This window comes from Asterias rubens, chromosome 8 (genome assembly GCF_902459465.1).
Source record: "Asterias rubens chromosome 8, eAstRub1.3, whole genome shotgun sequence".
In the NCBI taxonomy this organism is placed as follows: Eukaryota; Metazoa; Echinodermata; class Asteroidea; order Forcipulatida; family Asteriidae; genus Asterias; species Asterias rubens.
The window spans coordinates 10,403,928-10,476,016 of NC_047069.1; the positions used below are offsets into that span (position 1 = coordinate 10,403,928).

At 38.9% G+C, this 72,089-nt stretch overlaps 1 protein-coding gene across 1 annotated transcript; it reads left to right on the forward strand.

Annotated features, from left to right (window-relative positions):
- The first annotated feature begins 9,495 nt into the window (after positions 1-9,495).
- Positions 9,496-57,515, forward strand: LOC117293805 (rho guanine nucleotide exchange factor 17-like). Its single transcript, XM_033776250.1, has 17 exons — positions 9,496-9,727; positions 19,685-19,870; positions 23,701-23,814; positions 25,574-25,666; positions 31,105-31,329; positions 32,675-32,781; positions 43,482-43,683; positions 44,166-44,287; positions 47,987-48,078; positions 48,562-48,725; positions 49,450-49,565; positions 50,327-50,571; positions 51,231-51,339; positions 51,761-51,915; positions 53,322-53,470; positions 53,985-54,159; positions 55,068-57,515. The coding sequence occupies exons 1-17, from the start codon at positions 9,614-9,616 to the stop codon at positions 55,526-55,528; spliced, it is 2,829 nt and encodes a 942-aa protein (XP_033632141.1). The 5' UTR covers positions 9,496-9,613; the 3' UTR covers positions 55,529-57,515.
- Positions 57,516-72,089: the final 14,574 nt, after the last annotated feature.

A 72,089-nucleotide genomic window follows, 5' to 3' on the forward strand; every position in this document is an offset into this window, starting at 1 on the left:
ACTGACATCTTCCATCATGGAACGTTGTGAAGAACAGATAGCTATCTTAAAGCCATTGGACCCTTTCGGTAAACAGTATTGTCCAAGGCCCACACTTCGTGTATCACAACTTCTATCAAATAACAAACCTGTGAAAATTTAGGCTCAATCGGACATCAGAGTCGGGAGAAAATAACAGGAAAACCCACCCTTGTATCCGCGTGTTTCGCCATGTCATGACATGTGTTTAAAATAAATCCGTAATTCTCGCTATCGAGAATTGATATTGTTTTGCTGTTTTCTCAAAAAGTAAAGCATTTCATGGAATAATATTTTAAGAGAAGTCTTTCACCACTACCTTCTGTAAACCCTGTAAGTTATTTGTAAATCTGTGAACTTCAATTTTTTTTCTGTACCGAAAGGGTCCAATGGCTTTAAGGCCCTTCATGATAATGATATTTAGTTTCTGCTTATTGAATTAATTCACTTTTCTTCTGTCATTTTCACATCCTCATATTGCACACCTCATTACCGCTGGGTCTAACAGGCCAAGGAAGGCACTTCCTAAGGTCAAAGGTCAGGGTCAGATCAGATGGACAGATTTCTTGGGCGCAGTGCACTTATTATAAGTCCTTCTCCGTTAGATCTCTTATATGGATGACTGGAATATGTAGACCGCTATTAATACACATAAACCGGTCACTTGGTGGACAGACTGGCAGATTGCTTTGTTCTTGCCGCGGTGCTCTAGTTTTTTGCAGCTAGATTGCATCTCGACAAACCTGGGGATGAAATCAAGGGCAAGAATCAAATTAGTCTAATCAAATCAAGTCATGATAGGTATGTGTAAGGAGTATGTAAACAAGAAGTGCAGGGCAGGGGTCCGGCGGAGGTGACAAATGTGACCTACTTAACCACCTTGACGTTGTATGTATTATTAAGTTCTTATAATAGCCTATTTGACAATAACCTTATCAATGCGGTGTACATTAGTGGCCTGGTCATAGGGCCAATAACATTTCTTAAATCATTCTCAGCTGGGGAGTATACAGCCTGAGCTGCCATGCGCTCAGAAGGCTTTTTCAAACACAATATCAACCTCTACCCTCGCAGCTACCCATTTATACCCCTGGGTGAAGAGAAGCAATTAGAGTATAAAGCATCTTGCTCAAGGACAAATGTGTCACAACCAGGATTCGAACCCTCACCACGACAGCAAATGTTGCATTTCAAATGGGAGGGATACTGCTTCTTAGAACAGTGTGGTTTTAGGTTCTCCCGCTCTGTCTACTCTGCTGTGCTTTTTACTAGTAAAGTAAATTCCGTCCCGAGCCAACATCAGGCCAGGGTGTTTATATCCCGTTTCCTTGGCATATTAAACGACTGAAAATATTTCTATTCTCCCCTTGGACAGGATGCCAGTCCATCGCAGGTAACTACTCCCCAGCTCTTGCCGGTACCCATTTGTACTTCCGGTTGGAGAGAAGCATTTATGATAAAGTGCCTTGGTGTCGCGACTGCAGACCAGGCCAGGATTCGAACCCACATTCAATCAATTACAGAACATGAGTCCACCGCTGTAGACCGCTCGGCCACGACACCCAACTGCTACAGACATAGCCTTGGTTGAAGACTCTCCTGGATTTGTCACAAGAGGGTTCGCTATCACCCTGACGCTATCAACCATGAACCGCCATCGGTTCTAGGGTTGATAAAGCGTCAGGATGATAGCTTGCCCTCTTGTGACAAATCCAGGAGAGTCTTCAACTAAGACTACTACTAAACTGTCTACCTATTGTTGATGTTCTACATGTACCTCTTGTCCTTGTCTCAACCACTACAACTAGTCTCTTTCTTTCAATCCTATTTCTTCCCACTGTGTGTAAGAGGTTCATGGCACAGGTGTCATGATCGGGATTCGAACCGACACTCTGCTGCTGACAACATCAAAGCTAGGCTCCGTTGAACTTTAGACCGCTCGGCCATGACACGCCGCGTCTACAGGAAATACATTGAGAAGGGGGTTACCTAATGGATTTGCGGCTGTGATCTTAATGCTTCTGGCTTACTTTTCACAGGTGTATGTCGAATGTTTAGGATTATGTTAGAAATTGCTTTGGAATGGTGAAACAGGAGAATTTAGGTCAATTGCAAACACATGTGGATAGCAGCTTTCAACCCTGAAGTTACAACACATAGAAAAGTCTATGTGGATGTCTTGACTTACCCATCAGTACACATGAAGTGGTTATACATGTACGCCTATGTTTCGACACATCTATGTTCTGACAGCGTATTTTCCTTATCCTATAACCTAACTCTACCCTTAAACCTAACCTGATCGAATAAACTAAAGGATTTCTTTTCGGAACATAGGGTTGTTGGAGCATTGGGTTGGCGAAACATACATGTAGGGTTGTTGGAGCATAGGGGTGTCGGAACATAGGGTTGTCGGAACATACATGTAGGGTTGTTGGAACATAGTGGTGTCGGAACATACATGTAGGGTTGTTGGAACATAGTGGTGTCGGAACATAGGGTTGTCGGAACATATATGTAGGGTTGTTGGAACATAGGGTTTTCGGAACATAGGGTTTTCGGAACATACATGTAGGGTTGTTGAAACAAAGGGGTTTCGGAACATACAGGTAGGGTTGTTGGAGCATAGGGTTGTCGGAACATACATGTAGGGTTGTTGAAACATAGGGGTTTCGGAACATACATGTAGGGTTGTTGGAGCATAGGGGTGTCGGAACATAAGGTTGTCAGAACATACATGTAGGGTTGTTGGAGCATAGGGGTGTCGGAACATACATGTAGGGTTGTTGGAACATAGTGGTGTCTGAACATAAGGTTGTCGGAACATACATGTAGGGTTGTTGGAGCATAGGGGTGTCGGAACATACATGTAGGATTGTCGGAACATAGGGTTGTCGGAACATATATGTAGGGTTGTTGGAACATAGTGGTGTCTGAACATAAGGTTGTCGGAACATACATGTAGGGTTGTTGAAACATAGGGGTTTCGGAACATACATGTAGGATTGTCGGAACATAGGGTTGTCGGAACATATATGTAGGGTTGTTGGAACATAGTGGTGTCGGAACATAGGGTTGTCGGAACATACATGTAGGGTTGTCGGAACATAGGGTTTTCGGAACATAGGGTTTTCGGAACATACATGTAGGGTTGTTGGAGCATAGGGGTGTCGGAACATACATGTAGGGTTGTTGGAACATAGTGGTGTTGGAACATACATGTAGGGTTGTTGGAACATAGTGGTGTTGGAACATAGGGTTGTCGGAACATACATGTAGGGTTGTCGGAACATAGGGTTTTCGGAACATACATGTAGGGTTGTTGAAACATAGGGGTTTCGGAACATATATGTAGGGTTGTTGAAACATAGTGGTGTCTGAACATAAGGTTGTCGGAACATACGTGTAGGGTTGTCAGAACATAGGGTTTTCGGAACATGCATGTACATGTCTTGTTTGAGCACAGGGGTTTCGGAATCATAGAGCACGGTCTGAATATAGAGCAGACACCCATGAAATACATTCCATAAGTTGTTGACTTCTCATCCGCCGGGAGTGGTCGGGTTGGTGCACTGGTATCTCTTCTCACCTTCCACCTCTAGGACCCCGGTTCGAATTCCGCCGGGGCACCAGGTGGATTGGGTTTTCAGTCCCTACCTGATGGTGTGTGTTTTGCCTGGAGTAACTCTTTGAGGTTTTCCCCACAACTAAAACTGAAACTTCCTTCCTTGTCTTCTCTCCATGGGGTTCTTGGCTAGTAAAATGATTAAGTTCGCTTTTATGAGAGTACGTGGCTTCACAACCAGAATAAACAAAACTAAATGAAATACAAATAATTAATGGGTACTTGCAACAGTAGACTTTCTTTAAGCAACCGCACAACATTGGTAAACAGTATTGTTCAAAGGCCCACATATCTTGTATCACAGTTTATATAAAAAATAATAAACCTGTGAAAATTTAGGCTTAATTGATCATCGGAGTCGGGAGAAAATAACAGGAAAACCCACCCTTGTTTCCGAACGTTTCGCCGTGTCATGAAATGTGTTAAAAATAAATCTGTTTTTCTCGACATCGAGAATTGATAATTGTTTTAATGTTTTCTCAAAAAGTAAAGCATTTCATGGAATAATATTTCAAGGGAAATCTTTCACCATTACCTTCTGTAAACCCTGTAAGTTATTTGTAAATCTGTGAACTTTTAATTTTTGTTCTGTTCAGAAAGTGTCCAATGGCTTTAAGGCGCACTTACTTCCATAACTGGTATGAAAGCACCTTATGAATTCCTATTTCGTAAATCATCATTGCTGTCAAATATAGTTTTTTTCATATTGCAATCTTATTCAATTTCTTTCACATCCTTGATTCAAATGTAATGTTTCTTTTTTCAGTTTCTTGTCAAACAGGAGTGAGCTGTTTGAGACCTGTATTTTATTTCTGTTTTGGCCAATTGTAAAGCCGACGTAATCCCTTTCATACTTACTGAAGCCTCGGGAAATTCCACAGTTCCAGTGGAAGAGGTAAAAATGTATACGGATCATTCAAAATAATTTAGAAGGGATTGACTCGAAAAGGCGAGAAGGTACATGTAAAGGCTGTCGCATCGTAATGCTCTATTCTTAAAAACAACAGGCATGTATGCTTCATTTTTGAAATGGCAAGGGCACCAGGGCATTTTCTCCTTGGTAAAGGACACCCTATGAGGAGATTGTAAATTTCTACTGGAGCATTTCACGGGCACCAAGGCAATGACCAGGGGCATGGAGGCAATCGCCTCCGTTGCCTCCTTGAAGTATCAGGTCTGCATTAGACAATGTACAGAATAGCCCATTTTAGTGCCATCTTAGAATTACACTGCAATGCTCTCTTGGAAACCGAGTACAGTTACAAGAATAAACCAAGCTGCCAAGATGGATGCCATGTCGAACTATTTTGGTTAAATCGACGATGTATAAGGCAATGTTTTTGTTGATGTTGTTGTTGACTCTTTTTAAACAGTCATTGGTTAGTTTTAATGACTGGCCAGTCAGTTATTCAACCCCACACGTCACATGTATTTTTAGGGCAATATGTCCTTGCTCCTTTCTTACATTTCTTGAAACTCCTCTCTTCAGTCTCAGCGAGGGTCTTTGTGTTAGTTAAGCTAATTATCCACAACCCGGTAGTGTGAAGGTTTTATACAAGTTTCCAATTGTCCACGGATTGTGTTTGGGATATTCACTTTCTGGGAACCCTTGAAAGTGTGGCACTGTGTTTGGCGTGTGAGGTCCATGGGAGTTTGGTCATGGTTTGGTGGAAATGCCATGACCACTGATTAACACCAAATAACCCTTGTGAAACTTAAAGGCAGTGGACACTATTGGGAGTTACTCAAAATAATTATCATCATAAAAACTTTCTTGATCACAAGTAATGGGGAGAGGTTGATGGTATAAAACATTGTGAGAAACAGCTCCCTCTGAAATGACGTAGTTTTCGAGAAAGAAGTAATTTTCCACGAATTTGATTTCGAGACCTCAAGTTTAGAATTTGTGGTCTCAAAATCAACCATCAGAAAGCACACAACTTCGTGTGACAAGGGTGTTTTTTCTTTCACTATTATCTCGCAAATTCGACAACCGATTGAGCTCAAATTTTCACAGGTTGGCTATTTTATGTATATGTTGAGATACACCAAGTGAGAAGACTGGTCTGTGACAATTACCAATAGTGTCCACTGTCTTTAAAGACCTGCTTGAACGAAAATGTCAAGTCGTGAACTTTGCTGAATTCCACTTAAAATGTTTTTGATGAATAAGGAAATCGAGTCATATGATTATAAATAGGTTTCAATTGTGTAAAAAAGCAATCATTTTGTATGCCCTTATCCAGAGCTTTTCTGCGAGGTTTGCGAAAAGCCCCGTTACGTAATCACTCTCAAAACGTCATAAGTAGATAAAGCCGCTTTGTTGCAGCGTGGATGTATAACAAAGCAAACTCCCACAAATGACGTCAGCGGCATTGTCCTTTGACGCCCGCTCTCAACAGCAGAAGTGTTTTTAGTTTTTCAAAAAACCTTTAGGTAGGGGCCTGATTTTTTAATCGATAACTACGAAAAGTAACACATATCAAAATTACATTTAAATGGTGAACAAGTGCATTATAAACAAGTAAAAATACCATTTCTGTTGAAAACATTCCGCTCAGGTAGCTGTTTAAAGGGTTTGGTATTACTTTTTTTCAGACACTTCATAGCACAATGTCCACAGATTTACATTAAACTTACACGGTTTGAAGATAATGATGGTAGAAAGCTTCCTTTAAAATATTACGTGCTAAGGTGCTGTTGTTTTTGAGAAAAGAGTAGAACAATGTCACAAAAATAATTTTATTCACAGGAGAAAAAAAATTATTTGAGCATGTACAATGTTTTGTTTACCAGTACTGGTGTATAGCGACTCTCCTGAACACATCGCTTTGTGATTTTCACTTTTTTTGAGGCACAAGTCAAGTCTTGAAGAACAAATTATGAAACTTCCATTTGCAAGCCTGGACTGTTTTTGAAAGGGCAAAGGCACCAATGCATTTTCCCCTTGTGAGGAAATAGTAAATTTCTACTTGAGTGTTTTAAGGGCATTAAGGCAATGACCAGGGTGGGGGGGCATCAAGGCAATCGCCTCCGTGAAGCATCAGGCCTGATGGAACAATTTGTGCATTTAATCATTTTCCGCTGAAGTGAGATACTCTATTATGGGTATCTTGGAGGGTAAACAAACTGTCAGTCATCAAGCCATAAATATTGAATATAATTCATGACAATCAGATGTGTGGTGAATATTGGGTTGTCAAATCTCGGCAGTGGGCCTTGAGGTCTAAGATTGATGATACAGCATGTGGTTATTATTTGATGTGGTGGATTAACTAATGCTATAATTCTATTATGATGCAGTTTATATCAGTTACACCCCATGCACAGTATGAAAGTATCAGGCTGATTGGTTATGCATTATCTGTATGGTTGTCCAACTGATGTACTGGGGTCAAAATTAGTTTTGAAACAGACTGGGCTGTTGATAACACAAATTCTAGGGAGCGACACAAGACTTTTTTGTGTGAATTAAAATTCTTATTTTGGGAATATTATATCATAGCAGTGCAGAAACACATCTTTGGCTAAAATGTATTGGCAAATATAATAAATAAACAAAATTGATTAACCTTCAACGAACACCCCCCCCCCCAACCACCATCCGCCCCCCCCCCAAAAAAAAAGGACCAAGAAACAACAATTGTACTGCTTCTAGTTTTTTTAAATTAATAAGATAAGGTACATTTATTTATAAAACTTGTAAAACTAAAGAGTGAGCATTTTTACTGTCTTTGAATCAAGATAAGGTACAGTCTTATCAAACAGTTAAAGCTGTAGCACATGATTGGGAAAACAGCATTTTAATGATTCATTCTTTGTCTTTGAGGGAACTAGTTCAGATGAAAGCTCACATTTTTATGCGCGTCTGCTTTTCTTCTCTCCCAAACCCTTTAACCCTACCTGAAATCTTAGTCAGCTTTTTTTGTATGTGAGGCTTTACATGTTTGTCCTTCAATAAAACTTATGGAGACTGAGTGGAGTTGTCGGATAAATTCCGCCCCAGATTCATCAAACTCAAAGTGCTAAGTCATCTGCAGACGTGGAAGCCGATATTGAACATTTAATGTCACAGCGTTTGGAAATGAACGCTTAATTTCCTGTGGTCCCTCCCCAACATTTGCTTTTTATTTATGTAGCACCCGAGCAGTGTTTATTATTAGAAATCCGGCTCGTTCACATAAGAAGGATTCCTTTTTGTTAGTCGGGAGGGAATTGTGCTTGGGTTTTTTATATTATTATTGAACCCGGGACTATGTTGAAGACATCATGTTTTCTTGATTCAATACTGCCAAACTGTTTCTTGTCTGGATCGAAACTTCAGGTTTTTAGGCTGTGGATGAAATCTGTTGCAGAAATACCAGTGCTTCACTACAGTGCTGAGATGGTGCCATGTCTAAGATTAAATTGTTGATTAAAGGCAGTGGACACTATTGGTAATTACTCAAAATGATTATTAGCATAAAACCTTTCTTGGTGACAAGTAATGGGGAGAGGTTGATGGTATAAAACATTGTGAGAAATGGCTCCCTCTGAAGTGGCATAGTTTTCGGGAACGAAGTAATTCCACGAATTTGATTTCGAGACCTCAGATTTAGAACTTGAGGTCTCAAAATCAACCATGTAAGCGCACACAACTTCGTGTGACAAGGGTGTTTTCTTCTTTCATTATTATCTCGCAACTTTGATGACCGATTGAGCTCAAATTTTCACAGGTTAGTTATTTTATGTATATTTTGAGATACACCAACTGTGAAGGCTAGTCTATGACGATTACCAAAAGTGTCCACTGCCTTTAAGATGTCGTTTAATTTATGTATAGATACTTCAGTCTAAGATTTGTGCTGTATTTATTAATATAGTTGTGTACTTTAAGGAATATTACAGAATTGGTTTTTGCTAACAAAACAGTTGCTGGCAGTGTAAGCACTTTATGTAAACCACCATATACATAAACTGACACACCTGTAGAAGTTTGAGATCGATCGGCCATCTGGGTCACTAGAGAATAGTGAAAAACTTATCACAAATTTTGCATTGCATCACTGCCAAAATAAAAATGAATAAAATGCTTACTGAGCGATAAACTCCAAACACAAAGTTAGATTATTTATTTCTCATCAAATATGACATTTCAGACAGAAATATTTCAAGGGATGTTTTCAACTATCATCATCATTAGACTGTAAGTTTTATGTAAATCTGTGATCTTCACGATTTTTGGTTCTTACCAATTCTGTAACGTTCCTTTAAGTATTTCTATGGCCATCTGAAACTCATCACGGAGTGAGGGTTCTGGTCTACATCAATTGAACATTTTCAGAACATTGCCAATGTAAAGGGTGCCACCAAAGGAAGTGTCCCGCCCCCAAAGGTGCCCCGTTCTGCCCTGGAACTTATAGATTAGGTCAAAGAGAGTCCCTAAGTATGGGTTTTCTTGCCAAGCAGACTTCCTCCCATGGGTCATAACAAAAGGCATTAACCCCCAACGCACCAGCAGACCAATGTCACAGATTACCAGTATGGGGCCATTTCCCCCATTATTAATGATATCAAACTAGGTATGAAGAAACTGTGTAGTCTAGGGAACAACCAATAAGTTCCGGCCTCCCCCCCCCCCTTTCCCTCTCTCTTTATGTACAGCTCAGGTTTAAAGCAAAGTTAACTCCTGTTATAAATGGCTTCCTGTGAAATCTCCAGACTGCATGTCTTGCTTCTCTGCATGACCTTCCTGAAACCTAAGTGAAATCTTTGCGAGCTCCAGACCCCTTGTGTAACAGTTCCTTTCACTCCATTGTAAAGTGTCATTCTCCCTTGAGATGACATGTACTATCTCTATTTATGTTTCCACTCAAGCATATAAGAAGATACAAATCGAATTGGAGCCTTTACTAGAAGGAAAAACTGTACCGTTCTCAGCTGGTGAAAGTTAGCGCAATTGGAGTTTTAGAGACAGTTGTTTTGGGGATAATGGTTATGACGAAATGTTTTCTTTGTTTCCCACAGGATATCAAACTTCATATCATGCAGACTCTGTTGGAGACGGAACAGTTCTACGTGTACTCGCTGGAAACCCTTGTCAATGTGAGTTTTTTAAAACAATTTTCTTGTTTCCTTTTTGAATTGTGTTCCTGTGTGTGTGTGTCTGGTTTTGTTGTTGTAAGAGCGATAACAATGTACAATCCAGCTTCCACAGAACTTGTGTATTTTAGTTGTTGTTTAGTTTGAATGGGCTATCACTTTTTTCAGTAGGGGTTGGTGTTGCCGGCTGTGGGTGTATGAAGAAGAAAACAAGAAAAAAAAACCCCAAAAAAACATGAACAGAATTAATTTGGTTAGGTCCTGCAGGGATGGGATTGGCCACTTGGAAAACATTTATTTGTTTATTTCTTTTACTTGGGTAGTTTTGATGTTTCAAAACAAAAACCATACATTTGTTGGGTGCATGAGAAAACGTGTTGTGTGCATGAGAAAATAAAATATGAATTAGGCCTTGCACTTATGCTGTGCCAAACTGAAATAATAAATTTTTTTTTACGAGAGGACTTCAAATTCTTATACTCGGTCTTTTGTTGCCTCAGACTTAAAGTGGCTTTTAGCGGTGTTTGAGGCTTACACAAATGTTAGTTTAAAAAACATGAAGAATTTTGACAATTAACAATTTTTTTAAGGATGAGTTTTTGCAAGCAAATGATGTGGTAACTTTACAGAAGCTGTAGCAAATGCAAACAAATAGTAAAAGGCCTGACATTTCAACCCAAGAAGAGTCTATTAAAAAAAAAAAAAAAAACACTAAAATAATTAACCACTTTTTCCAAAGGTTATAACACCCACAAACTTTCCCTTTTGTATTTGCATCTGCTCGTTGCTAAGAATCAAATCTTTTCTAGGCAGCAGTGTCCCATTCTCTTCAAGACGGTATAATCTGATTGAGTTTGTCAACCATATGAAACCAAGCTAATTATTTGCAATAAGAATCATAACAGTCCGGCCAAAGCATCCTGTCTTACTTGATCGTTTGATCCAAGTTTATAAGTTGCTACTCAACAAGGGAGACTCTTGAGCCGATGTATTTGCAGCAGCATGACCGAGTACCGGGCCATCAATGTCAGGAGCCTTCTGCTTGCCTGGTAACCACCACGATGGGGGGGGGGTGTATTTCTTTTTCTGCTGTTTAGAATTGCCATCCTCTAAAAATTTCCTGAGTTTATTTTGAGGATTCCCTCTTTTGAATTGATTTATAAAGAAACAAAAATCACCATTGAAAAAAACACCACACATAGTGGCATCTTCGGAGTGCACAAAAAAATCGCTTAGAATGGCAATAACAAATGTTCGGATTTCCTTTTTTGAACCAACTTAGAAAACAAAGTTCACTATTGAACAGCACTACGACAGTGACAATTTCAGAGTGCAGAAACAAAAATTGCTCTCCAAAATGTTCCATTTTTTTTTTTTTTTAAGGATTCCCTTTTTTGAATCGATTTAGAAGAAGAAAAAAAATCACAAATTTGAAAAGTGCTACGACAGTGGCAATTTCAGAGTGCAGAAAAAAGAAAAAGAAAAAGAAAAAAACTTTTTTTAAGGATTCCCTTTTTGAATATGATTTAGAAAACAAAATGACACCAATGAAATGCATAACGACAGAGTCAATTTCGGGGTGCAGAAAAACAAAACTGGTACATGATGTACCTGGGGTTGTGTTTTTTTCAGGTTGTTCAAACCAGAGTCATTTGTCAGAGGGGTCTTACGTGTGACATGTGGGGCTTATGGATTGGGATTGAGGGGATCAACAGGGCATTATGGCCAATTGCTGGACCTGGGGGATGTAGTTATAGAGGCTTAGGGTCAAGGGAATTTTTTTAGTAGGTCTCTATTGTAGTAGCCAGTAGGCGCATTGGATGTTTTGGTTGTTCAGAGATTTGATTTTGTTGGGGGGGGGGGGGGGGGGGCGCTGGATGGAGGTCAAATTTAGCTTGGGTTGTGACTCTGGAGATGTTTCAGTCCGAGTAAGTAAATGTACGCTGTAAACCTTCTCATTGTTTTCCCCCCAAGTTGAATTGAAATGTTTGCATGCTTTATTTAGGATTGAACACCGAAATTCACCAATAAGTGGTATTCAAAGCTACAGTCTGCGGAAAAAAAAACACCAGAGCTTGTGCCCAGTGCTCTTATCCACCCCTCCAACAGACCACTTTATCACAGAGTCATTTGTAGTCACAGAACACTTTTGAAATAGACTGATCCATTAAGCTCTGCCCCATTGCGCACTGACCAATCACAGCCCACTGCGCAACCAAAAGTCTGACAAAATAAGGTCCGACATGCGTGTGCTTGGCGCGCGCGGCAGAGTTGTGCAGAATGGTACTGGAAAGGGTCACATGTTCTTGTTCACACGTGCGCCGTGGGCGGAGCCAAATGGATCTGTCTATTGTTGCAGCTGGTTACTTTTGCCGTGTTCCCGTTAAACACTTTGGTTAAATTAAGTACCGCGTTTTTTTTCTATAGAATGAACAAATTCAATTCAATAGGGACACATATTAAACTGACCTCCCTGTCAACTTACGCCGACCGTGATGTAAAACCAACAGGCCGAAAGAGTACATGGAAGACTCCCGCCACGGTAACTTATAAGACCCGCTAAAAAGTCCAATGGGAACAGCTCCGCGCTGTAAACCTATCGCGACCACGCTGTAAAACGCGAAAATTCAGCGCACCCAAACTATGTCAAAGGCACGTCATATCCTGCATAGGTCAAATGTGATTGCAAGTTCGAACTGTGAATTAACTGTTGCGGAATTTTAGTCCAGGTGAGAATGCATGGTAGAATTACACCACAGCCAGTCAGTTAACTTTCCACATTGCAGCGGAAAATTGGAACAAGGCTTAGTCACTGTCTAATAAACTTATCTATCCCATCGCATCGCTACAAAAAAACAGTAAACTAAATGCAACCAAAGTTACTCAATCTCTAGTAGACCGGATTGGTCTACACTTTTGTATCTTATTATAGAAGTAAACTAATTCCAAACCCAACAATTTCATTCCCTCATTTCAACCCACCCCCTCATAATTTTATATAAATATGTTCAGTAAAGTGTTGGATGGGAGCCAAAGAGCCGAGACTATCTGATAACGATAACCCTTAGACCCCAATCCGTGTTTGCATAACCGCTGTTGACCCACCCACGATAATCTTGAAACATCCTCTAACACCCTCCAAAGTTAAATAGTGAAAATTTGAATAATAAAAAGAAAAACTGTTTTGGCACTGTGTCAACCATTTTTATGAAGATTAATTCGGCCCCAGTGGTAACAAGAATTCTCTCAGTAGTTTTTTTTTAATAGACCCTATTATGAAATATGAAGTGGTCAGTCTTCCTGGTATTAGGCCAGATTAAAAAAATACCCGTTGATCGTCTCCTCCCTCATCCTTTTTTGAGGCTGCATCCCCCTTTTTTTTTTTTTTTTAAAGAAAGGTTTTCGGTGTACTTCTCATTTAACTTACGAATCTTTTGAGAACTAGTAACATAAAGTAAGTGGTGACTTTAAACTTAAGAATTGTTGGCCATTTCAAATAACAATGCTTGACGGCCACCTTTGAAAGAAGAAGGAAAACAAACAAAAAATCTCATCTTCTTTTTGGAAAAACGCGGACAATTAACTGGTATTATTTTTTACTTGGCCTTATGTGACCTTCCGAGATAGGGTTTTCGGGAAGAGACGAAAAGCCTGGAGCTCAGAGTTGTTCTGGCATTCTTTGAAAGGAATGGCTTGAGAGTTTGTTTTAAGTGGTCTCAAGTATGGTATACAATATGTCATTATCGGTGTGATCTTTACGCGAAGTTTTTGATGGGAATATTTAATAGGTTTTTTTTCCCAGTAACACCCAGGCGTGGAATTAAATGCAGGCCACGGAGTCCGTTGCCCCTGGTCTTAACCTTGTGTCCCTTCAAAAGTTTCCCATTCACTTAACAGTCTTTCCAATGGAAGTGCCCTTTGCAAAATATGAAATTCCATGCCTGAACACCATGTGTGCACCTTCTTGCCAGGTAGATTTTGTTCTTAAGAGAAGTGTTTTGCTTTATAGTCTACCACCGCGGAGTAGATTTTTGGAATTTGGGAGACTCAGTTCTGAAAAGAACTGTCCCGCTTTTTAACTACGGTACTACCTGGGAGAAGGTAGAAAATTGGCTGGGACTACTGTAGTTTTTTGGGGGCCGAGCAGGTAACGGAGGAGGAACAGTCATATTTAGAATCCTGCTTTGCTGCAGAGATTTTAAATTGATTGTTTTTATTATTTGTATCAAGTGTCGATATATGTTGCATTTAATGTCAACAAGCATTGTGCGTTCAAAGTCTAGAATGGATTTGATGAGGTCACTAGTACTACTATTAATGTGAGTGTTTTATTGGCCACTCAAAGAGCGCCCTCGTGCAGTTTGTGCTACTTAAATATACTCTTGCCTAAAGATCTGACATCACACTTTGAGGCTTTTGAATCAAGTCTAGGTCAATCCCCGTCCATAATCACCTTTCACCTACATTCATAATGCTGCCAACCGAATGTGCAGCTGCCAAACGTCACCTCGGACCAATCAAAACACAGATATGGAAAACTTCTGTCACTGCACATTTGTGACCCGCTCTGTGAAAATGAGTCAGATGTAGGCAATTTCAAGAATTGAGTTATATGCATGGCTGGCCCGAACACATCAGCAGCATTGATTTGGTATATGTCTAAGCTTTGGGGTGTATCGCGTTGCTGAGTTACTCCCATTTGAAATTAGCCACTACACAATTTTTTGTGAAAAACGAATTACAAGTAAAATGATATTTTAAACTACCATTGTGTGCAAAAGGATACAAAGTAGACATAAGTATGATCACAAAATTGTTGTATTCATAGCTTTATTGCCTAAAAGTAAGTGTTCTAAAGGATAACCATGCAACTAAAGATCTTCTTTTTTTTAACTACATTTTCCACATTAAACTGTCCATAACTTAATATTGCATTGGGCGACATGTGACTCATTTTCACAGAGTGGGTCACATTTATCCAATGAAATGAGTGTATCCAATGAAATCACTGGTTCCGGAAAGCAAGTACCTGTCTTTATATCCTTGCGGATAAAGACAGGGTACCAGTCTAGGTATTTTGTGACAGTTATTGCCACAAGATATAGGGGCAGTTTGCCAATATGTCTGCCCAGGAAGTATTCTTTTTAAAAAGAACAAGGCCTTTTCCATTTAAAAACAATATACACATTTTAAAGGAACACGTTGCCTTGGATCGGACGAGTTGGTCTATAAAAAGCGTTTGAAACCGTTTGTTGTGAAATGCATATGGTTAGAAAGATGTTGTAAAAGTAGAATATAATGATCCACACTAGTATCATTCAAAACTGTACGGTTTTCTTTTTACGTCGCTAACTATCACGGTCGGCCATTTATGGGAGTCAAAATTTTGAGTCCCATAAATGGCCGACCGTGTTATTGGACGAGGTAAAAAGAAAACCACGCAATTTCGAGGCATATTTGTGTAGATCATTGTATTCTACTTTTACAACATCTTTCCAACCATATGCATTTTATAACAAACGGTTACAAAACGCTTTTCAAAGACCAACTCGACCGATCCAAGGCAACGTGTTCCTTTAATGTGCAATGCTTTTGGCAAGCTTTCTTTGTAAAATCCTTTTCAAAATGGACGTGAATGTTAATTTTTGAATGATGTTTTGAAGTTGACCAGCTTGTTGAAGTCCCAATAACTCATTCCAAATACTCTGTATTGTATTTTCTTCCTCCATGATTGTTTAGTCTTGTAGGTGAACACTAAACATTGGAAAGCAATGTATTCACCAGCGCTCATTCATGTTAAAGATTTCACCTTCGAAATGTCATCACACAGTGACAATAAATCGGTGGTCGACTTTTTTCCTTCCATTTTATCAGGGAGCTTTCTGACGCATGATGTGAAAGAAAAAGCCTGTGGGTCAGATGATGATTTGTCTGAATTCGGTCCCACAGCCGTGAGGCCCTGTCCAATCAGTCTGTTCACTTGATAATTGAGGGTTAAGAAAACATGGCCGCCCCTCATCTTAGCGAGAGCATCTTCTTCATCGTGGATTGTGGATTCACCAATTTTGTGGGGCTGTTGGATTCATTAAAGTCATGTCGGATAAATGGGCAATGTGCTGCAGCCTCATAAGTCATTGACCAAATAGATGTGTTTTTCTAATCTAAAGGCAGGATACGCGAGCCCTAAGGCATGTAAGGCTAGGACGAATGCATGATTATTTTCTGTTCACCCCCAACGCCATGCTACCAACCATCTTGGTAAAACGGCCTGCAATAGATTGCAAGGTGTGCTTTCCCTGTGGGTTTTCAGTATGACGTTGTGGTTCAGCTTGGGCCATGAATGCTTGAGTTGCTACCATTCACATTTAGTACATTGTAGACTGAAACAGCTTAAAGGAAGGATAGATTGAGAAATGTCAGCTCCAGAACCCAAGTGCCTAATTTATTAACGACTTCCCATGAGACAGGTTCCGAAAAGTGCACTTCATATGTTTCATTTCAGTGATGTGTTCAAGCAGACTTAAAGCTCGGTTCATACTTCCAGCAAATGTGAATGCGAGTTTTGCGTCACAAACTATTTCGCAATGAATTTTTTGGAAGAGTTGAGATGTGATGAGCCCATGTGAAACGTTCGTAGCAAAAATAGCCCTGTGACGAAAGTGACGTCAAAATTTGCAACGCATTCCGCAGGAAGTATGAACCGGGCTTGAGTTGCCTTCATATTCTCTGTTCAACAATGGAAGTTTCAACTTGCCTCATTTCAAACACTTCCTGAAAGGATGTTCGGCGCTCGTAGCCATACGCCTGTTGGCGCGCATGCCACAGAGGTGCTAATAATTCATAACACAATCAATACATACTGGTGCTCAATATAAATCTTATAAGTTGTACAATGTACACGGGTCGGATTACACACAGGCTATGGAGACCATGGCTTCCAATGCCCCTGATCTTGGCCTTGGTGCCCCTTCAAAGTTTTCCATCGTATTTAAACAAAATAAAATTAAGTCAAAATCGCTACCAGAAATCTATCCCATTTCGTCAATGGTGAAAGGGTTATTATAACGTTATTCTAAGCCTGCAATGCTTCTTTAGATATCAAACTTCATAGGCAAGGAATGATGTGTTTTTTAAAGATTTTCCAATGGACGCGCCCTTTGCAAAATAAAAAAAGGCCTTGCCCTTTCAAAGATGAAATTCCAGGCGTGAATGTATAAATTACTAAACACACCAGTACAATGTACTCAATCTTAATTCACATTGGGGATTAATTAAAGTTGTTTGCTCTCGATTTGTACACAGATATTACAGAGTGAACACAGAGATTGCACTTTCTCCCTTTTGTCCCTAATTTGATTTAAACCTCACACTGTGTTCAAAAGTTTGTTAAAAAGGTGTTCTTAAGTGCTATTCACCTGACAGCAATTTAACTGGCGTCCCTTGCATATTTTTAGCATGGTTGTAAAATGTAGCAATGTTTGACAAGATTTTGCAAGAAACTTGGACAGTAGAAAAAACTGTTTGTCCTTTCACACTAGGTACATTTTGTAAAATTGTACAACCATGCTACAATTTAGCAAGGGACCCTTGCTAATTTGCTCTCGTGTGAAAAGGGGCTTTAAGAAGTCGTACAGAGGGTAATTGTGAACTGCGATTCATGCATGTGACAAATGACATTAGTAGTGTAATCAAAACAGTATTGCTGTTACACGCTGATTACTAACGCTGGTTGCTGCCATGAGTAGAGGTTTGTCCTGTCAGTCATCAATCCCCTGGTATTCTGGGAGCAAGAAAATCCTGCTAGATTTCCCCAGGGATTTTCTTCCCACGAACCCCCTGGTGGATATTTTGTTTAGGTGAGGTTTACAAAGGACGGACTGACGACGATCGAGATGAAAGTTTGAACAAAATTGAGTGACTTCTTGGGGCTTTTCTGCACACGTGTACTTTTAAAGGGGGTTCGGTTTTGTAGATCACATTGTTTTTGGCCATGACATGAATCCCTACTCACTGTGAATGAAGATGTACATTGTACATGTATGTAATATAATTTACTTGTAGAAGTTTCAGCTTCATTAGTCCTCAAGTTTTGGAAGAAGACAAAAAATGTGAGAATATATAGCTCGTCATATAAGGAAATACTTCAGCTGCAAAGGCAGAAAAAAAAAAAAAAATAAATCACATATTTATTAGAACAACGTCAGGGAATTATGTTTTAAAGCCATTGGACACTTTCTGAACAGAACAAAAATTAAAAGTTCACAGACTTACAAATAACTTACAGGGTTTACAGAAGGTAATGGTGAAAGACTTCCCTTGAAGTATTATTCCATGAAATGCTTTACTTTTTTAGAAAATAATAAAACAGTTATCAATTCTCGGTATTGGGAATAACAGATTTATTTTAAGGGTGGGTTTTCCCGTTATTTTCTCCCGACTCCGATGACCGATTGAGCCTAAATTTTTCACAGGTTTGTTGTTTTATATGTTGTGATACACGAAGTGTGGGCCTTTGGACAATACTGTTTACCGATGTTGTGCGATTGCTTTAACCTAAAACTCCTTTTAGAGCCCGAGACCATTATGGAGCACTTCTTTATGATATCAATAAATAGTTGTGATATTAATAAATTAAATTTAGAAACATTTGCCCCTGCAAGGTTTTTAAATAAGGGCTTCTCTCCGTCCAAACCCAAATCAGATTATGCGTTCACTGCCAGAAATGTTCATAATTGTGAATAAATTCTTAATTGGGAAGTCACATTGATTCGGTCAAGATGCTATATTTAGCATACTGATGTTATTATGCTGAAGGTGGCCGCAAGGGGTTTCTGTCTGCTCCTGTGTAACCCAAGTCAGAATTTAAAAATAAAAAAAATAAAAATAAACCACCATGTCTGCTGCCTCTGCCTTAGGTGGTAACACACTTTTTAGCATACACAGTAAAACATAAGGTTGCTATACCCTTCAAGGGAGCTATTTGGTGGGTTTTTTTTGGGGGTTTTTTTTTTGGCAAACTTTCGTTGATTGTATTTTATGCAAATAAAGATAAGGTACAACATGTAGGATGTTGGCAAAACTGCTGCTACAGTTATGCCTTACTTTTTTGTTTTAATCAAGCATTGAGTAACTCGGGGCTGGGATTGTATCTTATGCTTAAAGGCAGTGTCCTCATTTCAAAGTCAAAGTCAACCCAGGGAAAATGATCAGTGCCCCCCCCCCCCCCTCAAAAAAATAAATAAAATAAATCTCTCAAATTGTTATGTAGTTATTCATTGCACTATGTACGTGGGAATTGACTGCAAATCTTTGTGTGAAATGAATGCGAGGTCAAAGGTGCACTTTGCAGCATCCGGTAAGGCTGGTACCTGGCATTATTCACAAGTGACGTTCAGCGTTGTAGCCACGGTGGGTATGCTGGGCGGGCCTGCACAGAGAACCAACACATTTTGCCCAGCACTCTGACCAAATACACTTTGCTGCCCAGCACAGAATTCCCCATATTGCACTTCAACAATGACGGCCCCATATCTAACATGTCTTAAATATGAAGAATTGTGTTGAACCACTCACCCTTAAATTGGACTTAGAGCCCATCACTATTAGTCTAGCTGCAACACTGTGACGTTAGACTTTTAGGCTAGCCCGAACTAAAGGGCCAGTCACACTGCAGCCCGATGTTCATGAAAACGATAACGATCACGTTAACAATGCATGCCCTCGATCGCGATAATGAAAACGATAACAATCACGCTAACAATGCACGCCCTTGATTGGTTGAATAAGCGTCTGTGTTTTATGTGCGGAGCAATTAAACCAATAGAAAGCGCTCTCTTTGCGTCGCGATCGTTATCGCTTTCGTTATCGATGCAGTGTGACTGGCCCTTAAACTCTTATGAAGTATTTTTATAACAACTCTTTATCCTCAATTTCCTCCCTCTATTTCTCTTTCCCTCTTAGGGCTACATGAGGAAGCTGAAGAGCCCGGAGTACGCTCACCTGTGCGGTGATCCTGGAACGGTAGACGTCATGTTCTACAAACTCCCAGAGATACTCAACACTCACGAGAACTTGCTTCAGCAACTCAAGATGCGCATCAACCACTGGCACGACACGCAGAAGATTGGTGACATCATCAGTGCATCGGTAAGGTCATGAGGTCAAAGGTCATTTCACGTATACACAGTTACGCCAAGACCTAAACAGAGTTGAGCCAAGACTCTGCTTAGATCAGAGCTATGGGCCCAATTTCATAGAGCTGCTTAAGCAGAAAATATCGCTTAAAAATTGTCTGCTGAGCATAATTGAGCTAGATACCAGTAACAAATTGTACATGTGACATGCTAGTTTGGCTGGTAACCTTATTCTGGTTAGCAACATTTTATTTTGCTTAGCTACTTTTTGTGCTTAAGCAGCTCTATAAAATTGGGCCCTGATTATAGACCCATTGCACGACGCCCAGCACACTTACCCGCACCTATCCTGTCTGTCATTTTGGGAGTCTAAATCATGCACAAAAGATTTTACTTCCAAAATGATGCGCATTGTTTGGAGGTGCGATCCGCATTGCACAATGGGGTCTATAGAAGTCAATAAACCTCCAGTGCATAATGCGAAATGCTACAGGTGTACACAGTTTTTTGTTTTGAAAACTACTTTACTCATTTAAAAAAAATTACAGCACCTCAGCAAGTACTATTTTAATTAATGGAAGCTTTCTACCATCATTATCATTAAACCTTGCAAGTTTAATGTAAATCTGTGGACGCTTGTGTTTTGTGCCGTACAAAAAAAAACCCAAACCCTTAAAGCCTCATATTCTACGGCCTGCTGGATTTTGTTTAAAGGCAGTGGACACTATTGGTAATTACTCAAAATAATTATCATCATAAAACCTTTCTTGATTACGAGTAATGGGGAAAGGTTTATGGTATAAAACATTGTGAGAAACCACTCCCTCTGAAGTGACGTAGTTTTCGAGAAAGAAGTTATTTTCCACGAATTTGATTTCGAGACCTCAAGTTTAGAATTTGAGGTCTCGAAATCAAGAATCAGAAAGCACACAACTTCGTGTGACAAGGGTGTTTTTTTCTTTCATTATTATCTTGCAACCGCCACTACCGATTGAGCTGAAATTTTCACAGGTTTGATATTTTATGCATATGTTGAGATGCACCAACTGTGAAGACTAGTCTTTGACAATTACCAATAGTGTCCACTGTCTTTAAAAGATGGTACAGATTGGAGCGTCTCGTTTATCAACATCGCTGTTACCTTGCGGGTGCCTTCCTTAGCTGGAACCCTGTCATCAATCATTATAGCATCCTCTAATCCGTTCTTCAATTCTAAATTTAAACTTGACTCTTCTCTGAATCTAAATGGTGTTGAGGGAGGAAGGGGATGCTCTTCAGGGTACATGTACCTCTTGGGTTTTTGTTTAAAGGCACTGGACACTATCGGTAATTACTCACAATAACTGTTAGCGTAAAAAACTTAGTAGGTAATTAGCAACGGAGAGCTGTTGATAGTATAAAACATTGTGAGAAACGGCTCCCTCTGAAGTAACATAGTTTTTGAGAAAGAGGTAATTTCTCACTCATCTGCTAAAATATTTGTTGGGCATTGAAAGCACACAAATTTGTGCAACAGGGCTGTTTCTTCTTGTATTATTCTCTTGTAGGTTCGATGACCAGTTGAGTCTTTGACAATTACCAAAGGTGTCCAGTGCCTTTTAAAGGGTGTATGTATTATTTGTAGGACAAAAAACACAATGTCCACAGATTTACACTAAACTTACACAGTTTGAAGATAATGATAGTAGAAAGCTTCCCTGAAAATACTACGTGCTGAGGTGCTGTAGTTTTTTGGGAAATGAGTAAAACAATGTCATGAAAATAATTTTCGTCTCATGCTTTTGATAGTATGCATTTTGAGATTCATTTCATTTTGAAGTAATCGGGTCATCAAAAAAGATATAATTTGTTTATGCCCCCAAATTTGAATATGAGAAGTGTTACTGTCAGTAACATCTCTCAGATTGTGTATTCCAACTACAGATTACTCTTCATGCACGGACATATCCCTCCAGATTTTTGTTCCTACTTCCAAATTTTCTTGAAACAGGAATCCTTAAGAATAAAGAAGAAGTTTTGATTGTTCACTTTCAAACGAAGAGAAAGAAACACACATTGCTTTGGAATATAAATGGAACATTTAGCAGCTAATTGCCCTCAAACAGCCAAGATTGAGTGAGATAGATTGTTAGAGCGTTCAGCAAATAGCCAGAGAACCAGGGCCCTGATTCCACCTGAATGTCCTGTGTAAATGTTCCCTTTTAATCTGAAGTTGTTGTACCCTAAACACACCTGCATAGCTAATCACAACTCGGTATTGCTTTTCCAGCTAGCAGCGCTTTCCACGGTTGCTTGGAAACGGTATCTAAGCCTTTATTTCCCCACCTCTGATAACAGTAAAGAATCTAATAATGCTGTGATGATAATTTCTTAGGTTTATGACGGCTTTCTTGTCACAGTTAGCTGTTAGTTAGTTTGTTAAACAACACTGGTAACAGTAAAGAATCTAACAATGCTGTGATGATAATTTCTTATGTTTATGACGGCTTTCTTGTCACAGTTAGCTGTTAGTTAGTTTGTTAAACAACACTGGTAATAGGAATGACCTGTGATTTTATTCACTTTGAAGAGCTCAAGAATTTAGCATTCAAATAAAACAAAATGGACACCTTTAAACAAGCATTGTTACATGAGCAGAGGGTTAGCACCGGGGTCTCATTTCATGGCTCTGCTTATTGCTGAATTCTGCCCTTAGTTACAATCACCATTTCAGCTTACAAGGCAAGCGCTTAATTCTTGCACAAGCTATGTAAGTGAAGAATGCCTAGCAACATCTTGCACACTAGCAAAAGTTTCCTGCTAACCTGTGAAATACGCTTCCGTAAGCACCAATTTTCCTGCTTCCGTAAGCACGGATTCTTTGCTTATGGTAAGCATGCAGAGCCATGAATTCGGCCCAGCTCAAGTTTATAAGAGGAAATCCATCTAAGCTATTGTTCCATTGATAATATTTATGTTATGATAAGGTGTAACTTTTAAAACAAAGTAATTAAAGTTGTGTCAGAATAACTGTGCTCTTTCAATAAATCTGTCAAAGAGCGGTAATAAATTAGACAATATAAGTTTGTTTTGTTTATCACTGTAGAAGTAAACAATTGATCTTAAGCAGAGTGCTTTAATGCTGGCTAACTGGTATCTTTTATTTAAAATCCTTCCTCTGAAGGGGCGGTGAACGGGGTTGTAAAAGTAGGTCATTAGGGTATCACTGCTGGTTAATATAATGAGCGAACTGTGGCCAAACCCAGAATGATGAGCCCAGTTACCAACAATCCATGGGTACCAGTTAGTTAGACCATGGGAGGTAGTTGGTTAGACTAAAAGTGCTCCAGACTTGTTTTGTCAATAGTGGTTTGGGGCCATCTTTGATTTTGTTTTTTTGGACTTGCGTTAGACACATCCTAGCGCTTTGCAATCTTTGGAAAATGGGGCTCTATAAATGCCAGCTTATTATTATTTTTTATTAGGCCAACCCCTCCCTTTTTTATATAAACGAAAACAAAAGGATACTTTTTAATGTTCTCAGACATGGTTTTTTTCAAATTTATTTTAATTTTATTTATTATAATAATAGCCCATCAGGTTGTCTTTAAAAATGCATAATTTGTGAACAAGGTTTCCAAAGATATTTTTTTGTGGGTTGTATCTTGAATTCTAAGTAACTCAATCAAAGAATCCAAAATCCAAGGCTCTAACTTTTTTAGATTTATGTAGCTGCACCATCCCTGTATTTAACTTAATTTGTGCTTGTATTTGTATAGTCCTACTTTAGCTAGACACCAAGTGCAAATAATTTTTCAGTTATTGGATAATCATCAATCTTTTGTCCACGTTTTTTCATTCCAGATGGCAAAGCAGCCTGTACTTGACACATACACTGCCTTCACCAATAACTTCAATCGTGCCAAAGAATTAATCAGCAAAGCCTCCGCCAAGCCAGCTTTCTACAAGTTTCTTGAGGTAAATATATCATTGCATAGTGCCAGGCTGAAGACGATTCTCATTAATTATTTCCCTTCTCTGAAATGTCTCTGAAGTGTCTCTGGAAGTGCAGCCACATTAAACAGAAAGCTGCTTCCTTCATTCTCAATGGATTGAAGATTTGAAGAACCATCCAATTATTAATCAGGAGTTCCTGAGGGTTTCTTAAAACCTCAGTACACATCAGAAGAATTTATATTAGGAAAGGTCTCATCTGCGGTAGTTTGCACAAAAGATCATCCCAAAATGAAAGTATGTCATTTTGTAAGTTTTTAAGATATCAGACTTGCAGGGTTTGTGTTTCTGCAATGTCCTGTAGGATTTTCAAGTTTGCAAGGTGGGAGTAGAATCGGGTAAGGTTTTGCGGTTGCACCATACACCTTTTTGCAAATACCCAATGCGCAAGCGCTTACTGTTGAATGAGGTGCATGCTGGTCTAGGTAGCGATCAAACTTGATCGGTAATAGCTAGACCAGCTAGCACCTTATCCTAACTGGTATTTGTGACAAAGTCTATGTGTAAATCTCTTTTGAGGAATGAGGGCCCTCGAGGGATCAGAGTGGCCATCGTGAAGCACAACATCGTTACTCAAGACAAAGGCTTCCACATCAGTGACCTTTGACTTCCACTTTGACTTTGGAAAGTGGACAGTTTGTGTTTTTCTTCCAAGTTTCTTTGAACCTTAATAAAAGGTTTTTATCTTAAAGTGCGTTAGCCATTGATGGGGTGGGGGGTTTCTTTCCAAGTGTTTTTAGTAATTTGATTGATTAGCATGCTGAAGTACACTAACGTCTTCACCATCAGAAGTAACATGTGTGAATGTATTTGCCGTAATGGGCGCTGTACTTTTCCAACTGTTCATCTTCGCTTTCGAACTGTTCATCTTCCATTTGCTGGATTGGTTTTTTTTTTCTTTTTTCCCTGCTCTTGTTAAAAAATTAATTTCAAGAAGGATTGTCACAACAAGTTGTTGTTCAGAAGTGTTTTATTTGAAAGGTCATTGAAAGTTTGAAGTGAAGAAAAAAAAACATGAACAACTTGTATGGAACTTAGCGTCTTCATCAAATGTAAAGAACAAAATGAACAAGGAATATAAAGGAAAACTGTGTAGAGACATTAGACTTATCAGACTCAAAGCCAACATTTGAACATAAGTTTTTAAAAGTTAAAGATGAGGTGAGGTATTACAGCAGCTGTGTCTAGTCTGGTCATTGTGGCGTGTCATGGCGTAGCGGTTAAGAGCACTGGTGTTTGATTAGCAGAGTGTGGGTTTGAGTCACAATTGTGTCCTTAAGCAAGACACTTAACCGTGATTGCTTTGTAAAAGTTGGGGAGGTAGTGCTTTCTGCTCTACCAGCCAGGCTTCTGATGGAAGATACCCAAGCCTACATCCGTATGGACTGTACAGGGAGTAACCCTGTTTTAGCCCCAGGAGTAGGTGGAAACAGCCCCCGGGAAAAAAATTGATTGTAGCCCACACCTTGAAGTGGCCTTCAGGCATTCAGGACTTGCATAAAAAATTAATAAATAAGTTTACTGGCTGGACACTAAAAACACTGGCCTCGGGCCTGTGTCCAGTGTTAATTATGAGCCCTGGTATTTAGAAATTCACATTTTGCGTATTCAAGAATACAGTGAAAGAGTATGGGCCAGATAAAGGTTGAGCAGTTGAGCTCAAGAAGATTTTCGGATTTTTGAATAATTACAGTATATGTAACTTTTTAATTTGATGTTGCAGGAGAGAACTAAGGAGCACAAGGAGAGATTGAATCTAGACGACCTCATCATTCAACCTATTCAGAGAATTCCAAGATATGAATTACTGCTCAAAGTAAGATCAGAGTTTAAAACATATTTTTGGTGCAATAGATGGATTGCAATAGGCGTCATCGGCTGCCATATTTGATGAATTGTGCACGCGTGAAGAGCTACCATTGGCTGAGTGCACTTTTCCATTGGTCAATGATGTGTATTACAACCCATCCATTGTTGATTCCATTCTCTTGCTTCTATGTATGCAGGTCAAAGATACTCAGAATATGGCCTGGTTAATACTTCCTGCGAATGCAAATGCAAAGCGATTTTTTCACGTCACATATGGCTGTTTTCGCAGAGTATCTTCCGCAGGAGTTGAGCACATTTCAACCGATGCAAATTATTTGTTGCGAATTTGTGACGTCAAAATTCGTATTGCATTCGCATTCGCAGGAAGTATGAACCGGGATTAAGGCTGACTTCTAGATGAAGCCATAGGTCTGTTATGTTTTGTAATGGACATTTAAAGAACCCAGTCATGCTTATCGCTAAAATAGTCCGACTCAAGGAGTTAACAGTTAAAAGGAAAATGTGATCTTTCTTTTGCATTCTTTGATAAAATGAATTAAAGCCAGTGGACACTTTCGGTAAACAGTATTGTCCAAGGCCCACACTTCGTGTATCACAACTTATATATGAAATAATAAACCTGTGAAAATTTAGGCTCAATCGGTCATCGGAGTCGGGAGAAAATAACGGGAAAACCCACCCTTGTTTCCGCGCGTTTCGCCATGTCATGACATGTGTTTACTATGAATCAGTAATTCTCGATGTCGAGAATTGATAATTGTTTTAGTGTTTTCTCAAAAAGTAAAGCATTTCATGGAATAATATTTCAAGAGAAGTCTTTTACCATTACCTTCTGTAAACCCTGTAAGTTATTTGTAAATCTGTGAACTTTTTTTTTGTTCTGTTCCGAAAGTGTATAATGGGTTTAATAATAATACTAAAAATATGCTGTACAGAGTCAATAGCGTGCAAACAACGTATTTTGAGAAGTATAAAATAAGTTGGCATCAGCTTGTGGTTAAGATCTCGAGCCTAGGTGATAAGAAGTGACATGTCCTTGCCTTGATGTTGAGATGTCAAAAACCTCTTCACTTGGTCTTTAATTGAGACTCACTTAATGTCTTATCAAACAATCATTTCACTCCCCTCTTTTAATACTTTGCCTAGACTTTTGTTTCTTTTTTTTTATATATATATTAACATAGGTTTTTTTAAACATAAGGTTGATTTGTTTATGATTTGAGGCATCGCATGGTAGGGTATCATTATATATTTGGTTTGCGGTATTACCAATATACACATGGTCTTACGGTATTACCGCAAACCAAGTATATAGGGTAGATTTAAAAAATGTATTCAGAAATACTTGCGCCGACACGTTAATCCGTAGGTCGTTGGTTCGAATCCCACTCTAGTCAACTCATTGTTCAACCCTAAAAATCAGAAATACTTGGGACAGTTTATCCATTCTGATAGGCTGAGAGGAGATTGGGTACCCATGTTTAAACTTCGCTTGGCCTTAGCGGCCAGTCTATCCAGAACCGCTTGGAATGAGCTAATCAGCTTGCACAGATTCTTGTTCAGGAAGTACGTCATGCGTGCAGTGTGAGTGTGATGCATGATGGGACGGAGCATCGCCTTGCCTTTACCAATGAGCGTGCATAATACTTTTTGCCAATCCCAGGGCCTTTGGTTAAGGCAAGTCGCTGGGGACGAGCGAATGTTTAACCATGTGACACAACCTGACCTTCTTGAGTTAAAAGAGGGCGCTATGTAAAATATGTCATTTAGTGTTTATATTCATAGGCCTGAATGTATGTCAAACTGTAAATTTTGGTATTTTTCAGATTTCTTTGAGGATTTTTTTTCAAATGCTTGGATTGTGCATCTTTAAGCACTTTATTTGCCCAAACAAAGTACATTCATATGGTCTGCCCACACACTATTCATTTATGTAGGCCACACAAAATGTCAAGATTTTGCAATTTGCATTCTTTGACAAAAACCTTGGAAGATTTCAGAGAGGGAAAAAAAAGGTCATCTGCCAGAACGATTTTGAGTTTATCAGATGGAATAGTAGGAGGACTATGAGCGCATCACTTTCACAAGGATAATCAACTCTTTTTTTACTACGGACTTAAATCCGCGTTCCCACTCATGATTTATATTCCTCCAATATGAAGCAATCACCAGTAATCTGCTGGAGAGGTCTGTTAATGTGCATCATCTTGTTACATAAAGGCATTGAACTCTCGGTGAACCAGTGAACGTCAGAAGTGCTTGATTTTCAACCGATGCAGTCAAAGCTCCTTTAGTTGCATACCCTGAAACGTTCACATTTTCATGTACATGTTTTGGAGTTTATACTTTCCCGTTTATTTCTCACTTTGGGTGAGATATACATGTGTAGGCAGGGCCTATATGCTTCGTTTTTGAAAAGGCAAGGGCACCAAGGCTGTTTCTCTTTGGTAAAGGGCACCCTGTGAGGTCATTGTAAATTTTTGCTGGAGCATTTAAAGGGCACCAAGGCAATGACCAGTGGGCATGGAGACAATCGCCTTCATTGCCTCCATGAAGTAACAGGCCTGTATGAGGTGTCGTGGCCTAGTGGTCTCGGGTTCTGTGGTTCACAGAATGTGGGTTGGAATCCTGGCCTGATCATTGGTTATACTTGTGTCCTTGAGCAAGGCACTTGGTCATAATTGTTTCTCTCCACAAATGGGTACCGTGCTAGAGGGGATCAAAAATATATTTTAAAAACACAGGGAGCTAAACCATCGGTGTTAAAGAAAAAAGGGAAAAAAAAGTGACAAAAAGAGCAGTATAATGTTTCAATAATAAAACGTCATAGAAACGCTGTAATGTTTCAATCAAGGAAACATTTACAGAATATCATTGTTAAAAAAATAGGTCTTCAGGTGAAGCTTGAACACATTATTCAAAATGATCGAGGCCAAGACCAAAGTAAGAAAGTGGCCTTGCCTTTATGTCCTTGCTTGACCTTGTACTTGTAGAGAGACATAACATATATCCATCCTTGGAAACATATCGTCTGGTCTGATGCTGATTTATTTGAGAAAATATTTAATATGCGTATGTAATCTGGAATTGGTGGCAAGATGGAGATCATCTTCAATTTAACCAGCAATGACAATTCTGAAATCTGAATTCCTTTTCAGCCACCAGATGTGAGCTAAAGGGGGCACCTAGCCTGTGGATTGGACGCATTGGGCTATCAAAGGTGCCTTTCTTTAAAGTGAATATGGTTGGAGAGCATTTTCAAAGTAGAACATATTGATTCACATAAGTATTACTTGAGATTGAGTGTGTTTTTTTTGTGTAATTTCTTGACAGTACACGGTCAGCTATTTTGTACAACATAATTTGTAACTACACAAAATGGCGGACTGTATGTTCTGCTGGTTAAATATATTTTAAGAGGTAAAGTTACTGGGTTTTAAAACACTGAAGGTGTTCTTTCGAATGAACAACTCTTGAAAAGATTAAGGAGTGATTTCTTACCAGCAGCATTTTACGAGATTTGAAGGCAATATGCCCCTAGGTTTTAAAACAAAAAAACGAGTGTTTCAAATTTCAAAAGTGCAGTTTTTCTAAATGTGCTAGCCAAGAATCCCTCCGATTGTTTTTCCATGAGGACAATGAATTCCAAAGACGGCCGTAGTTTGGCCATAACATCCTCACCAGCTGGTTCCTTTCTAGAGTCTTGCAGTCACCGTGGAAACAGAAGAACAGCATTTCAGATGGAGATTTTTCTTCTTCAGCCGTTGCCATGCAAACGATTTATCCTAAGCAAACAAAAACACTCCTTGTTGATATTAAGCTGTTATCCCTAATCAGAGAGAGGAAATGCAGAAGCTTTTTATAGATGATGAAGCCCTCGCAATACGATCTAGTAGAAGCGGAGTTTACAAAGTTCCGTCACTATGGACTGAACTCAAGTGGAACAAAAGAAGGGGGAACTCTGTGGAGATCCCTCGGCTCAATTTATGTAAATAGTCATGTTGTTGCTTTTCATGATAGCGGAGTTCTGAATGGGGTCGCGATTCAACATTACGGGACTGCATGGGGAGTATTTAGTTTCAGTCCCCGTTGAAGGCACTGTGGACACTATTGGTAACTACTCAAAATAATTGTTAGCATAAAAACATAAAAACAAAAATTTGCAACAAGGGTGTGTTTTTCTTTCATTATTCCTTTGCATCTTCGATAGTCAATTGAGTCCAAATTTTTCGCGGACTTATTATTTGATGCATATATAATAAGATACACCAATTGAGAATACTGGATTTTGACAATTACCAAACGTGTCCAGTACCTTTAAGAAGACTCTGGAACCCACATGATGAGGAAATGTAAATCCCTGAGTAAAAAGCAGACAGTCTTTTTTTGTTGTACCCCCCTTATTTTTCAATGGCACAGATTCCTGTTTCATCAGATAACAATTTCTTATCACCCCCCCCTACCAGATTCAGTGTTTGCCTCCAGCTACCAATGTAAACAATGTTCAAAATGAGTTACTTGTCAAGAGCAAATACTTGACTGTATGGGCAGCAAAATCTCCTCCACCCCCCCCCCTCCCTCCTCAAAAATTTAGAAATAAAAAAAGGTGCCAGACTGCATCTGGGGATAGAAGTTGATCTCAATCAGTATGCCAAGCCATGGATTTTTCTTCCACGCAGATGCTTTAATCTGAGATCAAAATGTCGGGTTGTTCTTCAGGCTTGCGCTGATGACCATTGTATTAATAACATTGCAGAATACTACAACTCCAAGATTAGATCGAGTGTTGTTGTGATATGATTCTTGGTGTATTCATTTTGATCTTAATCTTTTTTTCATTTGGTAATTTGATTTTGTATGTTGAGGATTTTGTTTACCTTGGCTGGCAGGGAGGGGGGCATTTATCTTGACCATCAGAACCTGGAGTTGTCTTTCTATTAGTCTAATTGTTTGTACACAGCCAAATGAATGCAGTGTAAACCACGCTGAAACCAGTTTTAGCATAATTCTTTTCTTTAGAGACCATTTATTTTGATGATCACCTCATGCAAAGTAATGGTTTTGTTGGTGATTTTTGGAAACAATTATTTCTTGTAAAGGTGTTTGAAAAATACTCTAAATCAGAAATTGTGTTTTTGGAAAAAACATGTTAACATGAAAAAAACATAGTTAACATGGGAAAAATTGGAAAATGTCAATTCAGGTCATGACCTTTACTTTGACATTTTTAGATGAGTGGAAGTAGATTAGATCTTGCAGCCAATTGTGACCACTGTGGTCTGCAAATGGTTAAAGAGGTGGATAAGAAGCTTACATGCTTAAAATGTATTAACTTCACAGTTCAAATCATGATAAACGTTTGCATAAATAAGTTTATTAAAAATGAATTAATTGTTTTTATTTCTTGATGTGTTCTTCTCTCAGGAGTTGATAGACAAAACCCCAGAAGACCACCCTGATCAGGAGAGTCTACAGCAGGCTCTCAACACGGTCAAGACCCTAGCCACGGCCATCGATGAGAGCAAGAACGTCGCAGACAAGGCCATCAAGGACGAGCAGGCGTTACGAGGCCTGGAGGGAATGATCGATGGACATGTAGAGCTGGTATCACCTCATAGGAAGTTCATTCGCCAGTTAGGGGTCATTGATGTAAGTTTTTGCGTTAAAAGGCAAAGTATAACCTTTTTATTTTTTTTAACAGTTCATTTGTGTTATTCCGTTACAAATGTAGATGTATACAATAATGCTAACCTGTGAAAAAATGTCAGTTCAAAATTTGGTTGCGTTTCCTTAGATCTCGCGGGGGCACTATTAGGATTGGGTATTCAGTCCCTACCCGACTGCTTGGGTTTTCCCTGGAATAAGTCTCTGGGGTTTTCCTCCCACATCTAAATCTTAAACTTTATAGGCATGTTGCATGGTTGGCTTGCCGTAAAGTGCTCACCTCTCACCAAGGTGACCCTGGTTCGATTCCCGGCCAGGGCCATATGTGAGTTGAGTTGTGTATTGGTTCTCTGCTGTGCCACGAGGGCTTTTGCGGGAAAAGCAAACACTTACGATCTTGGCTGTGCTCCGTGATCATAATGGGTTGATGTGGCTGGCTGCCAAAGGCGCCCTTGCATGCCTGTTTATCGAAGTCGTTGTAGCCCCGTCCTTCGCAGTTCAGCTCTTGGCTGCGAATAAGGATGATTAGCCCCCCAAACTATTATTTTATTATTATTTAAATGATAGAGATGAAGACTTGTATACATACATGTAGGGTGTCATGGTTGAGTGGTTATGAGCCATAGAGCTATATATAAGAACTAGAGGGCGCACTGGCCTATACACGCGCCACGGCATGCGCGCAGGCGGCCATTTTCTAAGTTGACAAAACTGGCATCTCACAGCGTGTGTTTGTGCGGCCATTTTGTGTATTTCATATTCAACGCGCGTGCAGAATGACGCGCTTGTCATCTTGCGGTCCCGTGGCGTTTGTGCACGAAGCATCACTCGTGCGCCCTCTGGTTCTTATATATAGCTCTATGTTATGAGCATCCAATTCAAGAGCATCGAATTAAGTTCTAGTGGTTGAGTCTGCTGAGTGTGGGTTTGAATCCCGGTCGTAACGCTTGTGTCTTTGAGCAAGATGCTTAACCATAATTGCTTCTCCTCACCCAGGGGTATAAATGGAAACCTGCGAGGGTATAGGTTGAATCTTCAGAGTGTGGGTTTGAATCCCGGTCGTGACGCATGTGTCTTTGAGCAAGATGCTTAACCATAATTGCTTCTCCTCACCCAGGGGTATAAATGGAAACCTGCGAGGGTATAGGTTGATATTGTGTTTGAAAAAGCCACAGCAACTCAGGGCTTTACACTCCCCAGTGGGCTTAGAAAGATTAAAGGAATGTAACTGTCCAATGAGCAAAGCGCATTGAATCATTTTTGTGAAATGCACGTTATAAGAAATAATTATTATTTTTTACTGAAAGCTCATTATGTCTTCTCATTACAGCAAAAAGGTGCCAGGAAAGACCGATGGTTATTTCTCTTTTCTGATCTCCTGCTTTGTGCTTCGGTCAAACGTCGAGCTGGTGGAATCAGAAGGCCCTCAATATCAGCGTAAGTAAATCTAGCTCAAGATATATTCATTCTGAAGAAAAAAGTATAATTGCATGTGTGGGAGTTTGTTTTTAATATATAAAGGCAGACCTCGGAATAACCCACGTCTCCCACAGCAAATGTCGAGGGGCTCTGTGCTTTTGCTGTGGTGCCCTTTGCAAAGTTCCAATATAATTTAATAGTTCTCATAGAAGTGCCCCTTACCAGATAAAAACTGCTGTGCCCCTTCAAGAACGAAACCCAAGACTTGTTTAAAGTTACTGTTTAAAGCCATTGGACACTTTCGGTAAACAGTATTGTCCAAGGCCCACACTTTGTGTATCACAACTTATGTATGAAATAACAAACCTGTGAAAATTTATGTTCATCGGAGTCATGACATGTGTTTGAAATAAATCTGTAATTCTCGATATCGAGAATCGATATTGTTTTAATGTTTTCTCAAAAAGTAAAGCATTTCATGGAATAATATTTCAAGAGAGGTCTTTCACCTTTGCCTTCTGTAAACACTGTAAGTTATTTGTAAATCTGTGAACTTTTAGGTTTTTTTCTGTTCCGAAAGTGTCCAATGGCTTTAAAAGGTCATTACAGGTTTTGCTTCAAACTTGCATGAAAAGCAATGATTTATTGTGAAGCAAAATGAGTGTCTTTAGGTTTTGATTATGAACTAAGTTGGATTTCTGTGAAAAGGAAAAATGACTAAAAGCATTTTTTTTTTATATAAAACAATTTCTCCCTTTTCATTATTTTGAGCAATAACTTGTTGAGGATTTCTAAGTAGTTGCCGATTCCAATTTAATTTCCTCTACAACCAGACGCTTTAGTTTCTCCAGCTGTCACTATTTTTTCTCCGTTTTTTTGTGGGGTATGATTGAGGACTTTTGTCAATCTTTGTCAACCTGTTTGAGGTCCCCCAAACGAAAAAAAACCTATCGAGCAGAAAGGCAGACGTCGAAGCCCCTGGATTTCCAGAATCTGGTAATGTTTGCTAATGACGTGTGGCTTACAGATCCATCATACTGTACGTCACAAGTAGCCTTTACAGATTTACATTGACGTCATAGACACTTCCAGTTAAACAGGTAAAAAAAAAAATGATCAAGACTGAGATTGTTCAAGAGCTAACTTCCCTGCTGACAAAAGAGAGGTGCTTGGCCTGGGAAAAATGTATATAGGTACGAGCTACTTCCTTGAAAAATTGATCTAATAAGTAAAGGTACATTAAGAGTTGGGTCTAGTCTAAGCTGTTGTATATTTGTAAATCCGCCTGAAATTTTAGCAATGAAATATGAACAACCAAAGTAAAAAGAATCATCTCTCATCCACAATTTTTTAAAGCAATATGTACATTATATAGGATTTGAGGCATTGCATAGTGAGGTATCAATATATATTTGGTTTGCGTTAACACCATGTGTGTATCTACTTGCCAGGTAGAGTTTGTTCTTAGAGAACTGTCTTGCTTAATTCTACTACCGCGGAGTAGACTGTTCGGGTGTTCGGGAGACTTCTCAGTTCTGAAAAGAACTGTCCTGCTTATTAACTATTACCTGGGCGGAAGGTATAGAAATAGGCTGGGACTACTACTTTAGCTTAAAGGATCGTAATTAACTGTATTACCGCGGAGTCAGTTCTTGGCTGTTTTAAGTTCTAAGCTGTTGTTTATTTGTAAATCTTTCTAAGCTTGTAACATTGAAATATGAAAAACCAAGTATTCCTTTAGAAAATGGAATCTTTTCTCATACACAACTTTTTTTAAATAATGTGTACATTAAGAGTTCTGTCTAGACAAAAGCAGTGCATATTTGTAAATCTTCCTGAAATGTCAACATTTTTTTTTTTTTTTTTATACATTATTTATTTTGTGTTTTCTTGCTTGTTTGCCATGTCTCTTCCTGTGTCTCTTTTGTTACTTCCCTTTCTTTCTGATGTTGTTGCCGAAGGTTTTGGACCCCAATGGAAATAATATTGGATTTATTGGGTTATCCTTGGATATTTTTGTGCCATATTTTTTTATTTGGTTTATCTTATTTCATCGTCTTTTCTCCTGTTGTTGTGTTTGTATTTTTTACATGTTTTTATCCGAATAAATTCAAATCAAATCAAATCAAATCAACAAATCAAGTATTCCTTTAGCAAACTCTCCTAACCACAACTTTTATAAAGGAATAATCTCAGTCCTGTCCTTTTAGTTTGTAGAAATCTGTGATGAATTTTTAAAGTTGCCAAGGGATCATTTATGCCCTTACTGGTACGCAAAAATATTTATCAGAGACATTCCAGGCCGTGAAATATTATGCTATCAATTTCATTTGCACTGTCAATTCAGAAGGACTTAACCCCTGGACTATATAAACTGGTAGGGACAGGGAATTTATATTGAGTCATTTTGGTGGAAGCATTCTTAGGAATACTTGTGTGAAAGATAAAAAGATATATACTTTTTTTGTACCTTAGTGCCTCAGGATATTATCACACAAGCGCTAGTCGAATACGGATAAAAACAGCGCTTCTGCATCCCATATCCAACCAGGCCGAAGACGCAGACGCGCTTTATTCTCCGTATTTCCACAAGCGCGCGCGTGATATCGTATTTATCTTCAAGCAAACTTGGCGTGTGACATAGAACACACAAGACGCAGGTAGTGATATATAAGCCGTGCAGTATAGGTTTTCATCATCACTCCATTCTGCAAATCTGATTGGAGGATTAGTGCGTACTTGAAGATAATATTTGTTATCTGCATTGAAACACAACATATGGTCTGATATGGTAAGATGTACATGTTGGGTCTGTTGCACATGTTTAAACCACTTAATGTCAGAATTAAACCAAGTTTGACCATGCTGCTTGCGTGGTTTTGTATTTTCTTAAATGTCCCATCAGTAGAGCGAAGCAATAATGGTTAGGTGTCTTTCTTAAAGACGCAATTGTCAAGACTGGGACTCGAACCCACACTCTGCTGATTTAGAAACACCAAAACTTGAGTCCAGTGCACTTGACCGCTTGGCCACGACATAAAATTGTACAACTTGTCCCTCCAATATTTTGAACATGTTGCCTTCGAGCCTGACTGCGGGATTTGGTTATTTTTATTTATTACTATTATTAATTTGTTATCGGTAGATATGTACATTTAAAAATATATTTGACATTACAGTCACATTTATTCTGATATGTGTCATGATTATTAATGGTTAAATGGAAAATGATTGTGAAATCCTAATTATCTCAGCGTGGGCAAGGACTGCCAAAGTACATTGTACGAAGTAGCGATAATGGTAGGAAATGGCATCCCTAATCGAAATGAACAACCATGCTTGTACATGCTTCGTTTTTGAAAGGATAAGGGCACCAATTCATAATTGTCATAATTCCTGACTAAAATGCAAAGTTGTTTGTTTAAGCCAGGAAAATCCATCACAAATATCTGATTTTTGAGACCTTTTATCTTAAAGGCAGTGGACACTATTGGTAATTACTCAAACTAATTATTATCATAAAACCTTTCTTGATTACGAGTAATGGGGAGAGGTTGATAGTATAAAACATTGTGAGAAACAGCTATCTCTGAAGTGACACAGTTTTCGAGAAAGAAGTCATTTTCCACGAATTTGATTTTGAGACCTCAGATTTAGTGATGCAATTATTTTCTAACAGATAGAGTCTAATACGAAAATGAAAACAATTACAAGTGTCTAAACCTCAAATTAAACTGCTGCAAAATGTTCTTGTATTTAACACTCTTCCAGTTCAAAAAATGTCAACATACAAAAACATCCAATGACATTACATTTAAAGTACATGGGTTTCGTACATATTTGTACTAACCTGTGAAAAAATTAATTTCAAGAGGCGGTATAGCATTCTTAGATATCGCAGAAAATCTGGAGCGGTAATATACATGCAGGAAGAGTAATCAGTAATTGGAAAACACAATCGGAGTAAGGATTCCTCATGAAACTGTTCTCAAATTGACATTTTGTTGAATCTCTTTCTCTGAAACCACATTATCCTTTGAAGGGAATCTGGTCTCAGAATGTTTTACACTATCAACAGCTACGAGCAAGTTCGAGTGTGCACAATGGTTAACTAAAGGTTGACCGTTTTGACTCGAACCCAGGCTGGTTGACCATTGGTTGACTACTGTGGTCGACCATTTGGAACCAGCCTCGAGCCCATGGTTTCTTCACTGGTCCCAACAGCATGTTCCATAGGGAACCAGTGACACTTTAGCGAAAAGGTGGAAGGTTGACTCGACTACCAAACGAGTCGTTCGGGTGAGTACGTCACTGCGCATGTGCGTTGCTAGTCTGTGGTCGACCACTGGTGGACTAAATGTGCGCACTCGAACTTGCTCTACAGTGCTCCTTACCAAGTCAGTTTATTTGGTCATTAATTTGGGGGGTAATTGTCAATGACCAGGTTTCCTCGCTTGGTGCACCTCAACATATGCGTCACATAACAAACCTTGACTCAATTGGTCATTGAAGTTGCAAGAGAATAATAAAAGAAACAACACCCTTTTTGCACAAACTTATGTGCTTTCAGATGCCTAATAAAAGGCTTCAGGCCTGAAGTCTTCTTTCTCGTAAACTACGTTACTTCAAACGGAGCCGTTTCTCACAATGTTTTATACTATCAACAGCTCTCCATTGCTCGTCATCAAGTAAGTTTTTATGCTAACAATATTTTGAGTAATTACCAAGAGTGTCCAGTGCCTTTAACATCTAAGTGTTAATAACATACTCTATGCACCACCGAGATGGTACATTTTGTGTAAATGTGAAAACAGATTAACAGCGACACACTCACTGAAGTTGAACCCAGTTCACATCTCGGAGTAAATCCATTGCAATAAATTCATGTCACATATCAAATTCACTTCATATTCACGTTCATCCTGAGTGTGAACCGTACTTAATAACTGGTCCCCAAGGTACCCATGGTATATAGTTACATTAAAGGGAAAGCCCATTGTTTTAGGGTAGAGTGAGTTACTTCCCATCCTCGTTCAAGACGCAAGGCAACCATCCTGTTAATTATCTTATTAAAGGCAGTGGACACTATTGGTAACAACTCAAAATAATTATCAGCATAAAACCTTACTTGGTAACGAGTAATGGGGATAGGTTGATAGTATAAAACATTGTGAGAAACAGCTCTCTCTCTGAAGTGACGTAGTTTTCGAGAAAGAAGTAATTTTCCCCTAGTTTGATTTCGAGACCTCAAGTTTAGAATTTGAGGTCTCAAAATCAGGCATCTGAAAGCACACAACTTCGTGCTACAAGCGTGTTTTTTCTTTCATAGTTATCTCGCAACTCCGACGACCAATCAAGCTGAAACTTTCTCAGGTTTATTATTTTATGCATATATTGAGACACACCAAGTGAGAAGACTGGTCTTTGACAATTGCCAATAGTGTCCAGTGTCTTTAAGTTAGCATTGAAACAGAACTGGGATTTTTGTAGTAATTGATGTTAATTTTTAGTCAGGATAAAAACTATAATTTTGTTTCACCCTTACTCTGATGTGTGTTAAGCACTGTATACTCAGTACTTTCCAGAGGAAAATTACTGAGGTGGGATTCGAACCTCAACCTTTGCATTGCTAGAGCACCTAGCTAGCCCTGTGAGAGTTCCACTTGTTGAAAAAAAGCTAGGTGACAAGTGGGTACCAACCGCATCTCTGGCCACAGTATTTACAAACAGACACCTAGTTAATTTCAATTTTCAGTCAACCCTTTGAAATCTGTGAAACGATTCATGCATGAATTGCTTATTCAGATTAAAATGTTTTCAGGTGAAATATTACCCAAGTCATAATTACTTTGAAGGGAATCCATTCTTAAATTAGTTTATACTACCAACAGCTGCAGTTCTTCTCACAAAGTAAATTTTAATGGCCACTCATTTTTTTAAATACATTTATTAATTCCTTGGCCCTTTATATAATATTTGGATTGCGGTAACACCATGTGTGGTGTCCACTTGCTGCCAAGTAGATTATGTTCTTTTGAGAATTTGTCTTGCTTTATATTCTACTACTGCGGAGTAGATTTTTCGGAATTTGGGAAACTTCTCAGTTCTGAAAAGAACTGTCATGCTTATTATCTTCCACATGGGCAGGGGCCGACTTCACAAAGAGCTAAGATTGATCTTAGCTGCAAACCAATCGTAGTTGCTAAAAGTAAAGTGTGGTGTCACAATACGAATCACTTACGGTAATACTGACATTATGACTTGCGATGGATTTTATTGCTTTGTGAAAGCGGCCCCAGATGGTAGAAAACGAGGTGGAATAACTACTGTTGCTTAAGTGGAACGAGGGGACTTCCCATTGTGTGTTAATCGGTCTCACATTTGCCTGCTCCATGACCCTAGCCTTTAAAGTCCAGGGAATTCCTGCTTACTATTCCCGTCTTCCCCTGCATGATGTAGACAAGTCTATAGATGGAGTTTACTTGAGTGGAATCCTCCAATAATCAATACCTAACAAGGTACAATGTAGCTGTATTATCAAATTATCCAGCACTTTTAAACAGTGTTATTTCATTTTAGGCATTAGCTCTGTTAATTGTGTGCTGTATAGTTATAAGCTATGGGGGCTGTCCATTAGCATGCACATATACTCCTTATCCAGACGTTAGTGGATAGTTACATTGCTTGTTTTACGCAGTGGTTGTTTTCCTTAGCGCCCTTCCACGCTCCATAGCCTGTACGCCATTTTGGGAGCCAAAAATGTAAACAAAGGAATTGACTCCTAAAATGGTTGGTGGAGGTTTGCGGAGGTGCATTCCGCATTGTGCAAGGCGTCAATAGGGGGTGGTTTTCTTCCCAGTTATCATGCCATCTCAAGGACTCAGCCCCCTCCCCTTCCCTTCCAGAGCTGTTAGCAAAGTTGTTTGATGCTCAGCATCAAGACAAGAGATGACTTCTGGTCCATGATGTCCCTTGGACCGCTCAAGTACTCAAGCTCCCCCCTCCCAAACATCCCTTCCAAAGCTGCTTAGCAAATTTGTTTGGAACTTACCAGTATGACAAGATATGACTTCTATGCCCATATTCATAGAGCTGCTTAAGAAGAAAATTTTGCTTATCATATTTCTGCGTAGCAGAAAGGAGCAGGGTACGTACCAGTCACCACTTATACACAGGACATGGTATTTTGGCTGGTAACCTTATTCCGGTAGGCATAACTGTGCTTAGCTACTTTGTGTGCTTAGGCAGCTCTATGAAATTTGGCCCTGGTCTACAATGACCCTTAGAGTATAAGAAGGATACTCTAATCTGCATCTTAAGGACCCCCTAATGGAAAGGTCTTCATCCCCTCCTTGGCTCCCTCCTCTAAAGCTACTTGACCTCGAATGACCTTCTCCCTAATGGCAATTAGCTGCTTGCCTCCTACATACACAAACTCCTTTTTATCTCTGATCAATAAAAATAGGTCCATCCAATATTATGTTATCTTTTGCCCCTTTTCCCCATTCTCTATCTAATCATTGTTTTTTTAAAGAGCATGCAAGATATGAATGGTGATGTGTGTGTGTACTCTGTGAGTGTCTCTAGGTCTGGGCCTATAAATATTAATTGATGTCATTATAGAACCACAGTTATGCATTGTATATCATTTGTTTAATCTTCTTAATGGGGGCGCATATCTTAGTATTTATTTACTATTTTATCAAGAGAATCAGCGCTATGAATGAGCAACTATGAGCAATGGGGTTAATTTAGTCATAAACTTGTTATGCTAACATAAGACTCTGGAGTACTGCATGTACTGACATGCCATGACCAAGGGGGTCTTAGAAGGTAGCCACAGTATACAACAGGCCTTGAACTACTTGTTAAAACAGGTAGGTCACTGTGAGGCCATTAACTACAATGTATTTTGTGTTCCGTTCTCCCAAAAGACTGTGTTTAGCTTCCAGGAAATACCTTTGTTGTTGAGACAAGTTGGTAGGTCTTTGATTGAGTAAAATATTTCAACATTAGTTTCCTTTCAATATTTTACAGTATTGTTTACAAAGTTGGGGGTAATTATCATAAATTTGTGTTGATTTTATGTTGAGAGTAGTATGCATATAAAGTACCAACGTGTACTGGAGTAGTGCCGCGCTGAAAAATACTGATTTCAAAGGCAGACTACTGATTTTTAGGCTTCAGAATACTTATTTTCCTAATTGAAGGTAGCAGCTATGGGTCTAGTTCAGCAGAGTGTGGGTCCAAGTCCTGGTCATGACACTTGTGCCCTTGATCAAGGCACTCATTATACGAAGCATTAAATTGAATGAAGTCTCTCCTATGATTGGTTGCTTTGTATCCAAGTATTTGAATAGTTGTGTGACGTTGTTACAATCTCTAGCCATCTAATTTTGTTTTGCATTTTTGGCGTTCCATAGTTTTCCAACCTCGATTGGCATAAACCCTGGCTGTTGACATTGCAAGTAAAAGGTCTATAGCAAAATAAATAAGAAGAGCAAAGATCAATGGGAAGGCAGGCCCGATACTTTATTGAGGCAACGAAGGCGATTGCCTCCATGCCCCATGGTCATTGCCTTGGTGCCCTTGAATGCCCTTGTATAGTTTTACAATTTCCTCATAGGGTGCTCTTTACCAAGGAGAAAATGCCCTTGCCCTTTCAAAATCGAATCGTACAGGCCTGGGAAGGCATCCAGACAAAAGAAGAAAAAAATTATTGCCAGTCTGGTGAATCTCAGAGTGCACATATGGTCACTCCAACACCGTTGTCATGGGGATGAAATGTTGATAAATATCACAATATTTATGCAGGCGTTTGGTTATCTTTCCGTATCTTGCCATATCCAGGCAAAATGATTAACAGCAAGATGCATTCCTAAATTATATAAATGTGTCATCTCGCAGTGAATTTATTGCCAACTTTCGTCGCCAATTGTATATTTTTCTTCACTTAATTGGAAATGCCATTAAGTTGGTAGGAGCATAGTAATTGAGAATTTATTCCAGAAAGTTTTTTGGTTTAACTTTCTCACTGTTTACTTGCTTCAGTTTATTCCTTATTAATGCTAATATTTTTATCGATTGTTTGTTGGATGTTCTTACAGCCAAAAAATAAATCGTAACCTTTCAAACATTATGCTGCAATGCATCTTGGGAATGAAAAATTAGTCACGACTATAGTGTTAAAGTCGCATGTACATATTCGCCTTGTCACTTTCTCCACATGTGTTAAAGACACTGGACACTATTGGTAATTGTCAAAGGCCAGTCTTCTCACTTAAGCTCAATTGGTCGTTGAATTTGCGAGACCTCAAAATCTAATTCTGAGGTCTCAAAATCAAATTTCTTTCTCGAAAACTACGTTACTTCAGAGGAAGCCGTTTCTCACAATGTATTATACTATCAACAGCTCTCCATTACTCAATCTACCAAGTAAGGTTTTATGCTAATAATTATTTTGAGTAATTACCAATAGTGTCCACTGCCTTTAACGTGACTGCAAATAGCACTTGTTCTTAAACACACCTCCCCACCCCACCCCCCCCCCCCCCCCCCCATCGCTCTTTCTTCCCTGTAAGGCTTGCCGTTGACATAAGTTCAATAACCAGTGGTGATGCCATAGAAACCGTTGCTATAGTGATTTTGATGCAAAAGTTTCTTGTTGCATCGAGGGTTGCTTAATGCACAGAAGAGATTTAGGCCACGAAGTTTGGTGATAAAGGAAATGTCATTCTGGGAGGATAATCTTTAGAAGGAACTACATGTAGGCCTCTTGCAAAATGAATTATTTATACTATAACTATTGAATTTAACAAAGAAATGTTCTTTACTTTAACTGATGGAAAAAAATAGTTATTGGACTGACATTTCGACCCTAGCAGAGTCTTTCTCTATGTTGTTTGTTGATTTTGTGATTTTTAAATCAGATGCCATTTTGTTAATTATGCATGTATTTGACCATGACCACACTCCAACAAGTATTTGTGTAAGGCTGGGTATGTTTTAAATTAAGACGGTGTTTTTCTAACAAAGGCCACAAACTTCATAAAATTACTGAGCCTTGGTTTAGAATACATGTTTGAAGAAAAAGCAGCTTTATTCTCACTTGATGCATAGAGCCAGCCATCTTTCCCTTCAGCATTATTTCAGGGCACATTCAGGGATTTATTGAAAACACAGCAAGATGACGACACTTAAATAAAGATCTCTCGTGGACAAGAAAAGCTTAAGTAGTGTCTGCACATTCCGGATTTATTCATTGATACTCCTTCTGGAGATCGCCCCCGATGCTCAAATACAAAGCAGCCCATCAGCGGGGATTTCTACTATCCCCCGTTACTACGATAACCATAGCAACAGTGTCAGAGAACTCTTTGCCCGGTAGCTATTTTAAATCCTTTTCTGTCTTGTATTTGTCAGGCATTTAAAAACGAGCCTTTCTGCTTCTGTAAATGCCCCCATTTCGGTTTGCTTCGTATCCATTCAATTACATTATTTTTTTTCATTTTCAACTGCCTTAACTGTATTATTTGGAACATGTTTATATTATTGCCTGTATTACAATGTTAGTGTGGAAACAATTAACCTTCAACCTTGAACCTATTAAAGATTTTGTCTTTGACTTGAACAATTGTCCTTAACTTGTTTACTATTCTCCTAATATTTCACCAATATGGAAGTACATGTTAATTGAGTTGTTGTTCTCTCACCACCAGTCTCTCCCCTGCAACGCTACCGGTGGAGGCCGGCAAATACAAGCTGGCGTGGAAACTGCTCTTGGAGGATGTTGAGATTGTCAAGTCTCCGGCGAGTACGCAGCAAGCTAACCAGGAGCGAGACGTTAGCAAACTGGAGGAAGATCTGTCTATTCTGAGCCGGATCACAGGATTAACGGAAACACTATCATCCCCACATCAGGTTAGTCCTGTGTTTACATCCCCAAGGCATTTAAAAAGGATGGTAAATTTCTTAAAGGCACTGGACACTATTGGTAATTACTCATTGTTAGCATAAACACTTACTTGGTAACAAGCAATGAAGAGCTGTTGATAGTATAACACGTTGTGAGAAACGGCTTCCGCTCTGAAGTAACAAATTTTTTGAGAAAGAGGTATTCTCAATCAAATTATAAAAGACTTCAGCTGAAGCCTTTTATTATGCATCTGAAAGCACACAAAGTAATGCAACAAGGGTGTTTTATGCATATGTTGGGATACACCAAGTGCGAATACTGGTCTTTGACAATTACCAAAGGTGTCTAGTGCATTTAAAGATGTCGTGGACATTGTGTTTTGTATCCTACAAAAAGTACCAAAAACCTTTAAAGATTGTGTTTAAAAGGGGGAAAATATTTAAGTATTTTATTTCTCAACCCGCACATTATGTTTTAAATCTTGAAGGGTCTGGATGAAGTTCTGAAGGAGCTGACAGAGACAGTCAACAAGCGTCTCGCTGAGCGCCAAGCATTACCCGCACCACCCACTGCCTTACTCAGTAAATTGGAACTCACTGCAACTACACAGTAAGAACAATTCAATTCAGCAACATTTATTTCAATGCTGTCATTCAAAACCATTAATGCTGATTTACTATGTCAAAAATACCAAAGCAATATGAGGTATGATGAGGTACACGATGATTCAAAATAATGCAGAAGTTTTTTGACAACATTTAGGTATAAGGTTCAGGGAGATGCTTTTGTTCCCTAACCTATGGACAGACAAACATCTAGTACCTGTACAACAAAGGTACTGTAAGTTTATAAATACGAGTCAAGGAACTGAGCTTTCAAGTTTTTAACAAAGACAGATAGAGAGGGTGATGATTTAAGAGATTCATCTTAGCTCTAACTGTCTGATCAGTCACTGACCCCCCTCCCCTCCCCCTCGTCAATATTTGACGTCGGTGAATTTTTATTTTTGTCTTGCGGACTAGTCTGTATATATCAAACAAATAAGCAGAAAATAATGGATGTTAAATTTGAATCAATTTGCATTGGCCTGGGATTGCTTCATGATGCCCAGCGCTGATGAGGGCCTCTGCATCGTGTGTACATCAGGTGATGAAGGTGATATGTGATCGCTGACAAACAATATTATTTGGTTTGACCATGGTTTTACCCAAATAATATTCAATATCCCAGTTGCAAAAAGTTGCGGTAGCCAGCTAAAACAATGAATTATAACTGCATCTAGCCAGTGGGCTAGGTCGGTGGTCTGTGGTCAGTATCATGGTAAGACATCTGGGCCCAATTTCATAGCTCCGCGTACCGTAAGCACAGAATCAGCCCTTGTGGAAGCAGGGAATTCTGTGCTTACGGCAAGCGTATTTCACAGGTTAGTGACGAATTTTGGCTTCTGCGCGTGCGTACTCCGCATTACTAGGCATTCTGCGCTTACAAGGCTAGAGCAGAAATTCAGTGGTTGCACGTAAGCAGGGAATCGTGATCACGATATTGGGCGGAGCTCTAGCAATGTCATGGGTTCGATTCTACCTGAGAGATTTTTCTGTGGATTTGTTTTCACAGAACTCGGGTACAGTGCTTTATACACACAGGGGCCAATGTCATAGAGCTGCTTAAGCAAACAATTTGCTTAAGCACAAAACTAGCACACTTGTTTTACACATGTTACTGGCCAAAATCTCACGCCATATACATTGCTTGTGACTGGTATTCAGCTGTTGTTTACTTAGCATAACAATTGAGTGGAGTCTTGGCCTGTAATCTGATTTTACTAAGCAAGGATTTTTTTTGCTTAAGCAAAATTTTGTGCTTAAGCAGCTCCATGAAATTGTGCCCTGGTGTAAGGGTAAACAAAACAAAATATAAATTTTTACATCAAATAAATTTGATTAGGAACCCTCAAAAGTGCATTGCAATTAAACATGTATGCCTGAAAGTACATGTGGGGAGCAGAAAACAAAATGTTAGTTTTAGATGTGGGAGGAAAACCCCAAAGGGGAAAAACCCACGCGTTCAATTAGGGACTTTAAAAAACACCTAATCAAACATGCAATGGCTGCAGTCTGAAGTAGGAATCAAACTGGAGCCTACATGGGTGAAGGGCAGGGAGAGAAATCACCTAGCCAACCTTTTAAAGCCATTGGACACTTTCGGTAAACAGTATTGTCCAAGGCCCACACTTCGTGTATCACAACTTATATATAAAATAACAAACCCGTGAAAATTTAGGCTCAATCAGTCATCTGAGTCGGGAGAAAATAACGGGAAAACCCACCCTTGTATCCGCACGTTTCGCCGTGTCATGATATGTGTTTAAAATAAATCCGTAGGGCCTAATTCTTGATATCGAGAATTTATATTGTTTTACTGTTTTCTCAAAAAGTAAAGCATTTCATGAAATAATATTTCAAGAGAAGGCTTTCACCACTACCTTCTGTAAACCCTGTAAGTTATTTGTAAATCTGTGAACTTTTTTGGTTTTTCTGTACCGAAAGTGTATAATGGCTTCAACAACCTTTTTGCAGTGAGTTGCTGTAGACTGTAAATTTGCTCAGATAAAAACTCTTAGTTAGCTGGTGAAATCTGTCCACGTTGACAGGCCTGTCACAACTCACCAACTTGTTAAGTTTTTCAGCAGAAATATTTCTTTTAACTTATTCAGTGCCCGCACTTTTTGTGTGTTTTGAACCTTAATGCCCTGCCGTCGATTTCACAAAACTCTTCCTAACTTAAGACTAATCTTAGGACTTAGGACGAGTCTAAACCCTGCACTGTAGCATGCAGACCTTAAGATTAATCCTAAGTTAGGACGAGTTACTCGTCCTAACTCGAGATAAGACGAGTCCTAACTCTTTGTGAAATCGACGGCAGTATCCCAACATATGCATAACCTATGAAAATTTAGCCTCATTTGCAAGAAAACAATGGAAGAAAAAAACATGCTTGTTGCACAAATTTGTGTGCTTTGAGATGCCTTATAAAAGGCTTTAGGCCTGATGTCTTTTAATATTTGGGTGAGAAAATTACATGTACCTCTTTCTCAAAAATTATGTTACTTCAGAGGGTGCCATTTCTCACAATGTTTTATACTATCAACAGCTCTCCATAGCTTGTTACCAAGTAAGTTTTTATGCTAACAATTATTTTGAGTAGATATCAATTGTGTCCAGTGCCTTAAAACGTGTAATTCCAAAATATTCCATAAATGTTGTCACATCTTTCATTTGGAGTGTCCATTTAGAACCCTTCTGTCTGTCCTTCATCCATCTGTCTGTCTGTTATTCATCATATAAACCCAAGGTTAACGTTGACATTGAGTGGAACCTATCAACGTAGTAGAACATTACTGTCTGGTAGCTGCTGCTTTTATTACTTCCTATTGATGTGACAATGGCACTGGTAAATGTTCAGACTGTCAGTTAAATTGGAGGGTATACCTTTGGTAATTACTCACAAAAAATTAATGACCGTAAAAACTTGGTAAGAAGCACCGCAGCTGTTGAAAGAGTATAACAATTTGAAGAAAAAAAACAATGCCCTTGAAAGGAATGAGGTTTTAAAGAGAAGGATTCAAAAATATTTCAATCTGAGAAATGTCTCTGCATGAAACGTCTCTTAGATTGTGTATTCCAATTATTCTTCCTGCGATCGTGGAAATAACTACGCCAGATTTTTGGCAGCATCTCAAAACGCTACCCTTTATTAAGAAATGTCCACATGTTAGTTTTATTATGAAACAACCAAATTGTTCCAAAAAAACAACGGTATACTTTGCCTTTTAGTATCATTTATTGTCATTGGAAGTCATTGGATTGTTGGCCAAGTGAAAATATCAGAGCAATTAAATGTTTTTAGGAGAGTCACGTAAATCTGTTGAACTTGCTCAAATAATTTCCGTCTCACTGAGAAACAAAGAAGAAGATTTTTGTGGAACTGTTTTGCTTTTTCTCGAATACTGCAGCACCTCAGCAGGTAATATTTTAAGGGAAGCTTTCTACTATCATTATCTTTAAACAGTGTAAGTTTAATGTAAATCTGTGAACATTTGTGTTTTGTGTCAAACAAAAAATACCCAAACCTTGTAAGGGTTTTGCCCAAGTATTTCTGGTATGGTTGACTTCAGATTGGGCTGCTTCAACACCATGTAAACCTTTGCCTCAATAATGAGAGCACTTTTATACACTCGCCATAAATTTTGTGTCAAAAATTGTTAACAGTTTTGTTTTGTTTGTTTTCTTTTGTTTGTTTTTTTTGCAGTGAGGGAATCGAGAACTTCGTTCTATTCTTGTCCAGCCAGGAGGCTCGACAGACATTTGAGAATGACTTTGCAGAGGCCAAGAAGAAATTAGGTAAGAGAACCACCATAGTCAGTGAAATTGTTGGCCTTTGATCCGTAGGCTGTTATGGGTTATCCCAATAGCTTGGCTCAATTTCATAGCGCTGCTTAACAGCCGATTTTTTGCTTACTTTCAATTTGATAGCGCTGTTAACCGTAAAAGCATACGGCATGCTAACCTTCCAGCCGTTGATTTCACCAAAGTCTTCCTAACTTAGGATTAATCTTAGGACTTTGGACGGGTTCAGTTGCGTATCCAAATACGTAGGACGAATTGAATCCATCCTAAGTTAGGACAAGTTACTCGTCCTAACTTGAGTTAGGATTAATCCGAGCCTTTTGTGAAATCGGCTGCAGTGCTTATACTGTATGAAAATAAAAGATGTAACAATGCAAATCCTTGCCCTTTCAAAAGATGAAATTCAAGGCTTGAATGTATAGCCCCTTTGCCAATTTGGAATTGTTCAAGATATTTTGTTTGTCGTTCCGTTTACAGCGGCTCGTTCCAAGGACCATTTCCCACCAGTGTTCCTCTATCCGATACCCATAATGAAGACCCGGAGTGGAATGCAGTTCTCATGTGCAGCACCCAGCTTGGGAACGATGAGCAACTCACTACGGGATGTGTGGGTGTGTAATAGCGATGGCTATGTTGGCCAGGTAAGAGGTTGTTAGTGCTATCAATGTGTCGAACCTCAGATAGGCCGAGTAAAAAAAAAAACATGTTTAACGTCCAGGTTTTTCAAAAAAAGGAGGAAGAGGGGCTTTTTATTTTTTATTTTTTATTTTTCAAGATGGCCGCCATTCTTTGTTAAAATGTCAAATATCCATTGTTTTTTCTACTGCTGAAATACACAAAACATAAAGGAAACAATTTAGTCGAGGCATTCAGACAAGACATTCAGATTGTTTTTGCTGAGATCATTTAAAATAACCCTATTTTAAATAAAAATAAAAAAATAATGTGCATAAAAAAAAAGTATTAAAAAAAAATAAAATAAAAAAGGAGGCGGCCTGTAAAAAGGAAGTGGGCGGGGACGCGAAACATGTTTTTTTTTTTTACTTGGCCTTAGTTGATTTCAAAACTGAAGACGGCTTGTCAGATAGTATTGGCATACTTGAGTAACCACAAAAATGTTTGTTTGATTAGATGGTATTCCCGTCAAGGGAACTTGGCAAACTCCTGCTAGGTGATGTACATTTACAGACCAAGCTGGCAACAGCCCATCTCTCTCATTGGTTTAACACCTATGATTATGATTTGCACGGATAACAAAATTGTGATTCAGTAACTAGACAACAGTACTTATCATTAAGAAATCAGCGATTGGCTTGGCAGGATGCTAACCCACTAGTGACCATGTTGATTTGTTTCTCACTGTAGGTGTGTCTACTTAGTTTGACCCCTGAGCCCACCGTTGCCTTCTGTATATCAGTGTGTTCAGCTCGTATCTTGTGTATTGCTCCTGTGCCTGGTGCTCAGGACATGCACACATTAAGGTGAGTATTCACGAGTCTAGGGATTAGACCAGTCGCACCTTTGTCTCCTGTACAAATATATGGATGCGTTCAATGGGAGACTTTTGGATGGTCTTTTTTCCACAGTTCTCGCCAGTAGTGGCATGTGCTTAGACCAAAAACAATACCGAGCATGTGTGTACAAGCTCAGAGACGCAAAAAACTACCGTTATATGTCTACTGCCGCCAGCATGTCAAAAGTCTCCCATAAGCTTCCCGGGTCGACGCAGGCCTGACCCCAGTGCGTTGAAGTAGCTTTGATGTCATTTTTGTGGCTCACCCGGGTCGTACACAAGTAACCTGCTTGTGCAGGGCATCCTTAAAAATAAATATACACGCTAAGCAATAAACATCCTATTTTTAAGGAAAACACAATACACATGACAGACACATGGATTTCTGGCCTTATAGCCTTATGCGTCTTTATATTACATCACATGATTCATGGTTCTTGACCAATGAAACTTCTGTTTCTGTGGTATAACAAGACTAAGTCTGTGTCTCAACTGGCAACTTCGGCTACAGCTACGGCTAGATCGCACGCATCTGCCTATATTCTTCAACACTGACAGACGTGCTGATCTAGCCGTATCTGTAGCTGAAGTCGCTGCTTCGGACAAAGCCTAAATCTACACCAGGCGATCTAATATCACTAGAGTTTTCCCTGATAAGTTTTAGATCCTAAATAACTCCATTGCCAGTCTTCAATTAATCAGACTTATCTCTGCCAATAAATGCCACAGGTCCCATCTACGCGTTCCAAAACTTCCACTGGACTCCGGCCAAGGTCGGACGCTACAGTTCGTTGGGGAGACGCCCAACCAGTGCAGTATGCCGGCAGTGGCTATGAACCAACAAGCCAGTGAAATCATGGCGTTTGATACGGACGATAGTGAGGAGGAGGAAGAGGTGATTTCTCCAGGGACTGGAATCGCTCCGGAGATCAGACTACAAGTAGACGATGTACCAATGGAGGAAGCTAGCTCAGGTAAGTTAATTCCAGGCCTGGAATTTCATTGTTAAAAGGGGCAATGAAGCCGTTTTTATTTTGCAAATGGCACTTCCATTGGAAAATCTTAAAGTCAATGGGAAATTTTTGAAGGGCACCAAGGCCAAGACCAGGGGCAACGGAGGCCACGGCCTCCGCATAATTCCAGGACTGAAATTCTGAAGGCCTGGGCCACTAGTGAAATTTACTACTTGACTAGTCGTGCCTCAAGGAGTCGCAACCTGGACACAAGTCGTGACGAATTTTTTATTCCCTAGATGCGCTGCGGCATAATGTTTGCGACAGGCGCACTTATCAAGAATGTAGTAAATAGTCATATCATGCAGCCATGTCAGAGAAATCGCATAGATTGTCGAGGAAGACATTAAATTTCCGTGAAAAGGGAAACGATTTTCTTGTGTCTTTGTGCACAAAATTAGGCACAAGTACATCGCAGCAGTGGCGCGCGGCACCCATAGCAGCGCCCAGCACTTGCGCGCCTGGATTGGTGTATATCTAAAACTGGAACTCCCTTCATTGTCTTCTCAATGGGGTTTTGGGGTAGTACAGTGATTAAGTTTGCATCCCTTTGAATCCTTGGCTTAACAACCATAATAATTAAATGAAGTAAACTAAACAACATCTTTTAAACTCTACAGAGGAAGACGTGGACAGAATATCAGCCAATAGTAATCCAGACGACATGTCATCTAGAGAAGATCTGGAGGTATTACAACCCACTATGTGGCTGGGTACAGAAGATGGATGGTAAGATATCACAAAGTCTTGACACTTGTGTCCTTAAGCAAGACACTTAATCATTGCTTCCTCCTTCGGATGGGACGTAAAGCCGTTGGTCCCATGTGTTTTGTAACGCATGTAAAAGAACTCGGTGCACTTATCAAAAAGAGAAGGGGTGCACCCCGGTGTTCCTGGCTGTGGCTGCTGTATGCGACGTAACACCTTGTAAACCATTATAAGGTGCTACATAATTGGGTCTCAGAATTCATCACTTATCAATAAAAATCTATCTTTCTGAAAGTGTGTATATACTCAGCACCTTGAGTACCTTGTTTGGTAGAAAGGATGAAACCCAATGAATATTCTTTATCCCCGATGTAAATTTAATATCTATGAAGAAATACTATTGTTATCAATCAATATTTTGTCATATCTCTCTTTGTTTCAGTATTCATATCTACCAGTGTACGGACAACATCCGAACGCGTAAGAGCAGAACAAAGATCCGCCATCCCGCCGCCGTGCAGTGCATTCTGTACCTTGACAACAAGGTCTTTGTGTCCCTAGCGAACGGGGACCTTACTGTGTACAGAAGAGAACCAGGTCAGTGTTGTTTCAAAATCTAGGATGAGGGACTCAGGGATGTGTTTTTTCATTTTTTCATTTTTTACTTTTTTTTTTTTTTACAACTGAGATCAAATTCATAAGAAAATGAAGATAACAATCATACGGAACACCATAAGCCTTTTTGAGGTATGGTGGACGTGATACGCGCGTCTTACGCGGTGACTGATGCCACGCTCACGCAATGAACGTTAGTGGTCAATAGATTTACATGTAAATGCCGCGTCGCCTAATAAGTTGCGCACTTCACTGAATAACACGTGTTCTATTTCTATGGTCAATACGCACAAATTTACCCAAACCTTATAGTGTTGTAGCATTGTGTCCGCCATATCTCAAAACGGCTTATAGACTGCAGAGTAGGGCTTTCTAAACCAAAGATAAATGTATGGATAGCAGGCTTTGCGCTCACAAGCTTTCGGGCTTGCAAGCTTTCAAGCTTTGCGCTCATAGTTCCCTTTTTTTTCAACAGCCTATCACATTCCTGGGAATTGGAGGAACTTTTCTGGTTCTTGCCTCATGTACACCTATCCTCTGGCTTTCCTTTATTTGTTTGTTTGTCTGTTTGTTTAGATCTTCCTGCCTAGGGAACTCGGCAAACTCTCATCGAAAACCAAGCTGGCAACAGCCAATCTCTCTCACCTAGCTGGCAACAGCCAATCTCTCTCACACAAACATTGGTTTATCGTCAATGATTCTGAATTGCACAAATCAAGAAATTGTGGTTCAGTAACTAGACTACAATACTTATTCTAGTCATTGTGAAATCAGCGGTTAGCTTTGTAGGATTCGAACCCACAACCTTGTGATTGCAAGTCATGCAGTTTCAACCACTGTAACATGGTGACCTTTTTGCCATAGACAAGTTCTGAAAAGAAAAAAGTCTACCGGGCAAGTAAATACACCCATGGTTTTTACTGCAAACCAAATACATATTATTCATTTTTGGTTTTTACCCATACACCGATGTCTGTTAGCACTGTGTACTCAGTATTTACCCGAGTTCTGTGGGGGAAAAAAATTACAGGCATATTACTCGGCAGGGATTCGCATCCTCGACCTTGTATGTGAAAATGCCTGTGATTTTTTTCACAGAACTTGGGTAAGTACCGAGTATTCAGTGCCAACAGACATCGGTGTATATGGGTACAAACCAAAATGAATATTCTTTATCCCCGATGCAAATTAACAGGATAGTTAGGTCATGCCTGGGACACAAGTTTGAATGAATGAACGGACATCTATCAAATACATATTGATACCTCACCATGCAATGCCTCAAATCCAATAAACCCCCAAATGGTTTATATATTTTGTATGGAACTAAAAGAAAGAAAATGTGGAATTAACCAGTACATCGCCCTTTCTTTCAACATGATATTTAGGTCATGCCTGGGACACAAAGAACCCATTGACAGTGACCCTCGGGAGTAGCACCACCCCCATCAGCAAAATGGTATCTGTCTGCAGTAAACTGTGGTGTGGCTGTCAGAATAACATTCTAGTGGTTGATCCCAATACACTCAATGTTGAGGTAAGAACATTTCTGGTTTATTTGTCGAGGGGAGTGGTTCGATGAGTTAGTTTTACACTCACCCAGATTGTACGTTCTCTTGCATTACTAGTATTTATAATTGTGGTTGGATAGGAAAGATGATTTTGTGGCCAGAAATTTTTCAAGAATTCTTTAAAACAGGGGGCTCCATTAGGTAAAATTCAGGTTTTGTGATTTCAACCATTTTCTGATAAACCACAAGGGAATCTGTCTTGGTTAAAATAATTTTAAAATATGATTTTTTTTTGGGGGGTGGGGGGTTGAACAAAGACCTAGTAATTTTCTTTGTTCAACCCAAAACCACTTATAGATAGAGTTCTTCTAAAAATGAGAGAGATAAAATGAGTCTCTCACTTTCAGTTATGTGAACTGCTTTTTGTATGCCCCTCTAGTGCATTTTATTTTTCCAAAAAAAAAAAATAATAAAAAAATCTTCCTAATTGCTAACTCTTTTCTCTGGCTCTACATCTTTGTCTATTTTTTTTTATATCAGCATCAATTCTCAGTGAACAACGACTCCCAGAAGACTGTGCATTGTATTGTGAGTAGCGGCTTGGGTGTGTGGGTGTCGCTACAGGCTACAGCAGTCGTCAGGCTCTACCATGCTGCCACATGCGAGAACTTGTGCGACGTTGACGTAACGCAGACCGTCTATAAGATGTTAGCTGGTAAGTCTGGAGGACTAGCTAAAGGACAAGTTGTCACAAATCCTTTTAGATTTTTTTTTTTTTTTTTAAGCTAGACAACACTTACATGGTTTTGACCTTTTTGGGTTTGGTATGTCGTGGTCAAGCTCCATTCTCTTGACTAACCCCCGGGTAATTTTCGTTATAATAAGATAAGAAATAACTCAAACTAATAATATAACAGATATAACCATTTTAAAACTCTTTTGGATGAATATTGACTTAGAAAAAAGCTAGTGTGGTCCTGAACAGTATGCTCTGCTTGCTAATACTTTTCTAAACATTGTGACATGACCACACTGGCTTTTAGAGAGCCAACACTCCTCTAAAAGAGATTTTACTCACGGTTGTACCCGCAAGTTACTATTAAAAGTTATTTGTCATCTTATTTTCCACATCGTGCAAAGCTTCAAACTCCACTTTGAAATACAATATTAGTACGGTTTTCTGGCTGGTTGTTTGTTTTTATATGAAAAGTTGTAATCTATTCTTTAAAACGAATGCAAGTAATAGACGGGAAAATCTTTGATGCAGTCAAGGGCTCTTCTTTGAAAGAAGCTAACTGTGTTTGAAAGATTGTTTCTATCTTTTTATCGTCTCATAAACAAGATGTTTTCAAGACTAAAGCCCGGTTCATACTTGCTGCGAATGCGGATGCAATATCAATTTTGACGTCACAAATAATTTGCGTCAGTTGACTTGTGCTCACCTCCTGTGCAACATTCGCTGCCCAAAACAGCCATGTGACGGCAAAATTTGTTTTGCATTCGCCTTCACAAGAAGGATGAAACAGGCTGGACTAATATTTTGGAAGTAATTCCAATTGGTTTTGTTTTACAAAAAACATGAAATCAATTTGTTTAAAATGTTGTTTTGCTTTTCTTTATCAGGCTCTGATGCTATAATCAGGCAACACAAAGCAGCCTGCCTCCGAATCACTGCACTCCTAATCTGCAAGGAGCTACTATGGGTGGGGACCAGCGCAGGAGTGGTCCTGACCCTGCCCCATCCCAAGATCACCACCACGACAACCTCCGCCCGTGACATTGCCGTCCCAAATGGCTCCGGTCAGGGTCACACAGGACATGTAAGATTCTTAACAGCCGTTGATATCCCATCAGGGAAGGCCACAGCCTCTCATAGGAAGATCAGCGAACAGGTGTTTGAACGACCAAAAGGTTTAGCCCCTCCGGATTTAGAACACCGACGAGCATCCGCCACGGCCGCCATTGTGTCGAGTATGATGGTTATAAGTGGTGGGGACGGGTACGAGGACTTTAGTGCAACTACTCCCAACGAAGCGGCGGGCAAAGACGACAGTACGAACCACTTATTATTGTGGCAAGTCTGAAGGAATGGGCAGCGACGCTGAAGGCCTATGTTCATCAAGCCTGTATTGTACCCCTATCCAAGCTGCATTATGAAGGTAGTCTCCGTAGTACTGGAATGTGGTTTCCAATGATACAAGCCGCTGGACAACAGAGGAGGACGTTTGAGGCTTTTGATCCGGCTTCTGAAATGGTGCAATTGTGTGACTCAAGACGTCTGTATAGACGTTGAGTGACATGAGTTTATGTAAACATGGTTGTGTGTAGAGCATATACAAAGGAAGTGTGTTCAGACAATGGAGCATTGTATTAGGGTATATACATCATAGAAACACATCTACTTAGTAACATTACATCCTTTTTTTCTCTTCTACTCAGTGTACTCCAGGACATTATCTTATTAAGTATATTTTTAACTTAATAATTTTTTTAACTTATCAGGACTTGCAAAGTTATAAACTACAAAATAGTACTTGTCCATTTTGGGGAAGACTCTGATTCTCAAAATTTGAGTTGAGTTTCCTGACAAACCGATTTGTTTCTCTGACTTGTAGGCCTACTGCTTATCTACCTGTAACAACCGTACAAGAGAAGACAAGACATTTTTGGGTCGGGCAGTTTGTTGTGATGTCCACAAAATATGTTTACTTTGCCATGACAAGTGCATGCTTAAAGTAAAATAATTATGATTTTACTCATTGTGTATTTTGACCAAGTGAGAAGTCGGCTTTCTTCAAAGACTTGTGCATCTGAATGATTTGAAAATGCTTGTAAAAACAACTCCAAAGGTACATGCACAGTTCCTGTGACAGCCGGGTGATTGCTGAAGTTGGTTTGAGTTTGTTGGAAATTATTTTGTAAATCAGTTTAGACCATTTCACCTTGTGCTCAGTAAAGATCGGAGAACTAACTTGCATATAAATCATGCCCCCAATTTGCATATTGATCAAGCGTCTGTTTTGCGAAAGTTTGCTATAGACAATGACGTCACTAGCTTCATCATTTGTCACACTGGTAGAATCCAGATTTCAAGCTGCTTCGATTAAATTCAACTTGTATAAGTGACTTCAGCCATGAAGTAGGATCCCACCTCTGCAACCAATTGAAGTAGGATCCCACCTTTGCAACCAATAGAAGTTGGATCCCACCTCTGCAACCGTTAGAAGTAGGATCCATCCTCTGCAACCAATAGAAGTAGGATCCCACCTCTGCAACTGATAGATCCAGGATTCCACCTCTGCAACCGATAATCTGCAGAAATATCCTTAGCCGGACTGCTAATGGTAGCGAGGCTACATACAGTCATTGACTTCAAAGTTCTGGTAGCCAATGGAACACCAAGTGTTGTCACTGTTCACTCATGTTCAATGATATCCCACAATGTAATGGTGATTGATGCATAGTTCTATCGCCAAGGCTTGCATTACAACTGTGCGTAAATTATCATTAATTCCTAAAAGGGTTTCTCTGAAGTCCGAAACTGTTATTTACAGTGAGGCTCATCAAGAGCTTTGTTATGAGAAGACCCTTTAAGAAAGACCAGGGCTCTACTTCTAAGAATCATCTTAAGATGAGTTGTCAGTCCCATAGTGATTTGTATTGTGACATAACTTAGCAATTAAGATTGTCACACGGTTAAGATCAATCTTGTAAACTCTTGTGTGAAATCGAGCCCAGTAAGGTCATTGCATTCCCTTAAAAAATAAAATAATAATAATGGTTGAAGCCAGCAGTCTGAACGATGTGGGGCATGATTTACATTGGTATTGTTCCACACTATCTCACTCACCAATACCACATTTCAGCTGTTAACCTCCTAGGTCCAATTTCATAGAGCTGCTTTAACACAAATAGCAGCTAAGCCCTTAATAATTATGCAAACCCACCGGAATACGGTTACCAGCCAAAATATCATGTCACATGTAAAATTTGTGGCTGGGATCGTGCTAATTTCTGATAAGCAGAAAAATTGTTCAGCAATGTTTTCTGCGCTTAAAGGAACGTTACAGAATTGGTTAGAAACAAAAATCTTGAAGATCACAGAATTACATAAAACATACACGGTCTAATGATGATGATAGTAGAAAACATCCCTTGAATTATTTCTGTCTGAAATTTCATATTTGATGAGAAACAAATAGTCTAATTTCGGGTTTGGAGTTTTTTGCTCAGGGAACGTTTTATTCATTTTTGTTTTGGCATCGATGCAATGCAAAATTTGTAATCGGTTTTTCACTATTCCCTCGTGACCCAGATGGCCGATCGATCTCAAACTTCTACAGGTTTGTCAGTTTATATATATGGTGATTACATAAAGTGCTTACACTGCCAGCAACATTTTTGCAAGCAAAACCAATTGTGTAATGTTCCTTTAAGCATCTTTATGAAATTGGACCCTGTTTGTGCTATTATTTATTAAGCAATTTATGTGCTCCTAGCTTGTCAATCAAATTGGCTCCCCCATTATATATAAGTATCGTCTAAACTTTTTTAAGAAGAAAAGCTGAACATTGTTTTTAATCGTATAAACACATTATTGGTAACCACTGTCTGTGTAATGCGTGGCTACACATTGTGAACTTACAGTTTTTGAATGTGAATGTTACCTTAGCATACATATCAATTATCTAAAGGCTCTTTTCGAAACCTTGGCTTCGGCTTCCGATTCGGCTCAGGCTAGCGGTTGTTTTGACAATTGCACATGCTCTGCGTATACACGCTTAGTGCTTCAGACGAGAGGTCGGAGCCTGAAGTTGAATCCAAAGCCGAATTCGTGGATTCAAAAAGGGTCATAGTAGGTACATATTGCCGTGCCGGTCATGGTAATGTTCGTGTAGGTACATCCCCTTGTCTGCATGTACTGGTAAATTTATCATTTTGCCTATTATTGACGCTTGAATATTTGTCCATACAATTAGATAGGAGACTACTAAACAGAAGGATATTATTAGTAACATGGTAAAGTGTAGGTAATAATTACAGGGTTAGATTTCATTAAGCTAGTCTAGGTGAAATGATAAGCGGATGGGTCGTCGTTTTGTTTTAAAGGTTCACACATGCTTACTCTTTTTGAACTTACATAAGGGTCATGTCTAATAAGGGCAATTTACAGGGGACCTGTTCCAGGCAATCTCAAGGAAGAGAATCCGTTCACATTTGAATGTTCACACAATTTTGGGGAGAATCGTAAGACATTGTTTGAACAGTTTCTCATGCTCCCCCAGGTCGAAATTCCAGTTGAACCTAGTTAAACTGGGTTTAACTGGAACTAGTTGAAACCAGTTGATAAACTAGTTAAACACAGTTAAAACCAGTTGGTTTAATATGGAAAATGGACAGAGACCAACTGGTTTATAATTTCAACCTAGTTGAACACAGTTAAACCTAGTCCAAACCAGTTGGTTAATATGGAAAATGGACGAGTTTGATCACTATCCAGTTGAACCAGTTGACCCCAGTTACTAGGTTCAACTGGAATTTTGACCTGGGCTACCAAAGTGGTCCTGTAGCATGCAGTGCTGTTGGTTGCTTCAAAGTTGCCTACAAAAGTTGCCTCGTGTGACAAGGCCCTAGGGTACAGTAAGTTGCAGTGTAACGGCAAAACAGCTGCTACTGGTATTTTGACAGTAGTAGTCAGTAGAAAAAACATTAAAAGGTAACACTTTAATTAACTCTATCCACTGGGAGGACTAACTCTAGTCAAAAACTAGTTTATGAATAATTTGATGAGATGTTTGCTCTTGCTCAATCCCAATTGTGCGACAAGGCCCTTAAAGTACATAAATCGCATATAAATATCCAAAAAATTGAGGTCAATTAAGAACTTACTCTGAGGTAGTGATGTTATCAAGGGTCCACTATAAGCTAAAGTAGTAATCCGGGCTGATTTTCCAACTTCCGCCCAGGTAGTAGCCTTAAAAGCATTGCAGTTCTTTTCAGAGCTGAGACGTCTCCCGAATTCCGAAAATCTACTCTGTGGTGGTAGAATATAAAGCAAGACAGTTCTCTAAAGAACAAACTGGCAAAAAGATACACACATGGTGTTACCGCAAACCAAATATTTATAGAAAATAAGTTATTAACATTCCAGTATGCAATATAGATTATACTGGATTCAAGCGAAATTTCTTGGAGATGACTGCACTTTAGACAGAACTGTATCTCAGGATAATTCTATCAGTACCAATACCTAATACCAAGTAAGCTTTCACATAAAGAACCAACTTATTTTACTGAGTTTATATCAGGGCTCGAATTTAGGGGTAAAATTCCACAAGACAGCCGGGTTTGTAGCTTGTAATTTGGAATCTACCCTTCCTGTGATTATTATTCAGATGGCACTCAACAGTCATGAAGAATGCAGCCATGATGTTCCTCCTAATGGACCCTTCCCATGAAATATGCTAATTACATTCACGCATGCGTACAGGCCATGTTGGTTGGCAAACGCCATAGAGTTGTGCACTAAGCAGACGCGCAATCGCGTCTGCTTCACGCACCCATTAGCCGTGTACAAAACAGCGCGATGCCAACCAAAACGTTAGTGCGCACGCGCTACGTGCAATTTACATATTTCATGGGCAGGGTCTATTTAGTCTGTTTTCTGATTGTTCTGCCCATGGGATGATTCAGGAAAATTGTTATTAATAACTCCTGAAAAGTATCCTAAAAGCCTATACATTATTACATTGTATGTCAGCCCTAGCTTGTATCTTAATAAATGTTCCTACTTCTTCCAAGGACCAAATATAATTCCTGAGAATGTTACCAATTCTGAACCTTCCCGTTAATAATAGGCGTTAGATACAATACCCCTGTCATTTTCTAACCAATCCCAACTCCTTAGGAGTATGCAGCCCCGTTACTACAAGAATCATCTCTGCTCTGATGAAAATTAATAGTAGATACTTGTGTTGGTCAAGGACACAAGGGCAAAGACTGTGATTCGAACCTACCAAAACTTGAGTTCGGTGCACTAAACCACTTGACCATGACATGCCACCTGTTTTATTTTTTCCCTGACTACATTTTGACAGTTTAAGTCAAAGTTGATTAAATACTTGTGACATGCCTTAAATGATGTATAACTCATGACACAAATGTCCTAAACTTTAACACAGTTTGTTTTCATTAGGCCAATTATTGTTTTATTGGATGATTTGCAACAGAGAGACTTTTGTCTCAAAAGATTTTGTGACTACAATATTTTGACGTTTTTGCTCGTTTTCACAGGTTATTGTTTTTACAACTCGTTAAATATAGTTTCCTAATTATTAATCTGGCCTCTATGTTAAGAAAGTTGAATAAGAGATATTAAGTTAACAGTGTCATCAAACAATTTATATACCACACACACAGAGATTCTTGTCATTTGATTGATGGATTATGTGTCACGTGTCATCCTCTGTTTTGCCATGTACACTGCTTTAATAATTATTATATAGGAGTCCTATATGAATAATTATGGGACACTTCACAGCACTTTTTCAAAAAATAGTTTCCTGCCCATTTGTGGAAATGCTTCAAGGTCATGCCATAATGTCTACATGGATTGATCCACTTTGTTTATAAGGTTTTTTTAAAAGAAATTTAAGAGTGTGGATTGGGCGGGCTTCCTTACTGCCTACTTTGTGCTAATTGTGAATTTTTTTTTTTTAATGACAAGAATCTATGTGTTGAATGCATTAGTTTGTGCATTGTGGCAGAAGTTGATCACTTTGTGTAATCTGGATTTTCCATTTTAATGATTTCACCTTCATTGTATGGAAAAGTCCAGATTTCACTCTGCAACAATGCGTTCGTATACACCCAATATTTGTTATAATACTAGGACTAATACAAACATTGTTCTTTCTGTCATGGTTTCACAGAACTGTAATGTTTGTTGGCCTAACCTGTATATAGACCTTATGCACATGACGTCATTTCAGTAGGGCGCCCTCACCTAGAGGTCAAAAGGAGGTTGTTTATTTGCCAATACTGTGTGCCGCGTGTACAAATCTGTGCATTTCGATTGTTTCGTCACTGTTTTTTCCTCTAAGATTGCGGCTGGATGGCGTCAATGCATAAGGCCTATCAGGACATGCTTGGGCCTGACTGTAAGGTTTTTAAAGGGAAGGTACATGTTCGGTAATTACTCAAAACATATTATTAATTTAAAAACTGACTTGGTAACGAGCATTGGAGAGCTGTTGATACCATAAAACATTGTGAGAAAGAGCTCCCTCTGAAGTAACATAGATTTTGAGAAAGAGGTAATTTCTCACTAAAATAATAAAAGACTTCTAGCCAGAAGTCTTTTATTCCTATCTGAAAGCACACAAATTCGTCCAACAAGGGTGTTTTTTCTCTCATCATTTCCTCACAACTTCGATGACCAATTTAGCTCAAATGTTCACAGGCTTGTTATTTTATGCTTATGTTGGGATACACCAAGTGAGAAGACTGGTCTTTGACAATTACTAAACGTGTACCTTCCCTTTAAGCTAAAATGGTTATACCAGGTAGCTTAAGTATAAACCATATCATTCTATCATACACAGACAATTAAATGTTGTATGCTTGCGTTCTAAAGCTTACAACACAATCAAAGCTTAAAATAACAAGCTCCAAATCAACTTATAGTTGTGTATTTTTTTTTTTTTTTTTCGCAGTGAAGGTAAATAGCAAAGTCGTTTTGACGTCATACAAAGACAGATTCACTCTAGTTGAACTTGTGCTAAATGTTCACGGAATCTTCATTTTTTGACATCTGTGTCTTGATTTGCTTCTCTGTGACTTTGGCGCCAAGTATGAAGGGACCTTAATGACAAAAATGGGTGACGGCGATGGTATTTTAACAGTGTATCCATAGATATTGTTTTATATGAGACGTTATTATGTACTTTTGTGATGGCAATATACATTTTTTAATCATAAAGTAATTATACAATGTTTTATGTATGACAGATTTCTGAACTGTATATGTACAACTAGTCACGACGGTTATATGTAGACTCCTACTCTGTTTTATTGTTTATTTTATTTTTATTTTTAGAAAACAAAAATGGTTTAAAACCGTATATCATGCAATTTAATCAACTGTTAATCAATTTATGTTCTTGGTTTTGTTCTAAAATGGTGGGATATGAAAATGTGCGGTATTTAATCTAAAAACATTGAGAATGTTGGAAAGGGACCAGTTTATCCGATCTTTCCTTTTTGTTGTATAGTATTTTTGTTTTGTTTTGTTTTGTAAATGAACAGATTATTATGTGTACAATATTTAATTTAAATGGAAACCCAGGCAGATTTTGTCAGAGTTTTTAATAAGTATTATTAACCAGGTACTTGATGGAAGAGGAAGAACCGTGTAGTTGATGTCAAGTGAACAGACCAGCTAGTAATGGGAGAAACAGCAAGATATTTAATGTACATTAAACCTTTAAAAATGTATTTGTGTGTGTTTGTGTCTTATCTTTATTCAGAGTTGTTGTTGTTGTTGTTGTGCTTGGGTGACATTAATTTGATTACTTTACCCCCCCCCCCCCAGCTCATGAGTATTGTTTAAATTTGACTTTTAATGATCAGACTGTGGAAAGTACTGAGTATTTCCATTTTGTCCCAAATTTGATAAACCTGCTGGATTTATCCCTTGTGATTTTTCAATTTTTGTCAAAAAAGTGAAGAAACTGCTGGACTTGCCCCCTGTTTTGTTTTTTATTTTGCCTTAGAGCGGATAGTTGCACATAATTATGTGAAACTGTAAATTTCTACAAACTATGGCTATCTGTTCTTGATTTGCATTTTTGGCTTTCCATAGTTTTCCAACCTTGGTTGGTAAACTGCTGAATCGACATCCTGACGTCGCACTGAAGACAGTACGCCAGTGCAACCTGAAACACTGAAAGAGATACGGGTCGTCGGGCGCCAGTTATAATAGTCGCCATTTTACTTCAAGAAACGTGGTTGAGGGAAGACCTCCTGTGTCAATCTATTTCTGTTCAGACTGTGTTTGTACTTTTGGCGGACAGTTCCGTGGCTATTATTATGCAAAACTAACACAGGTGAGTTGATTGTTATCTTTGTGAAATTTCTGAATTGTTATGGAATGTATTTGTTTGTGAATTTTTGTGTTTTGTTTTCACTGGGCGCAACATTTGAAAAGCATGAGGGAGGGTGGACGCGTACTGTTTGTACATGTCTCGTAGTCGTAACCCCACTTGACTCGCCAGAGAGTTGGCCGTACAAGTGGCCGGGCGGCCGGGGATACACATGTCTCGATAAAGCCACAATTTGAGTTAAAAAAAATCAAATTACAAGGGGAAACACGGTTGTATTAAATAGGGGCCAAATTGAAAAATCACAAGGGGTGGTAAATCCAGCATTTTCATGAAAACTTGGTCTAAAATTAAAAATATGGTTAACAAATTCGGATGCCACATTGAAAAATTACATGGGAGTGGTTTAGCCCCACTTGTGTGGCCATGGCTTGCTGTATCCTAAGCCACACGTCCACACCATTTCCTCATGCAGCTAAGAAAGAAAAAAATTCTGGCGCATCCCCTACGAGCCACCCGGCAGTATAAACCGGCTGAATGTGTTCACCTAACTCTGAGCTTGCTTTGTGTGTATTGAATAGTAAAACAAATAAAATTTGAAAAAGATTTTTTAAACGATATTTTGCTACCTTTCTCCGACTCTAATTTCTCATTACACGACAGGCATCTTGAGGACCCAAATATTTTGACCTTGCACGCTTTCATACAAATAGTGAGCTGGCTGGGTAGTGTGGCAAGGAGATTGAATGAGACTTTCGCTGGGTTTCTTTTCCATATGTTTAGCATTCATAATTATTTGGGTTTGGTGTAATTCAACCATGAAAAACCCTGAAATATTGATAAAAATCAGACATTGTTTTTTCGAACTTCGATAAACATTCTACTGGATAAAACATGGGCCCCACATAGCCAATCGTCATAGCTTCACCTTGACTCTCTACGCGTGTCGTGTGCTGTGTACTACGAACCTGTAATGTACACGTGTTGGGCTCCCGTATGGTGCGTGTATAGTGACCCCTATGATTCTATCAATTTTAGGGCGAAATTTGATAAAACTGCTGGAATACCCCCTTGTGATTTTATTTTTTATTTTTGGCCCAAACTGGTAAAACTGCTGGACTTAAAGACACTGGACACTAGTGGTAATTGTCAAAGACTAGTCTTCACAGTTGGTGTATCTCAACGTATGCATAAAATAACAAACCTGTGAAAATTTGAGATCAAACGGTCGTCGAAGTTGCGAGATAATAATGAAAGAAAAAACACCCATGTCATACAAAGTTGTGTGCTAGTTCTGATGCTTGATTTCGAGACCTCAAATTCTAAACTTGGGGAGGTCTCGAAATTAAAATTCGTGGGAAAATTACTTCTTTCTCGAAAACTATGTCACTTCAGAGGGAACCTCTCCCAATTACTCAGAATCAAGAAAAGTTTTATGATGATAATTATTTTTTGAGTAATTACCAATAGTGTCCACTGGAGGAATAATACACAAGGAGTTACAATGAACAGAAGAACGTTAAAGGTCAGGTACCGCCACAGATTTCCTAACCGCATGCGACCAAAGCTGTCTCTCTGTTTGCGCTTGCACAATATGGACCCGAGGTTAAAAGATAGCGTCATGCATTGCGTGCATCATAGCGGCGGGGTCCTACTAAAAGCCGACTACAAGCAGACAACAAGTCCAGAGCGCGGCCAACACGCCGCCAACAAGTTTTAAACACCTTTAAAATGGCAAATAAACCATAGATATATTAGAACTATGTGAGTTCTGTAATATAAACAAAAATTTAATGGAAAAACTTCACGAAAAGTGTGAATTTTTAACCAGAAAAAAACTGAACTTTCACGGAAAACAGTCGGACGCCATCTTGGCTTGAAATCATGTTTGGACCAGTCCATTATGATGCAGGTAAGTCAGATTTAGCAATAGAGGGCGGGCATCATGCACTGTGCACACTGCAGTGAAGGTCTTCACATGAAGCCCGCCCTCTGTTGTTGACAAGTGCTAAATCTACCCGTATCATAATGGACTGGTCCAAACACGGTTTTTAAACCATTTTTGAGGTATTTAAAACTTGTTGGCGGCATGTTGGCGGCGCTCTGGACTTGTTGTCGGCTTTAAGTAGGACTGTAGTGGCGTAGTACGATTTTTTTTTGAAAAAGTCAGATTTTCATTCGCACCCCCAAAAAATTGCTCTACAACGCAACACATAAATGTCTGCACGAATGCGTAGATAAAGGGCTCACTGAGCAAAGACCGTCATTTTTAACCGGCCAAAATCGGCGCAAAGTTATCAAGATCCAAGAAATATATAAGCCATTTTTCGGTCATATATCAATATTTGTGTTACCAGAATATCAACATAACTTTCCTTCTGAAAGTCGGATTTTAATAAAGGAAAAGTCAGCAGAATCAGAATCTCACTGCGCATCGAACGGACACTAAAGCTAACATGTACATGTGGTATAGAGCTACTGTGCATGCAATTAATGTTTATGTACTATTAAAAAAACACAAACGAGTAATTTCTCCACTGTGCAGTCCAAAGCGGTAACAGACCCTGTGCACAAAGAGAACTTAATCATCCATGGTGACAACGACAATCCATTGATATGTGGGGGCTTAGGGGGCCGTTCAAACTCCTTGTGTTTTATTCCTCCTTGCTTTAACCCTTGTAATTTTTATTTTTATATTAGAAGCAAACTTATTTTGTCCTTTAAATCATTATCTTTGTAGTGTTTGTCAGCAATCGCCATGAAAATCTCACGAGATCACCAGTAACAAGCTCACAATAATCTGAATACGAGGTAGGCCTATAAACTACATAAGAAGGTAAATACATAATTCTTAATTATTGTTTTTGTTGGCCTATGGAGCTCCCTATGTCCAGATGAAATGCATCTTGCTAAAAAGGCATACAATGCAATTTATTTTAAGGCTAAATTAATTAATCATTAAAGTTTCATAAAACAGCTCTACTGGCCCCTTGACATTTTTTTTTTTTTTTTGCATAAATTTGATAAAACTGATGGACAAACCCCTTGTGATTTTTCAATTTTAAGGCCCAAATTCGGAAAAAGCTGCTGGACTGATATTTTTTTTTTTCAATTTTAGGCCAAAAATGGCTGAAACTGCTGGACTTACCCCTTATGATTTTTTTTTTTAATTTAAGGCCCAATTTTGATAACTGCTGGACTTACCCCTTGTAATTTTTTTTAAATTTAGCCCCAAATTCGATGAAACTGTCGAACTTACCCCTTGTAATTTGTGTATGCAAACTTATTTTGTCCTTAAACTGTTTTTCTTTGTAGTGTTTGTCTGTCACCATCAGGAAGAGATCACCAGTAACAAGCTCATAGTGATCGGAATATGATGTAGGCCTATAACAAAGAAGGTAAATACATAGTTCTTAACAATTGTTTGAAGGATGTATATGCAAATCAAATGGAACTAGCGCCCAGACTCATTAAAGGCAGTGGACACTATTGGTAATTGTCAAAGACCTGTCTTCTAACTTGCTGTATCTCAACATATGCAAATAACAAGCCTGTGAATATTTGAGATCAATTTGTTATCGAAGTTGTGAGATAATAATGAAAGAAAAAGCATACTTGTCACACGGAGTTGTGTGCTTTCAGACAAGTTCTAAATCTGAGGTCTCGAAATCAAACCCGTGGCAAATTACTTCTTACTCGAAAACTAATCCACTTCAGAGGGAGCCATTTCTCACAATGTTTTATACTACCAGCCTCTCCCCATTACTCGTTACCAAGAAAGGTTTTATGCTAATAATTATTTATGCTAGTAATTACCAATAGTGTTTACTGCCTTTAAGCTAAAGGCCAATCACCATGCAACGCCATGCATGTTAAGCTTAAAATAACTACAATTGGTTTTTTTTATAATAGTGCATGGTGCTGGTAGTCTTAATAAACAGTTTTTTTGGTTGGGGGGGGGGTGTCTGAATCATCTCCCCCCCAAAAAAAAAAAAAAAATAAAAAAATAATAATAATAAAAACCTCTTCAGGTCAGTACTCCACCCACATTATCTTGCACATTTGAGGGATTGCCTTTAAAAATATAATTGACCAATAAAGCCTTGATCGACAAAAGGAAAGACAGCAAAACGTTTTTACACTTGGAGTTGTTGTTGTCTTGTGAGAAAATATGACTAAGGCACCCACCATGAATCGCAGAACCCCAGCCCGTTAGCCACAGCAGATAAACAATCTGCCAGGATATCGTGTAGAAATCCCAGAATGCTTTAATTTCCATTTAGCCAAATACCCAAATACAATTATAAACTATTGTGCAACCTGGCTTGTCTGCCACGTTTGTATAACAATCGGACAACAAGAGTTCTGGAACTGGGGATAAGGCAAAAGGGGGATAAGGGGTGCATTATTTCTGCTACTTTCTGTCCCTCTTTTAATGGGTGAAAAAATGTGAAAGATACACAAAGAAATATCTAGGTGGTTATTCATGTCACCATAAGCTTCTCTCCACCCAGGGGTAAATGGGTACCTGTGAGGGCAGAGTTGGTTCTTGTGATTGATTAGCTTACCTATTTGGCTGTTGAAGCGCCATGAGCAACACTGCGTGACAGACCTGAACGCTATAAAAAGCCACCATTAATTTTGTTATTATATAAAGAGGTGGTCTAAATTACCCATGCAAGAGTGTTGATGACAAAATATTGGCTTATAACTACTAATTCTATCCGTTAACTTGACCTTTCACCACAAAAACTCAGGGCCAGTAGTTCCTGAAACCAAGTATGGATGGAGTCTCCCCTACCGACACCTTGAAGGCTGCAGGGTATAAAGGAGATCAACTGCCTTGGAAAACATCAATATCATCAAGACATCCGAGCAGCTCATCTGTGGATCATGAAGTAACAAAAGTAAGATATTCTTTTTAGATGAGTGAAGCCCGGTTCATACTTCCTGCGAATGCGAAGTGAATGTTAACGTCACAAATCATTCGCAGCAGTTCAAATCTGCTCAACTCACTTGTGAATATTGTTGCGAAAAGAGGGTTCCGACGTAAAATTTGCATCGCATTCGCAGGAAGTATGAAACGGGCTTTACATGTGTTGGTATTTGATGCTTTACATGTAGAGGGTTGTTTTGGTGTTTATATTTGATGTTTTACATGTAGTGGCTTGTTTTGGTAGCTCACTATACAGTTGGCATCTTGTAAATAAGTACACCATTGCAAGCAAGCAAGCTTATACGCGTTTTTTTGCGCTAACTTGGTGGTGCCTGCGGATCGAAATATATGGTGGTGCCTGCGGCTCAAAATAGTACAGCACGGACGATTTCGAATAAGACTAAAGGGACCTGGACACGTGCACGTGGCATGTGGGGTCCTACTTCCGGCTCGGGCCACTGGGTGGTTGATCTTAAAGGTGCATTCGGGCTCCTCATCTGCTAGGATGGTGCCGGTGTTATCACAAATGGTTGACCAACGGAAGTAGTCCCTAAGTTCTTTCCAACTAGGGACCGCGGATAGTACAGTAGGGGACTGTCCCTCCTTCTGGGACGGCGGACCTGACCCATCCGACCGGATGGTGCAAAGGCCCTGATGATCTGGAAACCGTGTGGGGCAGGTATCCTGGGACCTTCACGTGGTAGCCCTGTTTTAGACGAACCTTACCAGGATGAATAGGTCAAATTTGAAACTGAAATAAATTGCTTGCATTGGTCTACTTAACTACAAGATTGCCCTACAATCATACTCTGTTCAATCAGATTATTAAAACAAGACTAATGCAAGAATATTTGCTTTGTTTTACATGTGAACCAACTGCGAGGTGGCATAACAACTGCATCCGCTAATGACCGATTGTCATCAATGAAACAGCACCAAAGTCAACAGTGTCAGTTCGTAAGCGAGGCCTTAATGAACGAACCCGGAGAGATTCAAGCTCAGCAGAATGGAGGGCTGACACCTTTTGCAGCTTTGGGACAATTAACATATTGCATATTTATCAAATATTTCAAAAAAAAATAAGCAACAGGGCTATATAGAATAACGCCTTGTAAATTTTTCAAACTGCAACACGGCAAATGCAACATGGCGTATTTAACAAAAAGCATTGCATATTTACAAATATTTGCTAAAACTTTGCCCAAATGTGCAACAAGGCGTATTAATCCAAATTTTCTCAAATTGTACCCAAAGTGCAACAAAGCTAACGCCTTTGGTATTTGTCAAATTTTGCATAAAAAAATCCCAAAAGTGCAACAGCCTTGCTAATTTATCAACTTTTGCTCAACTTTTGCCCAAAAGTGCAACAAGGATCCAATTTTGCTAAAACTTTGCAAAAAATTTCCACAAGACTATCTATAGCCTTGCATATTTATCCAATTCTGCTCAAATTTTGCCTCCAAATTCAACAAGAATTTATCAAATGTTGCTCAAATTTTTGCTCAAAAAGTGCAACAAGACATCCAATTTTGCTCAAGTTTTGCCCAAAAGTGCAACAAGACATCCAATTTTGCTCAAGTTTTGCCCAAAAGGGCAACAAGACTAAAGCCTTGCGTATTTATCAGATTTTGCTCAAATTTTGCCAAAAAGTGCAACAAGCCTATATATAGCCTTGCGTATTTATCAAATTTTGCTCAAATTAAACCCAAAAGCCTTGCATATTTTTCCAATTTTGCCTAAATTTTGCCCAAAAAGTTCCACAAGACTATAGCCTTGCTTATTTATCAAATTTTGCTCAAATTTAGCCCAAAAGTGCAACAAGAATATAGCCTTGCGTATTTATCCAATTTAGCTCAAGTTTTGCCCAAATGTGCAACAAGGTTCTTTCGTTAATTTTGCTCAAATTTAGCCCAAAAGTGCAACACTGTTATAGCCTTGGGTATTTATCAAATTTTGCTCAAATTTTTGCCAAAGTTTCCATATAGCCTTGCGCACTTATCAAATTTTGCTCACATTTTGCTAGAAAATGCAACAAGGCTTGAGCGTTGCATACTTATCAAATTTTGCTTGAAAATGCAACAAGGCTATAACCTTATAGCTATAACCTTATAGCCTAGCATACTTATCAAAATTTGCTCAAAAATGCGACAAGGCTTATATAGCCTTGCATACTTATCAAATTTTGCTCAAATTGTGCCCAAAAGTGCAACACTGTTATAGCCTTGGTATTTATCAAATTTTGTTAAAATTTTTCTCAAAAGTGCGACAAGACTATAGCCTTGCGTATTTATCCAATTTTGCCCAAAAGTGCAACAAGGTTATATAGCCTTGCGTTTTATCAAATTTTGCTCAAAGTTTGCCCAAATAATTCCACAAGACTATTTTTTTATCAAATTTTGCTCAAACTTTGCTCAAAAGTGCAACAAGACTATAGTCTTGCGTAGTTTTCCATTTTTGCTTAAATTTTGCCTTGCATACTTATCAAATTTTTGCTTAAATTTAGCCTTGCATACTTATCAAATTTTGCTTGAAAATGCGACAAGGCTTTAGCCTTGCATACTTATCAAATCTTGCTTGAAAATGCAACAAGGCTTTAGCCTTGCATACTTATCAAATTTTGCTTGAAAATGCAACAAGGCTTTAGCCTTGCATACTTATCAAATCTTGCTTGAAAATGCGACAAGGCTTTAGCCTTGCATACTTATCAAATTTTGCTTGAAAATGCGACAAGGCTTTTAGCCTTGCATACTTATCAAATTTTGCTTGAAAATGCGACAAGGCTTTAGCCTTGCATACTTATCAAATCTTGCTTGAAAATGCGACAAGGCTTTAGCCTTGCATACTTATCAAATTTTGCTTGAAAATGCGACAAGGCTTTAGCCTTGCATACTTTTCACATTTTGCTCAAAAATGCGACAAGGCTTATATAGCCTTGCATACTCATCAAATGTTGCTTGAAAATGCAACAAGACTATATATAGCCTTGCGTATTTATCAAACTTTGCTCAAATTGTGCCCAAAAGTGCAACACTGTTATAGCCTTGCGTATTTATCAAATTTTGCTCAAATTTAGCCCAAAAGTGCAACACTGTTATTATAGCCTTGGGTATTTATTAAATTTTGCTCAAATTTAGGCCAACATTTCCACAAGACTATAGCCTTGCGCACTTATCAAATTTTGCTCACATTTTGATCAAAAATGTGACAAGGCTTTAGCCTTGCATACTTTTAACATTTTGCTCGAAAATGCAACAAGGCTATAACCTTATTGCCTTGCATACTTATCAAATTTTGCCCAAAAGTGCAACAACACTATAAGCATTGCGTATTTATCAAATTTTGCTAAAATTTTGCCCAAATAATTCCACAAGACTATTGCCTTGCGTAGTTTTTCAATTTTGCTTAAATCCAATTTTGCCCAACAGTGCAACAACACTATAGCGTTGCATATTTATCAAATTTTGCTCAAAAAATGCTCGCAAAATGCGACAAGGCTCTAGCCTAGCATACTTATCAAATTTTGCTCGAAAATGCAACAAGGTCTTGCACACTTATAAAATTTTGCTTGAAAATGCCTTGCGTATCAAATTTTGCCTTGTATAATTATCA

Bases quoted from the DNA above. Each gene is read 5' to 3' on its own strand.
- LOC117293805 (XM_033776250.1), top strand. From the start codon at position 9,614: ATGGTTATGACGAAATGTTTTCTTTGTTTCCCACAGGATATCAAACTT. The intron at 25,667-31,104 runs GTAAGATCAGAG...TTCTTCTCTCAG, and splicing joins GATATGAATTACTGCTCAAA to GAGTTGATAGACAAAACCCC. The intron at 51,340-51,760 runs GTAAGATATCAC...TCTTTGTTTCAG, and splicing joins CTGGGTACAGAAGATGGATG to TATTCATATCTACCAGTGTA.